Source organism: Amblyomma maculatum, chromosome 5 (assembly GCF_055883805.1).
Source record: "Amblyomma maculatum isolate TAMU_Amacu chromosome 5, ASM5588380v1, whole genome shotgun sequence".
NCBI lineage: Eukaryota > Metazoa > Arthropoda > Arachnida > Ixodida > Ixodidae > Amblyomma > Amblyomma maculatum.
The window spans coordinates 147,107,519-147,179,307 of record NC_139348.1 but is presented as its reverse complement, the minus strand read 5'-3'; the positions used below and the strand labels follow the sequence as shown (position 1 = coordinate 147,179,307).

Sequence of the window (71,789 nt, the reverse complement as noted above, 5' to 3'; positions counted from 1 at the left end):
TTTAAAGACCGCATTAACCTTATATAACAATTTTTGGTGTGAAACTTTATCAAATGCTTTCGCAAAGTCAAGGTATATAATGTCTGTTCGACCACGTGAATTTATTGCTTCTGCGAGGTCATGGACTATTTCTATCAGTTGGGTAGTTGTGGACAGTCGCTTTCGGAAGCCATGCTGGTGATAATAAAGGATATCATGCTGGTCGAGGTCCCAAAAACCACTGTGTTGGCCTTTTATCAGCCCAAACCCAATTTCATTCATAATTTTATCCCAAACGTTAGCTTAATCCTCTAGTATTTTTCTGTTTACTTGTCAATTACGTAAAGAAACATATTGTACAACGTCTTTTGCGCAAGCCATACTGATTCTTTAATTTGCCTCAGTATTATTCATTATACATTGATTAATTGCTTCCCAAATGTTTTTATCAACTGTGATAAGACCGCTGATGTACCATTGCCAAAGTGAGGAGCTTGAGGCCTTGTCAAGTTGCCGTAAGGCAGCTTTTACTCCAGGCTCCCGCCATCATGTAAACGTTGATGGTAAATAAAGCTATTATTATTATTATTATTATTATTATTATTATTATTATTATTATTATTATTATTATTATTATTATTATTATTATTATTATTATTATTATTATTATTATTATTATTATTATTATTATTATTATTATTATAACCCCGTTTTAATTCAGCTGGGAATTTTGGACTAAGATGTTGCTAGTCCCAGGCTCTACGAGTTGGCGGCACAAGTCAGCGTCTTGGTGTATTGGTCCTGACTCGTAAACCACAGTAAATGAGTACTCTTGTATGCGCAAGGCCCAGCGACCTAAGCTGCCGTTGGGGTCCTTAAGTGAGGACAGCCAACACAAACCATGATGGTCGGTCCCAACGCAGAAGGACCTCCCAAACCAACAAGGGCGAAATCTAGTCAGCGCTCCAGCAAGTGCAGGGAATTTCCTCCTGATAATTGAATAATTACACCGAGAGGAGGATAGCAGGCGGCTGAAATAAGCAACTACGGGGGAGTAGCCATGCTGGTACTGGGAAGGGATAGCGCCGATACCATGGGCGCTAGCGTCGGTGCGCAGTTCTGTAGGTGCAGAGGACTGAAGTGCGCTAGGACAAGTGGAGTTGTGAGGACGGAAATAGGCGTTGTGAAGGCGTGAGCTTGGTCACGACCCATGTGTAAGGTACGTTTTTCTGTAGAAGAGAGGTGAGGACGAGCCATGTCTGCAAAGTTTCGAATGCAAAGGCGGAAGTGGGAGTAAAGCGCGAAAAATTTTCGCACGTCACTTGAGCTAGGCAAGGTAGGGAACTCACGAATGGCTCGAACTTTGTCAGGATCGAGGTGCACATTAGTCGCATCAACCAAATGGCCCATGACTGATTTCGTGCCAGCCGAAATTGCATTTTTTTGGCGTTCAGTTGAAGACCGGCGTGGCGAAAAACGGCCAGGGTGGTAGAAAGTCAATCAAGGTAGGTGGCGAACGTGGGACAAAAAACAACGACGTTATCTAGGCAACATAAACATGTCCATTTGAAGCCACGGATGTACGAGTCCATCATGCGCTCAAATGCAGCAGGAGTGTTACAGATGCCAAATGGCATCATTGCGAATTGATATAGTCCGTCAGGGATGAAAAGTGCGGTTTTCTCACGATCCGCTTTCTCGACGGCGTTTTGCCAGTAGCCGGAACGCATATCGATGGAAGAAAAATAGCTGGCACCATGTAAGCAGCCAAGCGTATCCTCGATTCCCGGAAGAGGATAAACATGTTTCTTTTTTATCTGATTAACGTGGCGATAGTCGACACAAAATGTCCAGCTTTGACCTATTCTTTTGACTAATACATCAGGGGCGCCCAGGGAGTGCAGGAAGGCTCAATAATGTTGTTCGCCAGCATCTTGTCAGCTTTCTCCTGTATGACGTGCCGCTCAGCAAGGGAGACACGATAAGGCCTTTTGCGGATGAGACTGGCGTCACCCGTATAAGTACGATGGGTCACAACGAATGTTTGTCCCAGTGGTCGGTCACCGACATCAAATATATCACTGTACGAAATCAAAAGGATGGAGAGAGCTGTGGCTTGGTCATCTGGCAACTTCCGACGGGCTTCTCTGGGCTTCCTTTCAGTCAGCGCTCTCTTTCATGCAACAGTGCAGGAGGAAATGATAGAGCTACAAGTAACTGGAAAGTAAAAATGTGTGCGCACAAGGGCGCTTTCAGGCCGAGAAACTGATTTCTTTTTTCAGTGATTGTGATTCTTTAGGAACTGCCTTATAGTAAGCGCGCAGAAATAAACCTGCACTACAGAACAAATAAAACTTCAAAATTTGCCTTATTTTGCCTTAAACATTGCTTTAACGGCAACTTCTGCCTGGTACTCTTAGCTACGTGGCGTGGGCTGTAGACTCTTTCAGGAGCTTTCGACTGCTTCGAAGGATCTCAATTGCGTTATGCTCACATTATCGGCCAATTTTATTATCATGTTATGGTTCACATAAAAAGCAATTAGATGTCTGAAGATTTCAAAGCAACTTTATGATTTCTGCAATGTGCACCTAGCTATTATTTCCATCTCAGAAATATCGTTTTATTCTAGAATTGATGGCGAAACCCAGAGAATTAAGATTACCGAGTAACAAAAATTATATTGCACATCAAACCAAAAGTACAATTAGCTGAAAAAGAAATGCACCGTAATATCTAGGGCGTTCTTGTGGTTTATATTGCGCCACTCACATAAAGATGTTGTAGTGCTTACTATAACAGTGCATACATCGATAAGGCGTTCCTTATGTGCGGCAAATATTTCCTGTCATGTATGTAATTCTCTGTATATTGGGACCAGCGTGTTACGTTTTCCCGGTGCTTTTATGCTTTGTACCAACTAGCTGCTTCTGTGTAACTAGAATCGGTAGTGAAGAAGGTGCGTGAAATTCCGTACTGTAAAGAAGCTGTTGTTTGTATTTTCCTGAGCTATTCCAAGGTTACTGCAGCCAGATTAAACAATTTGGTCTAATTATATGTGAAATAGGATATGAATGTCTCTGTTTTGAAGTTGACCTTTTCGTATTTTACGGAGTGCTTTGTTCATTTCACTGTTATGACCACTGTTATATGACCATGTTGTATTAAACGGTTGCTGAGTCATTATAAGGACGGGCTACTTCCCATGCAAACCAGGCGAAACTTATTTTATTCACGCTTACATTATCTAAAATCACCAGTAATAAAAATCGCAGTAATAAAAAAAGAAAATTGTCTTCAGTTGGACCCCACCAAAGAAAAATCCCGGTGGTGTGCCTGCTTTACTAAGACAATTTTGAAGCCACCCACACTTTCCCTCATATCTAGTGCCGAGATCAGGAACGACCAAAATCACAACTGTGCGCTTACTTCGCCATTATATATTCACGGACAGATAAAAAATCATAGGGCTGTGAACCTGCTGGTAGGAGCCTGCGGTATTCTTCCAGTTTCCTTTTAGAGGCTTCCGTTCATGCAGAGATAGTGCGTTGAAAGGATGAATCTAGTGAGGAGGCACTCGCATACCACGCAGTCACCATATTCTTGCAGCTGGTTTTTGTACATCCAATGTTGAGCAAAAGTCTCGCCTCCTTTTTCAACTAAGTTTGTCTAGGTATCACCGAATATGTCTTTGTGTCCGTCAGCAAGCCCGAAGATATTCAAGAGCATCTTTCGCGCAAAAATTTTCTTTCGGCGCGCCTGCGCATTGCACACGGCATTTCGTATTCCTTATAATTTAACGGGATTCTGTCCTTTTTGACTCAATTCCATGCAATGAACTAATGTGCAGATCACTTCAGCATTATGCGTTGCAGCTGTAATTACCCTGCTCCATACATTCTTGTAGGTATGCCAATTAGCCGACCTTTTTAGTTTTTTTTCCTTAGCGATGTCTGCTAATTATCAGTGCATATTGTTGTGCCTGGCCAAAGCCGCCTAGAAATTCAGCCGGACGACAAACTTCTTCGGCGTACGCCTCCTTCACAAACTGCGGATACTTTTCTGCAAAGCACCAATGCACTGGAGGCGAGCCGTACCAAAGGGACAGAAGCGACGTGTTTCAACATGAGCTGAACGTCCAGACAGCACGGCGCGCCGTGGCCCTGACGGTGAACCCCTTCTCGCCCCGCGGCATATTTGAAGCGAGAGCGCAGCAAGCTCTCCCATTGGCCCTGCGAAAGTGCTGCCGTCGGATTGGACCATTTTGAGCGTCAACGGTTCTCGGCAACGGAGTCTCAAGTGCTTCCGTTCGAGACTCCGAGTCAGTGTTGCCAATTTAGCTACTTTGTAGCTAGATTTAGCTACTTTTAGACTCAACTAGCTACCAAGAAAGTTAGTTTAGCTACGAGTAGCTGTTTTAGCTCCTTTCTTCAAAATCTAGCTACAAATCTAGCTATTTGGTGAAATTTAGCTTAAAGCTAGCTATATTTTGGAAAATTACTATTATGGCGTGAAACATTTTCCCACAGACGCTACACATGATGAAACTGACGTCAGGCACCTACCGCCATCTGGTAGTTTTTAAATAAGACGCAAACCAGACAAAGATATATATTGGATATATTGCGAGAAAGAAGGAAACACTTGAAAAGAGAGAGGAGGAGGATGCAATACAAGGCGCCACTTAGGGGGTGTTGGTATGCCTCCGCCGCCTCTGTCTCCACGGAGCTTCCTCCATGTTTGCCTCAGCGGGAAAAAGAAAAAAAATAGCTCTCAATGTAAAGAGATGCGAGGCCATACGGCTGATGTGGCGGCGCAGCTTCTGAAGGGTGTCGCCTATCGCGCAGCGCGGGGGCTCCGATGAGCATCGAAGTCGTGCTCGCGGTACACTATTGTGCATGTGTGTACGCATTCCTATTACTTAAACTCTTAACGTTCCCTGCGAGGCGACCATACGGCGCCTGGAATCGACTGTCTGATTCGACTCTTTGCGGATCATGCGCGGTCAGCGCCGAGCGGATAAAAGAGGCCCGCCGGTCCGAGTTACGCCGAGTCGCGGACTGAAGATATCGCCTCGACAGTCATTAAACCTTTCATAACTCTCCGTTCATAGGCCTCTGTGTACGCAATAAAAGTAGATAAAAGTCCATTCTTTACATGTTTACAGAGCAGTGATGCATTCGCAGCTAATCTTTTCTTAGCGCGCAAGCTTTAACGCTTTGCGAAAACTACGTCTGCCTAAATTATCGGAATCGAAACCTGAGCACATTTATCATTTGTTTATCGTTAGCATGGAGGAAGGAAGGAAGGAAGGAAGGAAGGAAGGAAGGAAGGAAGGAAGGAAGGAAGGAAGGAAGGAAGGAAGGAAGGAAGGAAGGAAGGAAGGAAGGAAGGAAGGAAGGAAGGAAGGAAGGAAGGAAGGAAGGAAGGAAGGAAGGAAGGAAGGAAGGAAGGAAGGAAGGAAGGAAGGAAGGAAGGAAGGAAGGAAGGAAGGAAGGAAGGAAGGAAGGAAGGAAGGAAGGAAGGAAGGAAGGAAGGAAGGAAGGAAGGAAGGAAGGAAGGAAGGAAGGAAGGAAGGAAGGAAGGAAGGAAGGAAGGAAGGAAGGAAGGAAGGAAGGAAGGAAGGAAGGAAGGAAGGAAGGAAGGAAGGAAGGAAGGAAGGAAGGAAGGAAGGAAGGAAGGAAGGAAGGAAGGAAGGAAGGAAGGAAGGAAGGAAGGAAGGAAGGAAGGAAGGAAGGAAGGAAGGAAGGAAGGAAGGAAGGAAGGAAGGAAGGAAGGAAGGAAGGAAGCGAACAAGTTCTTTCCTTCCTCCATGTTCGTTAGTTAACACTTGTCATGCGTAGTCGCCTGCAGGAAACCATATCTTGATAGCTGCGTTTAATTTTTACAATAATAGAGTTGCCAATAAATGCATTATATATCCAAAATATAAAATAAAACTTCTTGGGAAAAAATCTAGCTACTTTTAGCTCCTTGCTAAATTTTTTAGCTACTTTTAGCTACTTTCACGCTGCCATCTAGCTACTTTTGCTCACCGACATTTGGCAACACTGCTCCGAGTGTGAGTTCGTCACGAGCGTCCATCGGGAGCAGTTCGCCCTCTGACAATGCGGACGCGGCGGAATCTCCCCGGCCGTCGCTGCGCGAGAACAGTCGCGTATGGCTATGTTAGCTTTCGGCCCCAGAGCCGATCTTGTTGTGTAAATACATGTAAATAGTGTATAAAGCCTTTTCTTCATCTCACCAACGCCGACTCGGATTCATCGCTACCGCCCAGGGAGCTGACAGCCCTCGTTCACGAAACGGGTGATGAGCGCTGCGTTACCAACTCCTTGGCACAACCCTGTTGACGGTGGGCTACTGTGTGATAACCCCACCGGCACAACATTGGATGGCAGCTGCGGGATCGACCGGCGTCAGGCACCTCGGCGCGGTGAGTACCTGAAGTTTCCCTCAAACGCCAGACTTCTCTAACACACAGGGTAGCTTAGAGAAAGGCTGAGCGTATCATTGTGTTAACCTTGCGTGTTTCAAGCCTACAGGAAGTGTTTTGAAAACCAGGGGATGCTGAGAAGGGAATCAGTGTGAGAAAGGCTTGCGCATCTCTTGCTAGGAGCGAGATAGCGAACGTATAGTGCACTATTCTAAAAAGGCAAACAACAAGAGGCCGGTGTAAAGATGGAGAGTTACAAGGTCACAGAACTTCTCCAAATTTGTGAGGAGTTGGGCATCGATTTGGGCTCAACAAAAAGAAAAAAGGAAATTCTTGAGATCATGCAGGCAGAAGAAGTGACGGTTGAGGAAGCCGCAGAGGCCTGGGATGATATTCAAGAGAGAGAAGGTAAGGAGGAAGCCAAAAGGCTAGAACTCCAAAAGCGCGAGGAGCGTGAAAAGCTAGAACGCCAAAGGAGCGATGAGCGTGAAAGGCTAGAACGCCAAAAGCGCGAAGAGCGTAAAAAGCACGAACTCGAGTGCTATGAGCGTGAGAAGCTTGAACGCCAAGAGCGCTATGAGCGTGAAAGACTAGAACGCCAAAAGCGTGAGGAGCGTAAAAAGCTAGAGCTCCAAGATCGCGATGAGTGTGAAAGGCTAGAGCACGATGAGCGTAGGTTAGAACGCGAAAAGCGTTTGGCCCGCTTAAAGAAGCTTATCCAGCTCGAGCGTTCGGGAGATGAAAAAAGTGTTGAAAGGCATGACGCTTTAATTACCATTCAAGGTAACAGTTCGAAGCCGCGAGAGTGTCTGCAACCATTCCTCATTGCTGAGGATATGGCAGAATATTTGGCAGATTTCGAGCGTGTCTGCAAAAGTAAGCGCTTCGAGCGAGATACTTGGGCACAACAATTGGTGGCTCTTCTCTCCGCTGAGGCGTCGGAAGAAATCAAGCGCGTGTTAGGCGTTGACTTGAAAAACTACGATTACTTGAAAGAGTCTTTACTGAAAAGACATCGGCTGTCACCTATAGAGCTTGGGTACAGGTATCGGCGTGAGAAAAATTGTACCAAAACGTTCTTGGATTTGGCGTATCAATTGAAAGCCGATGTAACCGAATGGCTAGACAGTCAGGAAGTCTCGGAGCAAATTGTACTTGCACCTGAGAATGAGACCAAGCTTGGGGAAGCGGCCGAGCAACCCGATAGCAGCAGCGAGTCGATCGAGCCTCGAACAGAAGTTTCTAGGGTTACCTTGGTCGAGCCACTGGCAGCTGAGACGGTTGGAGCCGACTCCATCGGCGAGAAATCCGAAGTGACACCGTCCTGCACGCATTGCCACGTAGCTGTAAGCATTCCACCAATCGAGAGTGAGGACCTGGCAGTAAATCAACCGCCTGACAACTCAGAAGCAGAAGTTGTCAAGCATGGCGGAGATGTAGTCAGGCTAGGAGACGACAAATTGGTGATTTCCGAGATCAGCGTTGTCGTAGATCATCACTCGCGGAAAAACGAAGTGGCGCTCATGGAAATTGCGCAGCCCACGAGTGTTGAACAGCTAAGGCAAACCCAGGACGCAGACGCTGTCGAGAATCACACCTGTGAAGTCGACAGCGAGCGACTAGATAGGAGCCATGAATCTTCCTGTCCTGACGTGCTCAATTGTGTTGGCGAAAACAACCCTAATGCGAACATGGACCTCACGCAATCCGAAACGCTCCAGCTATCAGACGACCTTGATCGTGCGCCGGTTAGCGCTGAGCGATGCGGCACACCGGCGGATCAGTGTAACTTGAGTGGCGAGCCTGCAGAGGATATGCCTAGCTTGGGGGCTGGCGTGAGCGAGCCTTGTCCTTGTTCGGACGCGACTGGCAGTGAGTCATGCGCTGCTGGCCGCGATGCAGGCGCGGCGCCGCACTCCGACGATGTCGGCGCCATACTATCTCCGGTTACCGGCAGCTTGAAAGAGCTGGCACCAAAAGAAAGCAAGCAAACATTCAAGTGCAGCCGCCGAAACGAGCGGAAAGGCAGGTGCATGAAAGAATGATCTCATCGAAAGCTGAGAAAACGCAAACGATCGCGAAAGGAAAAGAAGCGGCGATCTCAGCGGCGCAAATGCACCCGTGCTCTGAAAATGCGCGATTGGTGCGCAAAGCGTAAGGAACGAGACAGATCGTTCAACAAAGCGAGTAACTTCTGCTCGTCTGTTCTTTCACACACAAAGTGGAAAGAAAGGTCTCGTAGAGAAATGGACAGCCGAAGCTGTAGCGGAGGTAGGAGAGTCAAACCGCCCGAATAGCTGCTTCGCGTTTTGCCGCTTGCGGAAAAGAGCAGCACAATGCGAAGTCGGATGCTTTGAGTCATGCACTCGAGACATAGCTACCTTCGACGAGCTTCGTCGCTAACGGTAATGCTGTAGGCAGATCGGGGCAAAATTGAATGACCTCCTTACTTCCTCGGTTGTGCTTTACGGCCCAAGTGATTTCAAGGAGACTCTTTTCCATTACTGATTGATAATTTTCCTTGCTACTTAGTGTATCTTTAATATGCAAAATTGTTGTTTGAACCTTGTGTACTGCATCCTATACATTTGTCTCTTGTTGTAGTGGGAGCAAAAAGGGGACAACAATTTAGCTAATTGAATTTGAAATTTTGCCTCTGTCTGGTGTTTGACGGGTGACCGAGGGTACTTGCTTGTGTGGGGTGTTGCTTGTTGTCGGTCAGTTTCGCAAGCCGCAGAACAGTCTACCGTTACCAGTGGCGAGTGGCAAGGGCATCGGAGCGACCCGGGCGAAGTTGATCGGCGTGCCCCGGCAACAAGGCTGTCGGCAGAGATCCTGACCTGGCGAGTGGAACCCGAGGCACGTGAGGCTACCTGGCGCCCGGACACTGTACGTGAGCTTGGAGGAACCTGGCGAACGAGCGCGCCCGGCATCCGAGCCACATGCGAGCAGCTCGTCTTCCCGGCGCATTGTCTGATGGCGGGGGTGCTGTTGTGCCTGGCCAAAGCCGCCTAGAAGTTCAGCAGGACGCCAAACTTCTTCGGCGTACGCCTCCTTCACAAACTGCGGATACTTCTCTGCAAAGCACCAATGCACTGGAGGCGAGCCGTACCAAAGGGACAGAAGCGACGTGTTTCAACATGAGCTGAACGTCCAGACAGCACGGCGCGCCGTGGCCCTGACGGTGAACCCCTTCTCGCCCCGCGGCATATTTGAAGCGAGAGCGCAGCAAGCTCTCCCATTGGCCCTGCGAAAGTGCTGCCGTCGGATTGGACCATTTTGAGCGTCAACGGTTCTCGGCAACGGAGTCTCAAGTGCTTCCGTTCGAGACTCCGAGTGTGAGTTCGTCACGAGCGTCCATCGGGAGCAGTTCGCCCCCTGACAATGCGGACGCGGCGGAATCTCCCCGGCCGTCGCTGCGCGAGAACAGTCGCGTATGGCTATGTTAGCTTTCGGCCCCAGAGTCGATCTTGTTGTGTAAATACATGTAAATAGTGTATAAAGCCTTTTCTTCATCTCACCAACGCCGACTCGGATTCATCGCTACCGCCCAGGGAGCTGACAGCCCTCGTTCACGAAACGGGTGACGAGCGCGGCGTTACCAACTCCTTGGCACAACCCTGTTGACGGTGGGCTACTGTGTGATAACCCCACCGGCACAACAATATGCAAATTGGGTAATGATCTGTAGAAGAACGGCTGATTGGGCGAGTTGGTGAACCATGATGGACAGTAATGTATATTGCGCAAAAAGACGAGACAAAGAGGAGAAGTGGACAACGACGGCGCAGATTCTGCGCCGTCGTTGTCCACTTCTCCTCTTTGTCTCGTCTTTTTGCGCAATATACATTACTGTCCATCATGGGTAATGATCCCTGCCGCGAGTTTCAAAGTCGGTACAACAGGAGCAATTTTCAGCAACGGTACTTGCTTGCAATTTTCAGCAACGGTTTCGGCGCGCCTGCGCATTGCGCACGGCATTTCGTATTCCTTATAATTTAACGGGATTCTGTCCTTTTTGACTCAATTCCATGCTGTCGTGACGCTGGGGCTATGTCGACCCGGCCTTCACTTGGTAGCGTGCAGAGACTCGGGGTTGAAGTAGGATTGAATCTTCGAAGTTGGTGAAATATGTACAAGCAGGTTTAATGGCACTTTGAGAAACTTATTTACAAGATTATTTACACGAAAAAGAAGGGTACATCAGCAAAATGGCAAGCGTTAAGAGTTCATAGCGAGAAGCGACTGGATGAGCCGTTTTCCCAGGGCTCAGAGCGACATTTCGTGCTCTGCAGCGTCCTTAAAAACCCCCTATGTCCAGCCCCTCTCTGAAGATGCTGACCAACCAAATCCAGGGCACGCCCCTCAGGTATCGGCATCCAATCGAACACATCACTGCACTGATGGTCTGAAGCACTGACTGGTCCGGCATTCATTCGTTGGGCGTGATCACTTGTTGGCGGGAAAAGCTTGGGAACGGCGAGGAGAGGAAGTACCTTTCTATTCTTCAGCAAAGAACCACAGGCTGGTTCTGACAAGGGGTTTTACTTCTCAGAAACCCGAGTGCACGTGGCGCCGCATAGGGCTCCCAACATGGTCCCTTTTCGACAATTGCAAATCTTTCCTGCATTCCCGGGAAATCACTTAATGGCCGTATGAGTCATGCTCCTTTCTTGTCCTGCACGTCAGCGGACATGTCACTCTGTCGTCTCCTTTGGATAGGAGGCATTCATCACTGGAGGATAGCACTTCTCGACTGGAAGGGTGAACAAAAGAAAGAAAGCACTTCCTGCTATTTCCCGCAGGGGGACGTTTCTTTGTGTTTTTCCAGACGTTCTCTTGACAGGGTCAATTTGGCATTTGCAGGTTGTCCACAAAGCAAAACATGCTTACAAAACAGGATTCCTGGAAACAGGCTCACTTAGAGCCATTGGACCATCACCACATATTCACAAAACTTATCCTTGCCCACAGGCGAACAATAGAGCGCGCAAATGCGGATGCTTGGTCGTAACAGCCTCCTCCCCCGCCAGAAGAGACTCGGAGGGCAGCAGTCCCAGCTGCTGCATGAAGAGACGACTTAATGGCCTGCACGTGAACGCTTGAAGCTCGCTGTTGCTTGTCGCGTTGTCTTGATTGTTGTAGGCCAAATTGCTCGAGCTGTCTGAAACTCAACCACATGTCGAAGCAAGCACTCGGCTCCCGTCTGAAGAGACCAGGTTAAAAGAAAACTGCCATTGTTGTTCGAGAAAAGCCCACTCTCAAGACGTTCAGGACCCACGTATTCCTAGAAAACCAAACGTGCTGCTTTACATAGCCACACATATACAAGCGCACGAAAAAAAAAAAACCTGATTATCAATTTGGATACATGGTGAGGAACATCTCGGACCGCTTAGAAAGAGCGGCTAAGCGCGTCCGCATTCCCATTTAGCTTCCCCTTTTTGTATCTTATTTCAAAATTGTACTGCTGTAAAATCAAGCTCCACCTAAGAAGGCGACTGTTCTTCGATGTCGCAGTTTGCAGCCAAGCCAGGGGACAATGGTCCGTCTCTACGGTGAATTTGGCCCCTCCAAGATAGCACTGCAATTTTTGAATGGCCCATACAATGCAAGCGCATTCTTTCTCTGACGCGCAATAAGCCCTCTCTCTAGAACTCAGTTTTCTGCTCAAGTAGAGCACGGGGTGCTCATTACCGTCGTCATCTCTCTGGCAGAGAACAGCACCTAACCCTCGATCACTGGCATCACACTGGACCGTGAATTCTCGGCCATAGTCTGGAGCTCGCAATACCGGACGGCTAATCAGCACAGCCTTCAGGTTTACGAAGGAGGCTTCCTTTTGTTCGTCCCAGACTACATTTGTCGGTTCTGTCTTGCGGAGAGCGTCGGTCAGAGGGCTAGCCAAAGCTGAATAGTTAGGGATGTAGTGATTGTAGTATCCCGTCAGACCCAGGAATGCTCGAATTTCCGTCTTCGTGCTCGGCCGCGGGTACTCTGCTACCGCAGAAATCTTAATCTCGCTGGGTTTCCTGAAACCTTGACCTACATTGTGACCCAAGTAGTCCACGGTCGCCCTTGCCAGGCAACATTTCTCGGCCTTTACGGTTAGTCCAGCTTGACGCAAAAGGCTCAGTACAGCTCTTAGATGTACCATATGGTCCGCCCATGAGTCGGAAAAAACCGCAATGTCGTCTAAATAAGGCACCGCGAATGTTTCACACCCCTTTAAAACCCTATTCATTAGTCGGGAAAAACAAAATGGAGCATTTTTGAGCCCGAAACTCATCATTGTTGGCTGGTAGCTGCCCGTCGGAGTGACGAAAGCCGCGTATCTGCTGGCGCGTTCAGTGAGCGGTACTTGCCAGTATCCTCGAGTAAGGTCCAGCGTAGTCACATATGCCGCTCTACTGACCTGTTCTACTCTCTCCTCAATATTCGGAATAGGATACACTTGATCCCTGGTGAGAGAATTTAGCTTTCGGTAGTCTACCACAGGCCTAGGGTCTTTACCTGGAGCTTCTACTAAGATCATAGGCGAAGCATAATCGCTTTCCGAGGGTTTTATTACTCCCAATTCCAGCATGCGAGTTACTTCCCTATCCAGAATTTCTCTTTGCCTTGGAGAAAATCGGTAGCACCTTGATCGCACTGGCACGTCTGAAGTCAGCTCAATATCGTGCTCAGTCAAATCAGTCCTGCCTGGCCTGTCCACGAAACAGGCCTCAAACTCTGTTATTATTTCGCCCAGATCGGACAGCTGGGATTTCTTTAGTTCTCCTCTCTGCTCCGTCTTTTTGAGAAGCTCCTGAGCGTTGCTTCCCTTTCCGCTGAGGCAAATCAAGTTGTCCCCCATCTCCTCGGGAAGGTTTAACGTTAGATTTACCACGGCTTCCCTCTGCACATAAGGCTTCATAAGATTGCAATGATAAATGCGCACTTCTTTACGCCTACCGGGAATTTTCACTGCGTAGTTAGTGTTAGAAAGCTTTGCAACGACTTCAGCCGGTCCTTCCCACTGTACTTCGAGCTTATTCTGCCTTGAACTTCTCAGCAACATCACCTGGTCCCCGATACAAAACGTCCTTTGACGGGCTGACTTATCATAGTACACCTTGGAACGAGCCTGGGCTGACTTCATGCTGGCCTCAACGAGTTCCTTAGTGTTATGTAAGCGATTCAAGAGGTTCAGAATGAATTCTACTACTGTTGGGTCTTCTCCGCGCCCCTCCCAGGCTTCGCGCACCATTCGCAAAGGTGAGCGCAGTGACCTTCCGTACACCAACTCGGCTGGGCTAAATCCAGTGGATTCGTGCGGCACTGACCGCAAAGCGAAAAGCGCTGCAGGCAGGCAGGTATCCCATTCGCGCTTGTTTTCATAGCACAGTCCCCTCAGGACTCGTTTGAGAACAGAGTGCCATCTTTCTACGCTGTTGCTCTGCGGATGATGGATCGAGCTATGCACTACCTTAATGCCGCATCGCTCGAGAAATGAGGTGGTGAGGACACTCGTGAAAACGCTACCCTGATCACTTTGGACCTCGGAAGGGAATCCAACTCGTGCAAACACTGACAGCAGCGAATCCACTACACTCTCGGACGTCACCTCGCGCAGCGGAACAGCCTCTGGAAACTTTGTGGCTGGGCATAACATAGTGAGGATATAACGGTACCCTGACTCTGTCACAGGAAGTGGCCCAACTACATCTATTACTAACCGGTGAAACGGCTCGGTAATGATTGGTACTAACACCATCGGAGCTTTCCACTTATCTTGTGCCTTTCCAACCCGCTGGCACGTGTCGCATGATCGCACAAAATTTTCCGTGTCCTTAAAACATCCAGGCCAATAGTATTCTTGCAACAGCCTCTGCTTTGTTTTCCTTATTCCAAGGTGACATGACCACGAGCTGCCATGGGAAAGTCGCAGTAAGTCTCCGCGGTACTTTTGGGGAACGACTAATTGGTCCCGCTCTACTCCGCGCTTATCCTTGAATAAGCGATACAGCACTCCCTTTCTCATCTCAAAAGAAATGTTATTTGCTGTCTTAGTGGCGCGGTGGCGCTCTCTTATCTCCTGTATCTTGGGATCATTGGCTTGCTCCATAGCTAAGTCCTCTCGAGTTCCACTTAAAAGTCTCGTGAGATTACTAGACACTGGCGGCAAGAGGTTACTCTCAAGAACGTCCTCATTCCGCGTCTCATCAAGCTCACTTTCAAGTTGACATATCTGAGATGCCTCGCTCTCAAAGTTTTCTGACCTGCTATCTTCCGCATTTACCACTGTTTTAACTGCCGTTTCCTCCGCTGTGGATTTTTCTGGAATGAGCAGTGTAGCTAGTTCTCGCGCCTTTGAACGTGTTAAGGCTTGCACAACTCTGTCTCCGAAAAGGATGCCCCTCTTTCGCAGCAGCATGTCCGATTTGTTGGAGAACAAATACGGATAGCACTTAGGAAGCTTTCCTGAAACGGCAGCCTCGGTTGTTAATTCGCCGAAAGGGCCCTCGATGACCACGTTCGCGATCGGCAAGCACACACTCTGTTCCTCAACTACCTGTCGGATCCATGCACACTGTCCTGTATAGTCGGAAGGCGACACACACGCCGGATGGACAACATCCATCGTTGCGGCCGAATCGCGCAGTACCTTGCAAGGCTTCCCGTTGACTACTAGGTCATGCAGGTAGGGTTCCAAAAGCTGCATATTTTCATCGCAGTCACTGACATACGAGAAAACAAACTTTTCTTTCCGGCAGTTGACGGCAATGTGACCCTGCTCATTACACCTGAAGCATGTGAGCGGCTTCCTAGCCTCAAGCTTATTCTTTGTGTTCTGCGCGTTGGTCACTTCCTCACTTTTCTCACTGCCGTCCTTTCTAGGGCGTTTACCTGAAGAAGCCTTCCTTTCTTCGTTTGAAAATCTAGCAAAGTGCCTTTTCTGACGGTTATTTACACTCAACTTGGGATTGCGAAGCCTATCCACTGCTGGGTTGCTGAATTGTCGGCGCGAAGCGTACTCCTCAATGACTTCGGCAGCTTCAGTTGCCGACTTAATGTCGCCTCGGTCCTGTAACCAATTTCTTTCTTTTTCTGGGAGGCAGCTATAAAACTGCTCCAAAAGAATTCGCTCGACTACAGCGTCCCTATCACTGTAGGAATCAGTGCTCTTTAGCCACTCGCACAAATTAACTCTTAAATTGTATAGGAATTCAGGGTAACTCTCGTCTCTGGACTTAGTAGCGTTCCGAAAACGTTGTCTGAACGCCTCGGCGCTAAGCCTATACTTTCTCAGAAGGCAAGCTTTGACCTTCTCGTAGTTGTCCGCGTCCTCCTTGCTTAGCCTCGCGACAACCTCCGCTGCCTCGCTGGGCAGAACCGTCAATAATCTCTGAGACCAAGTGTCTCGCTGGAAGGACAGTTTTTCGCAGGTTCGCTCAAAGTTAGCCAGATACAGACCGATATCCCCTGATATCACATATGGCTGCATGTACTTTGACATCTTGAAATCTGCCTCCTTGTTGAGACGAGGTACCGCTAGCTGGGGACAATCGCCCGACCTCTTGCTCAACTCTAGTTCTAATTTCCGGAGCTCAATTTCTTGGTCCAGCTTTTTTGCTTCTCTTTCAAGCTTCTCACGTTCGTGCTCCCTTTCCTCTTTTTCCCTCTCAAGTTCACGCTCTCTTTCCTCTTTTTCCCTCTGACGTTCGCGCTCCCTTTCCTCTTTTTCCCTCTGACGTTCGCGCTCCCTTTCCTCTTTCTGCTGTCTGAGCTGTTCCTTTTTTTGCCCGATGAGGTTCCATGCTTCACTGAGCTCCTCATCATCGGTTCCCAGATCAGTGATTGCCTTTATAATCAAGGGTTTTCGTGCCAAACCACTTGTATTAATTCCCAATTCCTCACACAATAGCAACAGTTCCGGTTTCTGCAGCTTTTGTAGGTCCATGATCGCTCCGAGTGTCGGCTACTTCCAAAACAACAGTGCAAACTACCAAACCTAAAGGCGTTTCAACACTTTTTACCAGTTCTTAAAATCTAACCCTGTTCTAGAACCTGGTCCACATCAGAAGAAAAGCCAAGCACTCACCCACACATGCGATCGATGTTCCGAGCTGCCCTCTTGTTGGCCGATTGTTGCGCCTGCTTGTTGCTTGAGATGCCACCTCCGATCACCAGATGTTGTGGCTTGTAGCTTCAGATCCACCTCCAATCACCAGATGTTGTGGCTTGTAGATTCAGATCCCAACGCTGGTCACCAGTCGTTGTGCTTGTAGATTCAGATCCTACCGCTGATCACCAGTGTTGGGGCTTTATCCCACCGCTGCCACCAGTTGTCGTGACGCTGGGGCTATGTCGACCCGGCCTTCACTTGGTAGCGTGCAGAGACTCGGGGTTGAAGTAGGATTGAATCTTCGAAGTTGGTGAAATATGTACAAGCAGGTTTAATGGCACTTTGAGAAACTTATTTACAAGATTATTTACACGAAAAAGAAGGGTACATCAGCAAAATGGCAAGCGTTAAGAGTTCATAGCGAGAAGCGACTGGATGAGCCGTTTTCCCAGGGCTCAGAGCGACATTTCGTGCTCTGCAGCGTCCTTAAAAACCCCCTATGTCCAGCCCCTCTCTGAAGATGCTGACCAACCAAATCCAGGGCACGCCCCTCAGGTATCGGCATCCAATCGAACACATCACTGCACTGATGGTCTGAAGCACTGACTGGTCCGGCATTCATTCGTTGGGCGTGATCACTTGTTGGCGGGAAAAGCTTTGGAACGGCGAGGAGAGGAGGTACCTTTCTATTCTTCAGCAAAGAACCACAGGCTGGTTCTGACAAGGGGTTTTACTTCTCAGAAACCCGAGTGCACGTGGCGCCGCATAGGGCTCCCAACATGGTCCCTTTTCGACAATTGCAAATCTTTCCTGCATTCCCGGGAAATCACTTAATGGCCGTATGAGTCATGCTCCTTTCTTGTCCTGCACGTCAGCGGACATGTCACTCTGTCGTCTCCTTTGGATAGGAGGCATTCATCACTGGAGGATAGCACTTCTCGACTGGAAGGGTGAACAAAAGAAAGAAAGCACTTCCTGCTATTTCCCGCAGGGGGACGTTTCTTTGTGTTTTTCCAGACGTTCTCTTGACAGGGTCAATTTGGCATTTGCAGGTTGTCCACAAAGCAAAACATGCTTACAAAACAGGATTCCTGGAAACAGGCTCACTTAGAGCCATTGGACCATCACCACATATTCACAAAACTTATCCTTGCCCACAGGCGAACAATAGAGCGCGCAAATGCGGATGCTTGGTCGTAACAATGCAATGATCTAATGTGCAGATCACTTTCGCATTCTGCCTTGCAGCTGTAATTACCCTGCTCCATACATTCTTGTAGGTATGCCAATTAGCAGACCTTTTAAGTTTTTTTTCCTTAGCGATGTCTGCTAATTATCAGTGCATATGCAAATTGGGTAATGATCCCTGCCGCGTGTTTCAAAGTCGGTACACCAGGAGGAATTTTCAGCAACGGTACTTGTACAATGGTCACATCAGTGCAACTGGCAGTCGTCACACCACGGAAGTAGGTTATGCTGCCGTCATTTAAGTCTCAATTGAATACTTTGCAAGGTCGGAAAGTTTCGCACCTCGCCCACATGTGTGGGAGTTGCCCCAGATTTCGTTGGGACCATTAAAATCTCTGCAAATAATACGTGGCGAAGGCGTTCTCGATATTAAGTGTTCAAGCTTCGATATGTCGATTGGGTTCCCTGGCTCTAAATATGCACCAGTGAGAGTGTAGGCATGCTTGCCAATTACTGCCAGGATACAAGCGTGCTTGTTATCACTGTGAGGCGCGATTTCAACCAAAGACGTGGGAATATCCTTGCGGAAGCATATCATCAACCTGCTAACGTCATCTGGTCGCTGCGAATGAAGGATATGGTAGCCGTTCAATCGGAGCTGGTCTTCACGTGATTGTGATGTCGCAATAAAGGGAAAGTGATACGCTCGCACTAACTATCGAAAGTCTGAAAATTTCGAACGCATACCTCGCGCGTTCCGCTGAAATATAGTGCACGTGAGGAAAATGTCTTTAATGGCTAGATGATGAAAGGCGGTTTTTGCAGAAGCCATGATTACTGCTGTGTTGAGATGTGCTTCTGTGGGCCGTAAGATGCCAACACCAACGGCTCCATTTCCACAATAAGTATTAGGTAGTAATCAAGTATTAGTATTAATTAATAATTTTACTTACTACTGTATTGCACGGTCATTTTTTTCCGAAATACATCCAAAAATAAGTATAGTGAACAAATACAAGTACTAATATTTGACGTTTTGAACACCAACCAAAATCAATCCGGCGAATTCCGAAAATTATTGAAAAAAATTGCTTTTTTCCCAATTATCAGAACAGAAGCACCACATTTATTTCAGCCTATTCAGTTTGTGTGTGTCAAATATTGTGTGTGTGAAATTGTTTGGACTATATTTGCTAATGGCATATATATCGTGTTTCCAACCCATTGGATAACTGCGCGCGCTTTCATGCAAGCATGGTTATACTCCTTCAGTATTAGTAATTGCCATATACATGTTAGCTCCGCAGAGCAACGTAATACATCATTGTTAAAAGTGCTCCGGAACTACAATTTCACACACAGGCAACAATAGATACTAGAGAGCAAGCATTGAATTATATGTGATAAAAATTGGTGGGGGATGTGACTGGGCAGCTTTTAGAGTTCAGCTGTCATATTAGTCACTACTAAAAGAATATTGCCAGGGTGCGCCCGGAGCGAAAGACGTTGAAGTGGCGCTCGGAGAAAAAGGCGAAGTGAATCGGCTCCGGACTCGCAGGACGTACACGGTCGTCCACTTCTACCTTGAACACCGCTCTGCGTGGCCAGCGCTCCGCGGAGCGCCTCTCGCGGGTGCCTGGGGAACGAGCGCGAAAGCGCAGTGACAGCTGTAGGTGGGGCCTCCGCTGCGTCGTCTGCTTAAGCGGCGGCTCCGCCAAGGCGCGCCTTGGCGGAGCTGCCGCTTAAGCGACGGATGGCAAGAATTTTTTTTTATTGGAACTATCAAGGACTATCAAGGACTACACTGTGATAATGATAAAGCTCTGCACATTATTGTGAACCTGAGTTGCTTGTGGAAGTGCGCCATGACACGACGTGTTTTTCTATACAAAGTGGTCGCAAAAATCCATTGCATCAGACACTTCTACAGAAAAAATCAGATCATCGGACAACGGAAAAACCTTGTGACAACTAAAAATTGGTAGTACAGTCCGGCCCTGAGGATATCAGTGTTGCAAAAAACTTTGGGAAACACAATTGTATTGCAATAAATTGCAATAAACAAAATGCAATAAATTAGAATATGTCACTAGTAGATGAAATATGATAAGTAGGAAGCAAAATAGAGTGACACCAACAGAATTTCAACGGAAACAGAAATCTATAAGAAATAGTGAAACACGAGCAGGCCCACGGAGTGGTTTTATTAGGGAAACAAGCGTTGGACATGAAGGATTGTAAGCGTATGCATTTTCTGCCAAGTTTCATTTCGCTGAAGGCTTGAACATGGTCAAATATATAATCATTAAAATAAAGGTAGAAAGTCCTGCTTTTATTTTTATAACAGAAAAATTAATCAGAGGTGTTCACGAGTGAAATTTCAAACAACTGACAATAGCCGCCCTGTGGGCCCTATAGATTCGTATATAGCGAGCCGAACCCAGATTTTCTTCAGTCTTCTGGCAATGGTGCCAGTTTATTTTTTCTCTATAAGAGCTCTTCTTATTCAGGTGGAGGAATGTCAGGTGCTGTGTAGCCACTGGTAAAGTGGCAAGCTTGGCGTGACATGGTGTCTATATATATAGGTAGCGGGAACTCCACAACCTTCAGAATCAATGTGAGTTTCCAATTTGTCACTAAATTAGAAAGCAGATATATCATGAACTGACTCTGAATATCGGCTAATAGTTCACCTTGCCAATTACAAAAGCGATACGGAAATACGCTCGCCAGTGGTGGGACTACATACCATTGGCCGCACTCGAGTAATTATTAGCACGAAACTCCATCAGGCTTTTCATCAGTTTCGTTAATAAGAAGTTCCTTGTCATTGCTCCTGCGAGGTCCTATTCTTAGGTAAACAAACATACAAAGGAAAATAACTACACACAATCCTGCAGCACCGAGACAGACGTACAGAAATACATTAGGAATTTCGTCCATGAACTGGCCTACTAGTGTTGGTGCTGCCATTGCTCCTATTGATTCTGTGACAACAGCGATCGACATCATTTTGTTGCTAAATTCAATGTGTCCGGCTGTCCAGGAGATTATGGCAGCATAGACTGGTCCTTGGCCAATCCCAGTGAGTGCAATGCCAACCCAGAGTACAGTGCCAATGCTAGAACCCCAGATAACGAGTGAAATGGCAGTAGGCAGAAGAATAGTATAAGATATAACAAGCATCCAGAAGGGAGGCAATTTCACTGTGATTAAAGCTGCGGCCAAGCGGCTTGCGGAAAAGCATAGAAAAAACAAGGCTTCTACGCGAGAAGCAGAGGCTTTAGAGAAATGAAGATTGCTTTTGACCGCAAACGAAGCCACCATTTGCGAAGTTGTACATTCATGCGCTACGTAAAAACCAATGAAAATGCCCATAGCTCCCAGAGTAGTCCTACTAAAACAAACGTCTTTCGCGCGTTCATTCATAACTGAAGGGCTGCCATCTGTGGTGTTTCCTGTTTCTGGCTTGAAATCCGCTTTATCCACCAAATAAAGAGCAATCATCGAAAGAGTCACAATTAAATAAAATCCGCCCACAATTCCATACGCGTAGACGATGTGAGTTTCGCCGGTTGTATTGGAGGCCGGCGTATCGTTAGGTTGCATTATTGGCCCAAGGGAATCGTAATGCCTGTCTCCTAATACTAAGGGAAGGCTGGATGCCTCCATTGTGCTCGCGTTGCCAGCGTTTCCTGTGGACAGGAATGGCCTGGCAATGAACGGACCCAGGAGGCCGCCAACCCCGAAAGCAAGGTGGAAAGCTTGTAATGCGGGGGTGCTGTTCTCAGGCCACATCCTGATGATCCACACATTTGCACCTGCACAGAGATATCAAATTTTATACGTAAGCAAAACTGCCAAAGTGACATCGAATTTTTCCTATCGACATAAGGGCTCCATCGCTAACCCATGAAAACCAAAGAGATAGTAATGTCAATATCAGTCTAAAACGTGTGAAAAAAAACAAAAAATGGCGAAGGTTACCTCAAAGTAATGCCTTGCTGCCCTTTGCTATCAGGGAATCGATAAGGTATAAAATGAAGGGAGAAAAATCTCAGAGAATTGAACATTATAATCCGATAGAGAGGACATCGTTTATGGCTAAGTCACAGCTTATCACGGAGGCACGCCGTCCTCATGAAACGGGACAGTGCCTAGCAGTTCTTCAAAGTGCAAATGCTATCAATGAACATTCATTCTTCTCCGCGAGATATAGTTATTGCAGTGTTAAGCAACCTTTTCTTGTAATTGTAAGCAGAGCACGCACACCGAATAAACGTTCATTAGCAAGATTAGGTCGCCAAATGCACTCAGCAGGGCCAGGTAACATCACCCACATCTGTTTTACATTCCTGACCCATCGCCTTTGTCCCCAAGCATATTGCGTTTCAATCCATTGTATTCGTCCCTTGTACAGTAGCGGTCTTGCAGGAAAGATACATTACTCGGCAAATAGAATATTCAGCATCGAAATACGATTCAGATGTTAACTAGATGACACAACAGCTAATACTGATGAGGAACCGCGAGTGACTGCTTCTCCATCGCAGTCGTCATCGAAGTTTAGCGGACTGCCTAAAAAACCTTACTGCGCGAGTGGAGAGGAAAAAGTGTTAATGGGGTCATTTGTCCAGTTGGCGGCCTCAGCTACGCACGCCCTTGTTACAAGGGCCTTTTGCGCTCTGGGTCCGGAGCTGGACACAGCAGCTTTCCACCTATCAATAGTTGGCACCAGATTCCGGTGGTGAGGTAGATTGTTTAGGCAGGTTCATGTCATGTTAGGAAGGCTTGCCTTCTCTCTGCAGAGCTTAGATTTGCGGCCTTAGGACCTGGGTTATGTTATGTTTATACGGGTGAGTGGGTTGTACGTACTCGTCTTCAGGCATCACCATCTAACTTTCTCCGCTTCTTTGGGCCCCTAGAGCCGCTCCGTGTATGTCGTCAGGAGGTCGGGGTAAGGTGGTATGGGGATAGAAGGGTCAAGTCCACGGGGGGGGGGGGAGCTCGGAAAGCAACATGAAGGCATTCGTTTCCTTGCACGCCTTGTTTTCCCGGTGCCCACATAAGGCATTTCTCTGTGTTGAGGTAACCACCGACTTTTCAGTATTTTGGCGGCAGGCGGACCGATTCGCCCTTTGATGTAGTAGCGTTAGGCAACCATGGAAGCTATCTAAATAGGCGCAGGTGTCATGCGTGACTGCTAAAGGAATGGCCACTTCTTCTGCTATGTCTATCCTGTCTTCGTCAAAAACGAGGGCACCAGCCAGCAAGTGAATCTCAACCGCCAGCGTGTCTCTCACTTTGCTGAGTCTACGTAGTAGGCCCCAGTGCCTTGCCCGGATTTTCTACATATCGCTGGGTAAAAAAGTAGTTTTAAACGAGTCTGACCACCCAGGCAGTATAGCTAGTTTTTCTGTGAGGCCTTAGCGGGCTAGCTAAGTTAAGATCAATCCATAAATACCATGTGGCCCGTACGGGTTGCTGCCAGTCGAATAATTTGTCCGGCGTGTGGGGCAGCAATAGTTTAGTCGAATGTAATATGAACTTCCGACTGCAAAATTCGCTCTGTAGAAGGGCTTTAGATAAAACTCAGCGCCTTTTTCACTGTTGTGCGACTGTAGGGTAAGACGTTAAGCTGTGTACCGCACAATTTGGCCAGTTCGCTCTCTTGGAGCACGCACGTTCGGTTAGGTTGTCATTCTCCGTTTCCCTCCTTTCCACGCGTGGTCCTCCGGCGTGTGACATTCACCCCACCGTTTTGACACTCTTCATTTGGCTTCTTTACTAGCAGAATAAAGCATCTACTTCAAAATGAGCAAAATGACAATGAAGACAGGAGTAATCGCTACATAGATAAAGAAACTGCATGATAAGTATCGGGCAGAAATAGTTTTCGCCACTCGGTTGGTCGCATTGTAAATGGGTACAAAGCCAGAGCGGAGGATCGCCAGAGTCTGTAGTAGGGTAGGCGACTCGGCCTGCTTAGTGTTGCAGCTACCACCTGCAAGGAGTAGGATTTAGGAATGTTTCCTGAGATTTTTGGAGGGCTTCTAGTACTGCACTCACACCACGCAGGTGCGTGTTCCGCAAAAATTAGGATCCTGGAAGCACAAGTAATCCTTAAAACTGACATTAATATTCCCTACCAAGGAAACAAGTAATAAGTCAATTCCACCTGAGCTGTGAGTAGTGTTGCCAGGCTACGTAGAAGAAACATTTTCTCACAACCTTGTGATAAAAACCGTCGCATACTATGACAGCCCTGCTGGCCATTATCATCCCGGGTAGTTTACTACAGCTGCTATCATACAGGAACAACCCGGATTGAGCTTGCAAAAAGAATGCCAAAGTGATCGGAGCCTGATGCCACAAATAATATTTTCCATCTACGGCGGCAGAATAATACGCGCGAAATTTGAATGCATTTATTTCATCCTCGAATAAACACGTTGCTTTCCCATACGCATCATTCACGGCCAGAAACAGCCAGTACATGGTGAGCTATGCTTCTTGTTACTATGGACAAAATGTTTCCGTTCATGCTGTCAACTTTCATGTACTTGCATAGTTGTGTGCAGCTCATGAAACAAATGTATTATACATACATTGGATACCTTTTTCTCAGCTAGATAGTGCTCTACTGTGTTTATTTCAATAAATATTTGATGTCATTTATGGCATGAAAATACATTCGCTCGAGCACTGCCTAGTCAATGAAGAGCAGTGTGCAAACCGCAAAATAACAATGCTTATTCTGACCTACACGAGTCTCGATAGAGTAGGTCGCTGACCCAGAGGGAACCGTTCAAACCCGAAGTCGTGACTGAAACCATTCAATCCCAAACTCCTCCTGCAAATCCTCCCTTATGGACGGTTCGGACCATCTTTTATACAGTAGGTTTGACCCTCCCTAGCGCAAGAGATGTGTTCCCCAATTTGCCCTTTTACATAATTCCGGTCTCCTAACCCGTATACTCCTGTTCGACCTTTTCAATAATATGGTGTCTGTAATCGTGGGATTAGGTTAGTACCTACACTTAAATTAAAAAAAAATTAACCAAGAATTCTATTTGTTGACTGTATTAAAGCGCGCATTGTTTGGAAAGACGTAAAATGTCTAGCACAGAAAACTGTCATGGTTGTTCAATTTATATTAATTTTTTTGTTCAATAGTCCTGCCGTTCCAAAAACGTATGCTTATAAGCGCCCATTTATTTCCAGACCCCAAAGGAATAAGGAAAGTTATGTGCTACTTACGACACCATAACAGCAGGATAGTTGTGTTCATTTCAACTAGAAAAAACTCGCTTACATCCCTGACTAATATATATGACGTGACACTCACCAGTTTCAAACGCAGCCCCCCCCAGCCCAATAAGAAAGCCCATGACGTGCGCCACCGGCAAATATACGCTGAGCGGTGTCATGACCACCGTGATGCATGTCAGTACGGTTGCCACAATTGAAACCACCTGAGTGTTGTAGGTGTCGTGCAGCTTTCCGCCTGTAAAAACAGATGCGCAATATATGCCGATTAGGCAAAATATAAGTAGATTGTTGTATTTTCGAACTGTTCTTTTAGAGTTTTGACAAAGACTTGTCTGAGAGTGAACAAGAAACCATAAGTCACGTGACTTATGATTTCTTGTTCACTGTTACACCTGACTCACATACCGCTATCACACACTGAATCGAGAAAAAGCTTAAATATTTGGAATAAAAGCCAGAATAAATCAATTAATATGTTTTCTTTAATTCAAGGATTCATTTTAATATGGTGTGTAATAGTATTTGGCATGCAGTACATTTGGTAGTATCTGCCAAGCTGGCTAGCAACCTGTCTCATCGAAAAAAGCTTAGGATACAAAATGCGCTGTGAGAAGTATTACTGTCAATGGTCTTATTTCCGCACTTCCTTTGAGGGCCTCACGCTCGCAATGTAGACATTATATGTTCTCTTGCAAGAAACACCATAACGCACAAAGCCACGCGTAGCATCTCATACTACACTGGGTGACAAGTGCACGTTATGATTCTTTTTCTACTCAACAAAATAACTTGCTATTTGTGCTTGAGTACTCTTTTAACGCATATTTTGTCTGCCAGACAAAGAAAAGTAGTCCCTCCAAAGTTTTTAGTATTTATATCTTAATGAGCGTAGCAGGGGGCGGCAGAAAGTTAGGTGGGCGGATGAGGTTAACAAGTTCGCAGGGGTCAAGTGGATGCAGCTAGCACAGAACCGGGTTAAGTGGAGAAATATGGGAGAGGCCTTCGCCCTGCAGTGGGTATAGTCAGGCTGATGATGATGATGCTGCTGATGATGATGATGATGATGACTCATTTTATACGGTGAGCGGTGGCCGAAACTATGGCCGGCTGCACAATATATCCGTTGAACAGCGCTATAGGACGTGTTTATATCACACTGGTTTTAACCACGTGCTGTCAGCGAAACAAAAACGATGCAAATTGCTTCAGTTGCTTAACTAATAGTACGAATTTTGTGATTTGACAGCGTTTATCAGCCGTTTTTAAGTATTCCCTGAGAATCGCTTACAATCTCTTCCGCATGATAGGCAACTCATTCTTGTGAAATTATATGTAATTTTGATGCATTTTTATTTGTGCAAAGCATCTTGAAGCTTTTATTTTTATGCGAGGAAGTATTCACATGAATACCACTTTATAACATCCAAAAATGCTGTGCAACGCTTCAGCTAAACAAAACGGACATGTTAGTCAGCGCTTCCTATGTTTTCAGTGCCAGCCATACCACTTTCTTCTCACTGGGATCGCTGAGTACCATTCAGTTTCCTCACTTGCCGCTACGTGGCGCTACATAGAGCTACGAGATGAGTTTTCAAAGTACCGCGATCATTTTTCCCGCCTTGAAAAAGAAAAAAAAAAACACGCTGCTGCTGTTCAGCGAGCCTCGACCGCAGACGCCATCATTTACAAGGACTTTGTAGTAGACGGTGAACTTCCAAATCATCTGGGCGTTCTTCTAGCGGCCGCATTGAAGCCCAAATTTTTGTTCAACGATGTACGGAAGCTATATCGTTTAGCGTTTATTCATAGTGTCCGTTCACGTTATTTTCGCATCTAGCTATTCCACCTACAATTAAATCAATTTCGCACTCACAGTAGCGATGTTGCGAGAACATTTACATAGGTAACTACGAATGAAATTGCAATTATGCAAACGCCATTCAGAGGGGCCCATGAAACTTCGAGACCCAGTCATGAAGAGAGAAAGTTCGGGGTACTCTGAAACCATATCCAGTTACTCTTGGAGCGGCTTCAGTTACTGATCTCTGAAGGTGCTAGCGGCCACGCTTTAGGCAGAGGAATCCATTTGAACTCGTCCGCTTTCCGTAGTTCGGCGTTACTCAGGTGGTACGCTTCTCCACAGACGCAGAGCAAGCACAAAAGCTGGCCACAAAAAGAGAATAAAAGGCGGTGAGATGGGCCATATATGACTGTCAATTACAAATCGCGAACGCTGCTGCTGAGCGGTATGTTTCTCTCTCCGCTTCTAGATCGAATACACCGACGCATGAATGATGTGGCGGAATCAGTGAGCCTTACCGTCGAAACTATTCGAAGGAAGTACAACAACCGCGCATCCACGAAGGGGCACGTAAGTTATAGTCACAACTTTTATCCGTGACTGGGTGATCAACACAAACAAGGCATGGAAGATACTACCGTTGAAAGTCGAGCATTGTCCTTGTTTATGCGTATGTGTGTATTGTGTGCCTCTCCTGTGTGTCGTTGTCTACTCTGCTGTGTGGTGCAGAATGAAAGATAGTTTATTTCTCGTTAATTCTACAACGCTATGCGCATTCAAAGACTTAATCCCCAAATATCGTGGATGCGGGGCTGGTTGGTGCATGGTATCATGAACAAATTAACAGTGCGCGCATGCTTTACCAGTTGTCATGATAGCAGCGACTTTCTTGCCTATATCACACAAATGCAGGTGATTTCGATTGTACGCCAAATACGCAGGGTTAAATCGAACATTGGACAGATCGACTCTTTTTTCCACAATAAATTAAGCATCGTACAGGCAGATATTATGCACATATAAGATAAAACTGGTATACGAGCTATCTCAATCCCATCCATTTTCTTGTCTGAAAGCTCAAGCTTACAACCAAGTTCACTAAGTGCAGGGGTCATTTGCAAAACTCACGAAGGTCTCTTTTGAAAGCTTTCGTATTGGAAGTTATTTGCCATCACTGGCCCGTTTAATTAATGGTACGTTCGTAAGCACAACTGAGCAGATGCGGTCAGTTTCGGAGATTACACTCATACTGACTACACAGCGTAACAAAGCTCACGGTCTATACTTGGCAATCAATCTAGATTGCCTCGGTTTAGTAATGCTGCCATCAACATAGTAATTTGTGGCTATGATGTACACTGACATCGAACACAAATGTTCTTTGCATCGTTTTGCTCTTTGCATACTAGTATTACGAGAATCATTTTTTCGACGTGTGGGGCATATCACAGCTCTTCCGACAGTGACGATCTTACACAAAATATTAGCCTAATTAAACAGGTCATTACCTCTAGGCTTGCATTTAAATACTCCGCAGCCAGGAAAGCCTTCAAATGCACGACGCGACTTCCATATGTCTTATCTTCAATGAGAAAGATGTAATATTGTTGCCGAGCACGTATCAACAACTTGACAATTGTACATTTTATAAATTAACCTTATTGTGTAAAGGTATTCGCATTCAGAAGGAATGCCGAAGATAAGGTTGTACGCCAACGCACCGAGAAAAGAGCCCAGCAGGGCTCCAATGCCACGCGTGGTGATGAGGTACGAGATGCTTGCGAGGCTTGATCCGAACAGCTGAACCAAGTCCAGCATAGCAGCACCAGTGATGGTGACCACGAGACCCTTCGCAAATCATGAGAACGAAGAAATGAATAATGATTAAGTTATCTCGACCATCTCTATAATCGCTCTCATATAATTTGGCGAACGGAAATCTTATTTGACACTTGCACATAAAATCCATTGCCGTTCCAAACCATTTCACGTTTTGAAACGCCAGGTTAAAAAATATAGAAGTAGCAAAAAATTTACATTTATTTCAGTATGCTTAAATTTGTACCGCTAATGTATAATGTGTCGCTCAACGTAAACTGCTGTCTGGTTTTCCTTGTTAACAAGAATAGAAACGGAAGCGGAGTAGATATCAGTATCGCTGAGATTTGAAGAACAGGAAAATTGCATGAACCGGTCCTCAGCCGTAGGTAGGCGGTTTCTCCTTTAGTCTACTCTTATTTTCTATTGTCACCACCATATGACATCTGGTGGAGGTGCCCACGCCCCTTAAGATGAAGCCAGCCGCAGACAAGCAGCCTCTCGTCTTCGTGCCGTCCCGTGAGACTTCCCCCCCCCCCCCCACACCCTCCATGAACGGCTGATGAAGATGCGGAAGAATGACTTAGTCTCTTCGATCGTGTGGCAAGATTTTCAGGCTGAAATGGATAACCTAACGCTAAGTAATGCCTATCTTGTTCACCAAATTCTCCTATAGCCTAATGGCAATTAAGTCATCTAAACCAAAAATGTGCGTCACAACAGCCCTGACGAAAGACGATAAGCCGTAAATGTTGCTTTGGCGGCAGGATTTACTCTTAAATTTGTCATTGTTCAGGGAGCACTTTTATGACCTTTTGCAGGTCTATTTATGTTTGTGATATGTTCGTTGCACAACCACCACTGTTAATCATTTAATGCTGATCAATTTTGACATGAAACACACAATTCCGAAACCTATACTTTTTCTTTGCTTAAGTTAAAATGCCTTTTTAAATATGAATTCTAGTGTCAAAACTTGCTGCTTACCGACATTTGACCCATTAGTAGCATGTACCTATATTCTTTATTCCGTATGTCTGCAGTGTGCAATTCCTTTCTCCACAGGAACGCGCATTAATATAATGAACGCACTTCCCGTGACATCACGATCAATACTGAGAGAAGAGCCTCGCCAATTTTGCACACGTCTGATGCGCATTAGCCTCATCAAGAAAAAGAACACAAGGACGAAAGTCGTCAAACAACAACTTATCCTGTTTGAACGAAACTAGAGTTTTGTGAAATACCTGTTTCGCGAGGCTACTTGCCGACCATGCGAGTAATAAACGCAGTTCCTACCATTCCCAAATTGCCGAGGCTGAGGTTGCACGTCCGGCCCAAGTTCAACCATAGCTTCGCACGTGACGCCATCCTTCCAGCATCAGCGTTGTGGCTGCGGGAGAAGTATAATGCACTTAGTGCCTGATCACAGGGGTGTACTGGAAAGCACCTTTGAAGGCTTCGCAACTGTGACAATGAGAGGCACCGCTATCTTATGGCAGTTCGAAATGCAGCAAGACAAGACCATTACGGTCACGCTGATGAATGGCATCACGAGGAGGAAGAGATAGGCCGCTATGTCGCCATGACGCCAGAAGAATCAGCTGTTTTGAAAGAGTGGTGTGAGTGAGTGAGTGAGTGAGTGAGTGAGTGAGTGAGTGAGTGAGTGAGTGAGTGAGTGAGTGAGTGAGTAGTGAGTGAGTGAGTGAGTGAGTGAGTGAGTGAGTGAGTGAGTGAGTGAGTGAGTGAGTGAGTGAGTGAATTTACTGCCCCATCAATGAACATCTTATCATCAAAAAACGTTCATTAAAACGGAGAGTTGAGCTAGTTGGTACATGTTTAAAGAATAACAGCGCAGAGACAAAGGACAAGAAAGAAGACAACACGTGCGCTGACTATCAACAGCAGTTTATTAGAAGGACGCTCCATCGTCAAATTTTGTTCTGCACCCAAAGAGCTGGGAAAAATGTGCGCCATGGTTGAGGCAAAATCAAGGAAAAACGAAAAGAAACGAAGAAAACCGAAAACAGGGTGCCAGATAAAGCATGACCTGAGGTTTATCTGTTGCGCACAGGGACTTGTGCATGAAGTGCCTTTCACATGCGGGAAGACCTACATAGGCCAAACGGGAAGGTTTACTTGCTTACGTGACCACAACACTTCATTGAAGGGCGCTCCATCCTCAAATCTTGCTCTGCATTACAGGAACTGTCCTCTTAATAACCAACTGAATTGTTCTGAAACGTCATGTGTTCCCATTTTTGATGAAACCAAAATCTGTATAAACACAAAGATAAACTAACAAGCGAAATCTGTGAAGTGCTTCATATTCATAAAAATCATGAGTCGTGTGTAAGCACCCCTTCTGCATCGGTTCATGAGTGCGAATTAATACATCTTGATTCAAAAGACTGAGTTATCTGTTTAGTGGTTTGAGTTGCACATGCGCTCTTGGTTGTGAAAAGAGTATATTTTGTTTCTTTCTAATAAACTGCGGTTGATAGTCAAGGCAGGTGTTGTCTTCTTCCTTCTCCTTCGTCTCCACGCTGTTATTCCTTAATCTTACTATCACTCAACCGCTCACATGCGCCTTCCAGGAGCTCTACCAACACTAACCCTCCAAGAGCGCACGAATCAGCTGAACAGAAACGAGCGAAATCAGACAGAAAATCAGTCGAAAGACAATCTTTGTAAACATGCAAAAGCAGATATGTGACATCACATCCTTTGCTTCCCTGATCACTTTCTTTTCCTCGAAGCATGAAATATGAACGTCAGAAGTAAAGCTTAAATTTGGAATCAAGTATCTAAAAATTTTGAGAGCACTACAGAGCACTATATTGAAGGAATCCGAAAGCTTTAGAGCTGCTGCTGCATAGGGTAAATCGCGCACCCTTGTACAGCTTTTGCTAGCAAAATCGGTGCTTGGGCCGCACAATGAAAATTACTTATCATTGGCCTTCGTTCGTTGCAGTGCTGTAAGTGTGGGATTGGGGGTTCCGGTGAAAACTCCAGAAAAAAACGTCCTCAGAAGTAACGTAAGAAAAAGAAGTAAGAAAAAAAGTGCCATTTGCGAAATAGGAAAAAAATAAAAAATGTCCTCGAACGGGTGCAAACGTCACGCAACCTCAGGTTTTCATCTCACCTCGTGCGCGCGGCTTATCAGAGAGCATTTCAATGTCACTGACATTTACTGATTTTACGCTGCATATTTTTTTATAATTTTAGCTTGCACAGATTTGTACATTTTGATGTGCCGTTTTTTTTTATTCCCCCTTGCTGTAGTGTTCGTTCTATAAGGTGCAAACAGTGTTTCCTGGTGGTGAGCTGCACGTTTATCATACAGCGCTTCCAGCTAGGAAGTGGCCGAACATCGAACTGATGTGAGGGGGTTAAAATAAAACATGTAGTGATGGCAGTAGTAACGGAGTGACAGTGCCGGGTCTTCGCTTGGCTTGCGGTTGAAAGAGCGCGCTGACCACCCTCTTCGGTAGGCGGCTGCTTGGAGCACTGGTTTAGGACTACCATGGTCAACAACCTGTTAAGGTGCGGCCTCCCCTTGAAAGAATTCTAACCTATTGCCTTAGCAGAGTTGAACCTCGTCACCAAAAGTTTTGCTGAGCTGTTCCTTCCGCACAGAGGGTCCCCCAAGACTACTAAGCGCTGTGCCGGTTGTCTCTTTCTCAGTGGGTGATATTACCCAGCCGATTAGACATTATTAATGATTGATTATTGAGTGCCGAACTGTGGATAACACACTTTGTAAATACACTAGGGGTATGACATGCTGTAGCCAGCTATTTCCCCATGCTTTGGGCAGTGCCTTTTGCAGTGCCTGTAAACATGTCAGGTGTTCAAAGCTTCGTGGACCCAAATTATGGTTACATATTTTCTCAATCATGAATGAAAGTAATAAAAGTATTTGGCGATGTCAGTTAAGCAAACATTCCTCCTTAGGATAATTTTTGCTGTGGGAATACTTTTTCCAGCTTCGGCTTCCTCAGGGGCACTTTTTTCTGGGGATGTTTTTTCCCGATAATGTTTTTACCTAAACCCGTGAATTTAGCGGTACAGAGTCGTTCGTGTCGAGTGGTGTTCTCAAAGTCACGTTACGTTCTAACACAAATTGACTGTCACATGACCTTGCAACGTCCTACTCCCGTAGCCACGTGACATTTGCATGTAAATTGACTGTCACTTGACTTTGTCATGGGATACTCTCATAGTGAGGTAACGTTTGTGACCCATGACTCAGCCCTTTTCGTGGCCCAGTTTTTGCAAATGGTTAATCACATTTTGTGACCCCCAATTCATGACTATGACTAATTACTTTTACATGACTCCGCACAAACCCTTCACCATGTCTTTAGTTATGGCTCTTAGCCATGACTTACGACTTAAAGTGACTCACACGGCCATGGCGATGACATGAAATACAGTTTATTTACCACGTGCTATAGACATTACTCTTGAGCACATTGAGTATTATGCGATCTATGTTCGCTAGGCTGTGCATTTCCGTGGGAACATTTTTTAATCTTGTCAGCAGGCGGAAAGTGACGACAAAGGGGTCGCTTTTTCGCACGCTTTCATCTCGAAGCAATTAATCTTGCATAATGCTCTGAATTTGTTATCAGTAGAAAGAAGGCAAGCTAGGCATGCGATGTCAGTATGATACAATTATTTCGTCTCATTCCATTCGTTGTTTGTCCTGGCTGATGGCAGCGACGCGTCATGGATATGGTGCATTGTGAAGCCCAATTCAATGGAATTGAAATGAAATAATCTCCCTCCCCCCTCCACACGAGCTCTCTGGCGCGCACCATACTGTCATGCCATGTGTTTTTGGGAATAACACGTGAACAATGGACGACCTGAATGACACAGCTTTGAAACGAGATATTCATTGACCTGACTTGCGACTATGCATGGCGGCACAATTCGGTGCTGGAGATAGCAAACTAATTTGGTGAGCGGTTGTCTGAGAACAAATTCATAACAACTCTCAACTGCACACGATTGGAAGGTGGTGAGGAAACTCAAGATAAGGCGCTACATATCAGCTCCTACAATCTGGCATAGCGTAGACACAATTGCGTGCTCTTGTAAAAATTCCAGATTAATATCACATTACACAATAATGAAGTGAAGGTACCCTGTCGGAAAAAAACTACAGAAAATTTTCTGCTGTTACGACAAAATTTCTGTGCGGTTTTTGACGGAAAACCTGTTGTGACAACAAAGCGTTCTGTAGTAACATCAGAAATTTCTGTAGTTACAACAAAAAAGTGCTACAGAACTACATACAACAGAAATATACTACCGAAAAACTACAGAACTACAGAAAAGTACTACAGAACTACAGAAAATTCTGACGTTTACGACAGAACTACAGAATATTTTGTCGTATTTTTGACACAGTTCTGTAGTTTGTTTCGACTGGGTAAGTACCAGCACATTTAAGTATAAGCAATTAAGGATTAAAAACCTGGTGCCAATTATCTCGCGCACGTGCTCTGTAGCAGTGCCTGGAGTTTAAGAAGCAGTCATGCACAAAACATTTCATCAATGAAAGGTGTTCATCACTTTTCATCAAGACCACCTCGAATTTACGAATGCGGTTCTAGACAAGGGAAATCATCTCTTTAGATATAGAGGCTGCTTAACTGTTAACAGGCATGCTGTTATCGTCCTTGCGAGCACTGCATTAGAGGGTGGAAACGCCCTGCTTGTAAACTATCTCTGTATGGCAGAGATAAGACATCTCGCAAATTAGACTCCATTCGTGAAGTGGCACTTCACAGACACCGCAAAACTATATGACTGCAGCATCCCAGTATAGCGCAAAACAACTCAGACACGGTAGCGAATGAAGTGGTTCTACTCGTTTCTATCTACCTGGGCCTAGTTCGCCCCGGCACAGTAGCCCGGCGTCGACTCCATAATGATTACCAGAAGAAAACTAAGAGGGTGAAAGCTTTTCTCACAGGTAAAAAAGAACAGTATGGGTGCTGCCAACCTCCATATCCTCCGTGTTTTCCGAGTAAACGGAAAGTGGTGAACGGAATGGAACATTTCAAAGCGTAGCAGGCTTTGAGGGATATGGTAGTGAAAGGCCCCGGATAATTTTAACATCGTAGTGTACTTTGACCTGCACTGACAGCTGAACAGCTGTACTGAACTGGCAGCTGTACTGAAAGGAAGCTGAACAGCGATATTCGGCCATGTCAGCTGAGAGTAGCCAAGACGGTAAAAGTTTGGGAATTGCCGAGCAGTTGCGAAGGAAGAATGAAAAGGCCAGAAGCAAACGACCTAGTGAAAGACCCGAGCAACGATAGGAGCGTCTCGCTAAACGGTGACGACAAGATGCTCAAAAGCAGCTTCTAGACGCCAGTGCCGAAAGTTATACAGGCTCAACCTTAGCTAAGCCCCAGCTAATTTTTCGATTGCGCGAAATAACGCCAATAGTACCACGGCTGCGGAAGACTGGTATTTTGTTTAGATATTTTTGGTTCATCGTTGTGCCAAACATAAAAGATTGAATCAATGATCATTAGCGCATGAGGCAGGAGCGCAAAAGATAATATAAATCAATAATTGGTCGAACAATTGGCTCGTTTGATGCCACATTTTGCACATAAGCGACATATATAATACGAATAATTTTTTGGTCTGCCTAGAGAAACGCTATAGTGAGCAGTGCCACCATGAAATGGACAAATGAGACACCATGACAAAGTGTGCACGTGTCAAACGCAATGCCAAATGAAGCCTTATCCCGCGCTCGAGTTATGCACGCTAATTCCCGAGTTTAGCACGCGCGACTCATGCGTAGGTTTCCAATGTGGTGGCATGCTTCTAACAAGACTTTTTGCCTCTGAGTCAATTCGTCGCTGTTTCTGGGCGTTTCAATACGTCCAATCCCTGGTAATGAAAAGGGATACAGCATTTTATTTTGCCTCATCTCTTCTATAGCAAAACAAATGTGCAATAACTGTCCTACTTTTTTTTTTTCAGAACTTCATAAAGGGGGGGGGGGGGGGGGAGGAGTACGTAAGTATTCAGCAGCTCCTGGGCCTAAACAAAAATCAGAAGGACACTTCAGCTGCGCTATAACGATATGACACGCTAGCACCCCTCTGGAGTGTTTTCGCACTGAGAAATCAACAAGCCGCAGTTTGCATTTTTGCGACACGTTCCCGGTTCGTTCAAAACTTTCCTCTCAAACTAATACGGCGAAAGCTTTTCGGCCGAACTAGCCTTGTACAGTATCGCTTAAAAAATGTCGGTTTGTTGATAACTGCGCACGCTACCTTCGAAACTAGCTTTATACTGAAAAAAATACCTTCTCTTCTAAAAGGCAGTCAGTACCACGGAGGAGATGAAGTTTCTGTTGTGTGCCTATTTGCATACGATGAAACAAAGTTGCGGATACCCGGAAAAGTTTCACGTCCCCAATCCTTGTTGCGTTTAGCTTATGCAAGCGGCAATACGCTGTTCCAAAAGTGCCTAACCAGATGTTGACAGCGTTTGCTTATGCCGCTTTTCGATCATATCTGCATTCGTCCCGAGTAGACGACGAGGCGTAAAGGAACACGTTTAGCACGCCCCACATCCCCCCTGTCTCGCTGAGGAGGTCCCTGCTTTTAGTGCGCTGCAGATATGTTATCGAATGCAGTATGAAGATATCCCGCTGAAGGCTCATGCTGGCATATACATGGTATCCGATTTTTGTCAAGATGATGCATGCGTATGGATCACTATATATTTACTCGCCTTAGAACCTTGATGTAATCTAGAAGAGCATATGCGATGCAGGATTTTCTTCAACGAAAGACGCGCACACACAAGGATAAAGAATTCCACCCCTGGAACTGAGCGCAAATATTTCGGCTGCTCTTCCGCGAACCTACAGAGGTGTATGCCTGCGTGGCAGTGCAATGCATGTTGGGAACTCATCTGGGTGCTATGCTGGGATAGTTTCATCGCACATCACGAGAAGCTTCGGCGGTATCAACCCCTTGCCACGTTGAGAGAGGTCGCAACAACAACAAAAAAGAATAAAAGAAAAAACGCCACGCTCCCTCGTTGGCACCACCAAGGTCGTTTTCCGGAATCGCAGCTGTCTCGCAGGCCTTGCTTTCCGAACACTGGTTGCTGGGACCTTCCTCTTGTGCATGCGACGTTCATGTTGTGAAAAGTTAGAGCTGCACAGGTCTGCCGCGGCAGAGGAGAAGCCATTCATATTGGTGCTAAAAGCCGCTTTAAATATACTGTAAATTGCAATTTGATACTTTGCTAGCATTTTCTACCATTACTGATTTACAAAATCTCCTCTAGCGTACATTTCTTCAGAAAAGATAGCCTCCTTCGTGATTATATGCATTCAAAAAAGCAAGGGTTCTTTCTTCACCTTTCTTCAGCCCCACTTCCTGCTCTCTAGTAAAATGTGACAGCCCAGAAAGGAACGTTTCTACTGGGAAGCGGGGTAAAAATAAATTGACCTGCCTTCGGGCGAGATTCATGTAAGCCGTAAAAAACGAGTTGGGGAACTGGATTCTATGAGATTCCCAAACGTATACACAAGATGTAGATTTTGGTTCTGCAGCACCAACATTTGCATGTGTGCACCTGATTAGACACGAAGCGTTATCTTAGAGACAATACCTACTTCGACGTATACACGTAAACCAGTAGAAAGGGCAGGATAAAGTGGCTAAACAAATGTTAGCATCTACCATAATTAAACAGAGTCGAATGTGACAAAGCTTTTACGCACGAATGGAAGTTTATAAACTTTATAGAGACGACGGGCAGTGCACAGTTCGAGAATGCGTTGCAGCCTGCAAGCCAGGTCAGGTGATTGGCTGTCGTTTTTTTATATATTCGTAAACTTAATTTTAAATGTATGTGTATCATGTTTGCAATCAAGACCCGCAATAAGAAAAGTAAAATTTTGGCCGACTGTCTACGGCAATGCTACGAAGTTTCGTGTTCACTTTCTACGAAAAATTTATAATGCGAATCCTCCGCGCTCCGACAAATATTTTTTCCCTGGGTGCTGGCCGCAAACGCCAGGAAAACACTGTTGTTGCGGCAACTAGCCTGAAGCACAAGACATCTTTCCTGATCGGATGAGTGCGTTCAACCTGAAGTTATTTGTGACACCCTACAGAAAGAATGGCCAAAAAATAAAAGCAAGCAACCCTAGCGTCTGTCACGTCTATAATGCACAAATTGTCCGCATATATAAACAAGACCGCAGTTCTCAAGTACAGTTGATGTCGCTGAAGCCCTTTAGGGACTAGACGGGTACCAAAATGTTCAAAAGCGCACTCTCGGTTACGTGCACTGTACACGATTCCCAAGGCTTAACATGGCAGGATATTTGTATAAAAATACGGAATACCTATATTTAAGGACGTTCGGTACCTGAGCAAGTTTTCTCGTGGCAAAGGTGATACTGCAGCCGAACGGGAAAGCACCACAAAAGAGCCTCGTGTCGTGTTCTCTTTCGTGTGGTGTCTTCCCGTTCGGTTGAAGTTTGACCTTGGACTTAAAATTCGCCACTGCAACAAACTCCCTCCTAAGAAACATGCGAACGTCTTCCAGTCACAAAATTAAACAGACACTACAGTGGATATGCCAAACTTTATATCATCCATAGTTAATGTCAACTGGCTATTACGTATTCAGGTGCTAATATGTACTTCATATGCCAATATTTAGTATACGGTACATTTACTGACATTTTGCCCGGGACATAGGCAACGTACTCTGTTCTTGAAAGGTAATCAACAGGAAAACTCTTCATTCCCTTTTAAACAGTGTTCCTATTTAAATTGCACTATGAACGTGTTTTTGTCACACTTCATTAGTTATTAGCGGAATATGCAGGTAGCAATGAAGCAGCTTAAACTATCACGCATTAAGGCGAATGGTTTCGATGTACGTCATCATCACTGCATAATCGCCACGAGATGACAAAAAAACTTGTCATTACTGTCACATTTAATGCTCAATTCGTATAAACCCCCACGATGTTCGCCGCAACGCGATAGGTCACTGGATAGGGCGCCCGACTGCTATGCCCAAAGATGCGGGATCGAACCCCGGTGGCGACGTCCGCCTTTCCATCGAGGCGAAAAGCAAGGTGCCAGTGTGCAGTACGATGTCAGTGCACGTTAAAGAACCCCAGGTGGGCGAACGTTTCTGGGGGCCTCTACTACGGCATCTCTCATAGCCAAAGTCCCTTTGGGATGTCAAAATGTAAAAGACAAACAGCACCAAACCCATTGACTTTCAAAAAGAAACTGCTTAGGTAAAGAAAAAAAACGTAGAAAACACCCACTCATGAGCTAAATATTTCGCTTTATTAATTCCGTCGCTGCCCGCGAACCACCAATTTATTAAGCATTTTGATCTTGCTACCAGCTCAGCACTTTTTGATTCCCAGGTTTTACAGGGCATCAAAGGCTAACACCCGCAGGTACCATTTCGTCTTCGAAAATCGAAACTAGAAGGGCTTGCAACGTAAGATATTTGCGTCTCCCTACCGTACAATATGTAACCGTGAAGGTGTACTTTTGTGGTTTCCAAATGACACAGCTTGCTATCGTAAACGACACGACTAAACAACTGGTCATTTTCAAAGTACTATCCAGTTTGTCAGCCCACGGATCTAGTGTGCGCATATGAAGTGCGAAGATGTTTAACTGCTAGAGCAAGAGCATCGAAGAGGCCGGATGGCAACATTTGGTGATGGTTCGGTTTCTGGAGTTTACTGCCCCAAAGCGACGTAGGCTATGCCGTAGTGAGTACCTCCGGGAATTTTGACTACTTGGATTTCTTTAATGTGCACTGACAGCGCACAGCACACGGGCGCCTGGCTTTTCTCCTCCGTCGTAAAGAGGCCGCCGCGACCGGGATTCGATGCTGCATGCTTGGGCACAGCACTTGAGCATCCTAACCACTGCACCACCACTGTGTGTCTGCATTTGTTGATGTGCAGCTGTAACGGAAAAACATTTGTAACTCATGACCGCAGCAGAAAAATTACTAGACGCGGCGCGGTTGCTGGCGCGGGAACCGATAGCGAAAAACCACATGTACATTCTATTTCCCATGAGGGGATGGTCTGCAGAAAGGAGCCTATCCCGACGTTTGCCCATCCGGAAACCCGCATAAGAATGAGAGCCTGTGAGATCCTTATCGGCAGAGTCATGTACCGATGTGCCTACCCACGCTTTATTTGTCTCGTTCTTGGTAGCGTTGCGAACAACGGTATCTTTATTGCAGTGTACCTTTTAAAAATTTGCTCGGCAATGCGCTTATTAAAAGCACAATGAGGGCTTTATAGGATTGTCTGCTTTCTGTCGTGCCCTCTCACTTTGCAGAATGGAATGAGTCTTGTACACTCGGTATCGGCGCGTATGGAAACAATAGCGCCGCATCTCGCAATTTTTCCGGTCCTGCCATGAGTCATATAAGTGCTACTATTTTTTTTTTCATTGCATTTGCACTCGTGCACAGCAAGCAATCGCGGCAGATAGGTAAGCTCATTAGTGTCACGGAGCAGTAAAAGAATAATGGTGCAAATTTTGACATGACCTGGACCATATGGCAGGCAGGTATGCCGCACATTGACAGTAGTTTGAACGCTGCACTTGGCTCAGTAGACAGTTAGACAGTTACAAAATTTATTCAAAATAAGTCTTATTTTTAACAAATAAGGAGCTCTTCAAATTGATATTGTTACTGACAGATGGTCGCCGTAATTCAACGACAGGGGAAAGCTGTACGAGCAGGCAGAGTTCCGCGTGCACACAGCACGTGAGCTGACTTCAGCGTCCTTTTATTCCAGGCTTCACCAAAAAACATCAGGAACGCCAGGTGGCGTTACTCCTCTTCCTAAAAAAAAAAAAACGAAAGCAGAGACTGAGTGCCAGCGATGGGCGACGCAAGCGAAAACAAAAGGATCAGCACAGGAACCAAACAGATAACGGAGGTAGGGTATAGGTGCCCTACGCGACAACGAAACAAGCACATAGCACACTGCACATTACCGTTTGAAATAGGGCTTCATGCGGACAACATACACGGCCTCAGGGGTGGGTTGCCCACCCGAAGGCTGCCCGGTGTCCTCTGGAAGGACTTCGTATGTCACTTCTGTGACACGCTGAAGAACTTCGTAAGGTTTAAGGTAACACGACATCAGTTTTTCAGGTAAAAAAGCCGGGCCGGCACACCGGTGTCTATACCCAAATCTGCTTTCCAGGTTGGTATGTGACATGTAGATGGCGGAGGTTATAGCGGCGCCGATATGTGCCCTGCTGTAGCTGACTGTGAATGCGGGAAAGTTGACGTGCTACCTCAGCGCGCTGAACAAACTGCTTGGAGTCTGTAGTGAGCGGATGATCATCAATGCAGCACGGAAGCATGGCATGGCATCCAACATTGTCCGAACGTCGCGTCCGTAGAGCAGACGAAATGGTGTAAAACGCGTCGTCTTTTGGATGGGAGTGTTGTAGGCATCTGTGACGTACGATAGGTGGCAATATATCAAAAATATCCTTCTAAGATGTTGAAGGTGAGGTGAAAAAGACTAACGTGTGAGCACAAACTACTAGGAGGTGTTTGGTATCTAAGGCTCTCTTAACTGAACAGCTAGTTGCGACGAATGATTGGCCTGGTAGACCCACAACTAAGGCTTTGCTTGGCTGAGTACTGCTCCGCCATTGTTCGAGTGATCCAGAAATAATTTTGACTCTGTGACGAAGGTGAAATTCAAGGATTTCAGAAGAAGTTATTTTGGTTTGGTTTTTAGGGGGTTAAACGTCCCAAAGGGACTCAGGCTATGAGAGACGCCGTAATGGAGGGCGTCGGAAATTTCAACCACCTGGGGTTCTTTATCGTCCGCTGATATGGAACAGCACACGGGCTTCTTGCTTTTCGCCTTCACTGACGGGGCCAGAATTTGGAATCAAGTTCTCGCGCAATTTATTTTCCCTTAAAAATTGGGCGACAGGCCTCTGTCGGAGGAGTTGATGCTGGGTGCTTGGCAGGACAAGGAGAAGGGTGACTATGCAGTGCGGGTTCTTTGCAGTCTTTTGTGCGCCACCGGACTTGACTCACGCTTGTAAAGCAAGTTAGGCCTGTATATATTTTTATACCCCTTCTCCCACATTCTCACCCATCATGACCCTCTTTCTTCTCCCTTTCACCTTCCCCAATGCAGATAGCAAGCCAGATTATAATCACTCCTGAAACCTAATTTAATTTTCTTTCAATAAACCCATCTATCTGTCTATAAGTAGAAAAAATATGAAGAAAGTTCATGCTCCCCGTCATGACCGGTGACGTGAAAAAAAAAAAAAAAACTCGTAGCAATGACAAACCTGCCTGCCCAGGAGTCTGGAAACGCACCCATATTTACTATAACAGTCTACGCAGTGCCCAGACAGGAATAAAGCACTCCTGCCTATTCCTAAACCAATATGTGGGAAAAAGAAGTTTCTTCTTGACCAAGAAGCCGACAGGTTAGCTCAAGCATACACTACTCTCCGAGCATCAGACGAGTCCACGGAACTTTGGCAAGCACCCAAGGTATACATACTCGGCCATACTAGAAAACTATATAGGCAGAAGAATGCGATATCTCCCACCGCACAGTTCTCTCAACTAAGAGGAAGCTGTCATTTGGAGACTATTACAGGCAGGTTCATACCAAAACCTACACATACTAAACAAAATTCACCCTACCATAAACACGGACAGATATGCGTGGAGGGACAAAAAACCCACACTATACCACATCACATGGGCCTGTCAAAACATAGACGTGGCCCCCACAATTCGAAACACGAGTGCGGAGCATTGGGAGACTCTGCTGTCCAGCGAACACCGCGAAGACCAGCAAGGTCTGGTACAGCGAGCTCAACGCGCTGCAGTGGCCAGCGGAGCCCTGGACTGAGGGCAACCGACCATTTTGTAGAAGTGGACGAGGTCGACGAAGAAGACTCCTCGAGATGCAACAAAGAGGCACCTCTGAAGACGCTCCAAAAACCGCCAAAATATTATAGGGCAAAATAAGGTTTTTCCGTACCTCTTGACTCCTGTGTTTAAACAGAGGCTTGCTTTCTCTCCGAAGGTATACACTATTTAACTGGCACGTGCATTGCATGTGACCTGCTTCGCTATGCTCACGCGCGCGGCACCTTTGAAGAAAAATGGGAACTTGACTTGTTTATTCGATATTCATGAGCGCTTTGAGAGCTGACATCTGAAGGCATTATTGTGGCTTCAGAAATGTAGCGGTAGCAATAAAAAATGAAGCCAACGACTGAGAGCAAAAAAGCTCAAATGATATCATTCGAAGGTATCATAAGCGTGAGAAACGAAAGTAGAAATGTCAAAAAAATTGTGGCATTCACAGTCTTGAGTGAATACCGAGTTTCGGCAGGCTCTTATAAACCCACGTATGTTATCAGTAACGGGCTCATTCTAAACTGCCAATTCAGCCACTTTTGCATGGTTTTCTTTACCACTCATGATCACCGGACACACGCACCCACAACTAATACACATGGAAAGAGTGTAGAGAATGGCAATTTTTTTCACCAGCATTCAACAAAAGCCGCCACAAAAAGCAGCATCTCTACTATAGCTTGGGTGATAACATCACGGAAGTCCGAGTAATGACCGCACATAAAAAGTTGACAGAAAGAACTAATTATACATTTCTTACATACAGATATAGAATTGGTGGAAAAAGTAAGGCAAGCAATTGCCAATCTTTCCAAAGTATATTTAAACCCAATATGCAAAAATGCTCTGACGCTCTCAGTGAGCCTATATGCAGCCGTGAGCTTGCGAACGACTTTGCCTTACTTACATTTACTGTTTGTTAGAGGAGCTATGCTATAACCTTTGTTTTGTAACAAATAACGCATTTGCGCTCCCGCCTCGTGCGACAGCGCTCAAGTTGTCTTCAGAACATAGCCCTGCGGATTGGTGTATGCCCGTAATAGAATTTATGATGTCTGTTTCATTTATCGGAGGGTTCTTTAACCCTTGCAGTCGTGTTGTTCGGCTTGGAAGGAGACCAAGAAGAGTGTTTTGACGATGACGACAGCAGAGTATATATTTACAGCATGACACACACACACACACACACACACACACACACACACACACACACACACACACACACACACACACACACACACACACACACACACACACACACACACACACACACACACACACACACACACACACACACACACACACACACACACACACACACACACACACACACACACACGCGCGCGCGCGCGCGCGCGCACACACACACACACACACACACACACACACACACACACACACACACACACACACACACACACACACACACACACACACACACACACACACACACACACACACACACACACACACACACACACACACACACACACACACACACACACACACACACACACACACACACACACACACACACACACACACACACACACACACACACACACACACACACACACACACACACACACACACACACACACACACACACACACACACACACACACACACACACACACACACACACACACACACACACACACACACACACACACACACACACACACACACACACACACGCACGCACGCACACACACACACACACACACACACACACACACACACACGCACACACACACACACACGCACACACGCACGCACACACGCACACACGCACGCACGCGCACACACACACACACACACACACACATATCATCATCAGCCTGACTATAACCACTGCAGGGCGAAGGCCTTTCCCATATTTCTCCAATTAACCCGGTTCTGTACGAGCTGCATCCACTTGACCCCTGCGAACTTCTTAACCTCATCCCCCACCAAACTTTCTGCCGCCCCGTGCTACGCTTTCCTTCCCTTGGAATCCAGTTTATTACCCTAAGCGACCATCGCTTATCCTCTCTTCGCACTACATGTCCTACCCATGTCCATTTCTTCTTCTTAATTTCCCCTAGAATGTCGGTAACTTAGTTATTTTTGACCCACTCTGCACGCTTCCTATCTCTTAATGTTACCCCTACCATTTTTCGTCCCATAGGCCTCTGGTTTGTCGAACACTAAAGTAGAACCCACTTGGTTAGCCTCCACGTTTCAGCCCCATAGATGAGCACAGTTAAGATGAAACTGTTGTATACATTCCTCTTGAGCGATACCGGTAAGCTGCTAGTCATATTCTGCGAGTACTTGCCAAATTAGCTCCATCTCAATCTTATTCTTGTTATTTCCTTTTCATGGTCCGGATCTGCGGTTACTACCTGTCCTAAGTAGACATATTCGCCTACTACTTCTAGTACTTCGCTACCTAATATAAACTGCTGTTCCTTCCCAAGGCTGTTGAAAATTATCTTAGTCTTCCGCATATTGTTTTTCAAGCCTACTTTCTACTTTTCCTATCTAGGTCATCAGTTATTATTCGCAGTTAATCCCCCGATTTGCTTAGCAAGGCAAAGTCATCAGCAAATTGCAGATTACTGAGGTATTCTCCACCTACCCTTGTCCCTATCTGCTGCCATTCTAAGACTCTCAATACTTCCTCCAAGCAAGCTGTGAATAGTACTGGGGAGATTGTGTCTCCTTGCCTACCTCCTTTCTTTATGGAAATTTTGTTACTTTCTTTATGCAGAACTATGTTTTGCAGCCACTACATATATCTTTCAGTATTTTCACGTACGGATCGTCTACCCCCTGATTTCGCAATTCCTGCATCACCGCCGAGGTTTCAACTGAGTCAAATGCTTTTTCGTAATCAGTGAATGCTATGTATAAGGGCTGGTTATATTCCGAGCATTTTTCTATCACCTGGTTAATGGAATGGATATGATAGATAGTAGAGTGCCGTTTCCGAAAACTGCTTGATCCTTTGCTTGATTGCAGTCTAAGGTTGTCCTGAGTCTATTAGCGATTACCTTAGTAAATACCTTACCTGTAACAGACAGCAAGCTGACTGGTCTGCAATTTTTAAGATCCTTAGAATCGCATTTCTTTAGATTGAGGATAATATTTGCATTCTTCCACGGTTCCGGTACCGTCGATGACACCAGGCACTGCGTATACAGGATGGCCAGTTTTTCTAGCACGATATCCCCCCCCCCCCCCCTCCGCAGTCCTTCAACAAATCTATAGTTGTCTTATCTTCTCCTGCTGATTTCCCCCTTTTCATAGATTCTAATCCATTCTTGACCTCGTCCTTCGTCACTGGTGGAACGTCTGACTGTTTTTTCCCTACCGCCCATCTCATTACGGTCCTGACTACTTTGGCTACTGTAGAGACCTGTATAGAACTCCTCGGCTACTTTGACTATCTTGTCCATATTCGTGATGACGTCGCCCGCCTTGTTGCTTATCCCACAAATCTGGTTTTTTGCCTATGCCCAATTTCTTCTTTACCGCTTTAAGGCATCCCCCTTCTTTACAGCATGCTCAATTTTCTCCATGTTATACTTCCTTATATCGGTCACCTTGCCCTTATTAATTAGCTTTGATATCTTGGCCCATTCTAGCTGGTCTGTTGGATTGGAAACTTTCATGCTCTGGTGTTTCTTAATCATATCTTTCGTCTCCTTAGACAGCTAACCAGTATCCTTTCTAACTATCCTACCGGCTACTTCTACAGCGCACTCAGTAATGATATCTCTGAAATTATTGTTCATCGCTTCTAGGGTAATGTCGCCACCCTTGGTTAGAGCTCAATATCTATTCTGTAGCGAGATCCTGAACTCTACTTCCCTCCCCTCTCCGCTAATTCGTTGACGGGTTTTTTTCTTACTAATCTGTTGCGTTCCTTCTTGAGATTTAGGCTAATTCAGGACCTCACCATCCTGTGGTCCTGTGGTCACTGCATCGCACTTTCCCGATTACCTCTACATCTTGCATAATGGCAAAATGTAGAGTATATATATATATATATATATATATATATATATATATATATCATTTAGCGAAATGCGCAAATTCATCATTCTGCAGCCAACACAGTCCCGCACATTTTCTTTTCTTTTTTTGCGAGGTTGTTCCGCCGCTGCCTGTATTGTATAGAGCTGACTCCCGGTCGGCGCCTTGGGTGGACGGCCTGACCCTTTCTGCCTGCCCTGCTCTCCGTAGGTGTGTGTATGTTGTGCTTGCGCAGCTGATTTGCCTGTATGTGCCCATATTCTGTCGTGTGTGTTTGTGTATCACCTGTTGAGTTGCCAACACCATAAAAAGACAAACAAGAACCATGTACCCTCAGTCTTGATAAAGGCAGGGATCCTGCCGAAACGTCGACTCCAAATAAAACTGGAATCAGTATGAAGATTTTTCCACTTGTATATCTATACAGGCAACGAAGCAGCTGACGCGGCTACCCGAGCGCTTACTCGCCCCGCTCCTCCTCAAATATATTCTGGCTCGGAGACAAGTGAGCCCCTTTTGCAGTTCAAAGAAATCGTAACTCATTATAGCGACAAACACCGCCTTTTCCCGGCTACCCCAAAGGGACTGAGTAAATCGGAGGGACGAACTTTAAGGCGCCTTCAAGCAGGCACTCTATTCTGTCCTGCGATGATAAAACATTACGATTAAAACATGGATGGGTGATGCTCGCACTGTGGGGAGACCTGTGATATCTTCCACATGGTTGGCCATGTACTCGAAATCCTTCGCGAGAGGCATGGGAGACTGCCCTCCTCAGCTGCTCTTCGCTGGAGTCTCAACGGGCTCTGGTGAAACGGGTGCGAGACGGGGCCTTGTCATGCGGTGACCCGGAGTAGGGACGCCGTCCACGTAGCGGGGCCACTCTGTGGTTCGCAAACTTCAATTTTTCAATGAACGTTTCCACCACCACCACCCGCCGGTCGACTGCATACCGACTGCGCACAGCGCCACCGCTGCATGCATTACGGAGGCGACCCCTCCGTGGGCGCGAGACGGAAGACTAGCAGCATCGGTTTCCCCGAAAGGCGCCATAATAGGGAGTTTTAGAATAGGGGGACCCAAGGCTTGGGGCCCCCAAGGAAATAGCGCGCGGCAGCGCAACGTGCTAGCCGAGCGGCGAGTTTTAGAATAGGGGTTTTCCCGACGCAGCGGAGCCGGGCTTGCGTTCGTCGATTGCAGCGCCACGACGGTAGCCAAGGAAAAGAATTTTAATATATAAAAGCAAACAAAGTTATATTATTCATCAAAAAGTACTATTATTGTGCAAAAACTATCTTAAGACTACCGGTTATATAAACCGTTTTCGTCAGACAAGACGAAATCGGCCAATTGTCAATCCAGACCGAGACTGGGAAACCTCATTTGAACCTTCCGCGCTTTCCGCCGTCTGGTCCCCATGGCAACCAAAGGAGGCGAACCTGCTAAGCCTAACAGCTCGGTAAATCCGGAAGCAATCTGAAAATATTGTGCGTTTTATCGCTAAAATTTGGTTGTGCGGGCATCATGAGACATAGCATAAGCTTCGTTGGCCTTTCGTTTTCCATGAACGCGTGACACCATGGAGCGGTGACGACGAATGTGTGCCGAGGCGAGCGGCCGCCGCTTGGCCGAGCGCCGCCATGTTGCCGTAACCCAAGCGACCCAACGGCGGCTTGGGGCGAACGCTATTTTGGAAAAATAGGGGCCGCCCCAAGCGTTAACCCAAGACCCCAAGCGCGCCTTACGTTCTGCGCATGCGCATTTCGACGCCCCAAGCTCCTTGGGGGCCCCAAAGCTTGGGGCCCCCTATTCTAAAACTCTCTATTAAGGCGAACCGGTCGCGCGGTCAGTCTGCGACGTAACAGGGTCCCGCAACGCGGGCGACGCCGGTCGGAGATTGGGTCGGTCTCTCTCGTACGGCGACAGTGTTAAAATTGCACTCTGTGAGTCTAAATTCACATTATGCTGTCCGTACATTGTAAAACGTTGTGGGAAGGCATACAACGTCACCGTCAACGGCCCTCTCCGGCACTTCCTCTCCTCACGCCACAGCAACAAGGGAGGAGAAGCGCGAGGCCTCTCCTCTCAAGAGCACGTGGCCCCTTTACCGCCGCCCTTCCCTCTCTTGTCTACTGCGGCGGCGGCGCGCGCTTGTGGCGGGGACAGACCGTAGTGAGTGAGTGGGCGTGTGCGTACACCGAGGAGGAGTGCGGACCGGACAAGCGAGAGGGGCGGACGCGTCTGCTATGTCAACGGACTGAGGTGAACTCTGCTCTTGCATGATAACGCGCTGCCTAGCGAGACCAGACGGAGAACCCCTTCAGTGAATGGTTACACCTTTTGGTCCTCGGTGTTCGGGTTGTTCATTGGGGCCTGCAGTGTGGTCTGAGCTAGCGAAGTGGCGTTTGGCTCGGAGAGCGGAGCCGCAGCATCGTAGAGAGCCCCACAACGTGTCTTGTTAAGCATATGGGCTATTCATAAAACACTTCTAATTTATTTTTCCTTGTTGTCACGAAAAGTGTTTTACCGTCACCAGACTAAGGAACTGAGACAACCAATGTGCCGAAGGATGCGAGATTGAATCCTGGCCACGGCGGCCGCTTTCCGATGGAGATGATAAGCAAGGCGCTCGTGTGCTGTGCGATGTCAGCGCATGGTAAGAGCCCAATGCGGTAGAAATTTCCGGAATCCTCCACTACGGCGTAAGGCTGCCTGAGTAGATTTGGGGCGTTAGACCTCAACGAAACCGAGCTGAACTTTATCATGTGGGTCCACAAATTTTCGCTCAATGGCAAATTGTCGGGTCACTCGCCGACAAGCGTCAGCTCCATTACGCCTTACATAAACACTTTTTTCACTCCATGCGTATGTATGTATGTATGTATGTATGTATGTATGTATGTATGTATGTATGTATGTATGTATGTATGTATGTATGTATGTATGTATGTATGTATGTATGTATGTATGTATGTATGTATGTATGTATGTATGTATGTATGTATGTATGTATGTATGTATGTATGTATGTATGTATGTATGTATGTATGTATGTATGTATGTATGTATGTATGTATGTATGTATGTATGTACGTACGTACGTACGTACGTACGTAATGTATATATGACTTTAATGAAATTCCACCAAACGACGATTAAATGCGTCGTGACGCTGGCCAAGCGTCGACCCGTGGTTATGGCCTACTCTGCGCTACTTCATTTTGGCCCGTTTACTCCATGCGTATGACGCTACACAGATATGGAGAATGGCAGCTCCTGGCCCTACGGGGCTGGAGCGGTAGGTCAACGCCGCTTGCGACGGGAGCTAGCCAGCCACCGAATTTTTATATACGTGGACAATATACCAGTCTACAATAAGACTTTGGTTGGGCCTAGTTGGTTCATGATTTTCTGCGGAACTAAAGAGCGCAAACAGAAGACAATCCACAGAGAAGAAAACACAAGGACAGGCGCTAACTAACAGCTACTTTATTCTTCATCGCAACAACGCATATATATGCGTTGTTGCCGTGAAGAATAAAGTAGTTGTTAGTTAGAGCCTGTCCTTGTGTTCTCTTCTTCTCTGTGGATTGTCTTCTGTTTGCGCTCTTTAGTTCCGTAGAAAATACATGACAATCTGTTGTAGGCCGTCATTGCCCCCGTGTAAAGAAGCTGTTGTTTTTATTTTCCTGAGCTATTCCAAGGTTACTGCAGCCAGATTAAACAATTTGGTCTAATTATATGTGAAATAGGATAGGAATGTCTCTGTTTCGAAGTTGACCTTTTCGTATTTTACTGAGTGCTTTGTTCATTTCACTGTTATGACCACTGTTATATGACCATGTTGTATTAAACGGTTGCTGAGTCATTATAAGGACGGGCTACTTCCCATGCAAACCAGGCGAAACTTATTTTATTCACGCTTACATTATCTAAAATCACCCCTCCCCCCGCAGTAATAAAAGAAGAAAATTGTCTTCAGTTGGACCCCACCAAAGAAAAATCCCGGTGGTGTGCCTGCCTTACTAAGACAATTTTGAAGCCACCCACACTTTCCCTCATATCTAGTGCCGAGATCAGGAACGACCAAATTCACAACTGTGCGCTTACTTCGCCATTATATATTCACGGACAGATAAAAAATCATAGGGCTGTGAACCTGCTGGTATTCTTCCAATTTCCTTTTAGAGGCTTCCGTTCATGCAGAGATAGTGCGTTGAAAGGATGAATCTAGTGAGGAGGCACTCGCATACCACGCAGTCACCATATTCTTGCAGCTGGTTTTTGTACATCCAATGTTGAGCAAAATCTCGCCTCCTTTTTCAACTAAGTTTGTCTAGGTATCACCGAATATGCCTTTGTGTCCGTCGGCAAGCCCGAAGATATTCAAGAGCATCTTTCGCGCAAAAATTTTCTTTCGGCGCGCCTGCGCATTGCACACGGCATTTCGTATTCCTTATAATTTAACGGGATTCTGTCCTTTTTGACTCAATTCCATGCAATGAACTAATGTGCAGATCACTTTCGCATTCTGCGTTGCAGCTGTAATTACCCTGCTCCATACATTCTTGTAGGTATGCCAATTAGCAGACCTTTTTAGTTTTTTTTTCTTAGCGATGTCTGCTAATTATCAGTGCATATGCAAATTGGGTAATGATCCCTGCCGCGTGTTTCAAAGTCGGTACACCAGGAGGAATTTTCAGCAACGGTACTTGTACAATGGTCACATCAGTGCAACTGGCAGTCGTCACACCACGAAAGTAGGTTATGCTGCCGTCATTTAAGTCTCAATTGAATACTTTGCAAGATCGGAAAGTTTCGCACCTCGCCCACATGTGTGGGAGCTGCCCCAGATTTCGTTGGGACCATTAAAATCTCTGCAAATAATACGTTGCGAAGGCGTTCTCGATATTAAGTGTTCAAGCTTCGATATGTCGATTGGGTTCCCTGGCTCTAAATATGCACCAGTGAGAGTGTAGGCATGCTTGCCAATTACTGTCAGGGATACAAGCGTGCTTGTTATCACTGTGAGGCGCGATTTCAACCAAAGACGCGGGAATATCCTTGCGGAAGCATATCATCAACCTGCTAACGTCATCTGGTCGCTGCGAATGAAGGATATGGTAGCCGTTCAATCGGAGCTGGTCTTCACGTGATTGTTATGTCGCAATAAAAGGAAAGTGATACGCTCGCACTAACTATCGAAAGTCTGAAAATTTCGAACGCATACCTCGCGCGTTCCGCTGAAATATAGTGCACGTGAGGAAAATGTTTTTAATGGCTAGATGATGAGAGGCGGTTTTTGCAGAAGCCATGATTACTGCTGTGTTGAGATGTGCTTCTGTGGGCTGTAAGATGCCAACACCAACGGCTCTATTTCCACAATAAGTATTAGGTAGTAATCAAGTATTAGTATTAATTAATAATTTTACTTACTACTGTATTGCACGGTCATTTTTTTCCGAAAGACATCCAAAAATAAGTATAGTGAACAAATACAAGTACTAATATTTGACGTTTTGAACACCAACCAAAATAAATCCAGCGAATTCCGAAAATTATTGAAAAAAATTGCTCTTTTTTTTCCAATTATTAGAACAGAAGCACTACATTTATTTCAGCCTGTTCAGTTTATGTGTGTGAAATATTGTGTGTGTGAAATTGTTTGGACTATATTTGCTAATGGCATATATATCGTGTTTCCAACCCATTGGATAACTGCGCGCGCTTTCATGCAAGCATGGTTATACTCCTATGGTTATGTGGTTATACTCCTATGGTTTCATGCAAGCATGGTTATACTCCGCAGAGCAACGAATACATCATTGTTAAAAGTGCTCCGGAACTACAATTTCACACACAGGCAACAATAGATACTAGAGAGCAAGCATTGAATTATATGTGATAAAAATTAGTGGGGGATGTGACTGGGCAGCTTTTAGAGTTCAGCTGTCATATTAGTCACTACTAAAAGAATATTGCCAGGGTGCGCTCGCAGCGAAAGACGTTGAAGTGGCGCTCCGAGAAAAAGACGAAGTGAATCGGCTCCGGACTCGCAGGACGTACCTAAAGCTTGGACCGTGTAATTCCACCTGCACCGGCTCTGTTAACCTAGCTCCAGTCGCCAATACCGTGACTAATATTGGCCTTTATTCCATAGCTCCACTCGTGTGACACCTCGTGGTGTTGGTTCGCACCTTTTCTTTTTTTTAAAGCAAGCCTGTATCCTACAAGAAACGTTTGCTGAAATCCTCAGCCGCAACCATGGCTTTTTTGAAAGCCCTTGTCTTTTGGGGCGAGACAACGAAAATTTGTTCAACCATCGCATATAAGTAAATCATGTTTTTTCAACATTCTAAATACTCAAATACCCATTAATAATAACCGCCTACAAACCTTTAATCACAACTTGACGCTTAGCTTAAAATGTTAAACTGCCATTATTAGAAATTAGGTAATAAGCTTCCTACGCTGGTGCTTTCCTGAAGGAGCACTTTTCATATATTAAAACGTCTATATTTAAAAATGATCTGCGGACTTCTTTGAAACACCCTGCACATATGTCTTCACATAAAAAGTGTGCGCTACTTAAATATACGTTAGAGAGGTGTGCCAGCATGGGTTTACGTGATGTAGAAGTATCTATACTTCCTATGTCATTGCACAAAACTCACCCAACGTTTTTCCAGGCGAGGGTATTTCCACTCTGCTGCACGAGCCCTGGCATTGCTAGCCAAAGCTATGGAATGGGCGCGCGTGCAGCAGCAATGCTCAGAATTTCGCATTACGTCAGTGCAGACTCTGCAGTGCTCTCGGAAGATTTTTACAATTTAGGAGAAACACAATACTTTTTATTCGAGCACAAAAAAAAAAGCGACGGATGGCAAGAATTTTTTTTGTTGGAACTATCAAGGACTATCAAGGACTACACTGTGATAATGATAAAGCTCTGCACATTATTATGAACCTGAGTTGCTTGTGGAAGTGCGCCATGACACGACGTGTTTTTCTATACAAAGTGGTCGCAAAAATCCATTGCATCGGACACTTCTACAGAAAACATCAGATCATCGGACAACAGAAAACCTTTGTGACCACTAAAAATTGGTAGTACAGTCCGGCCCTGAGGATATCAGTGTTGCAAAAAACTCTGGGAAACACAATTGTATTGCAATAAATTGCAATGAACAAAATGCATTAAATTAGACTATGTCACTAGTAGATGAAATATTAAGTAGGAAGCAAAATAGGGTGACACCAACAGAATTTCAACGGAAACAGAAATCGATAAGAAATAGTGAAACACGAGCAGGCCCACGGAGTGGTTTTGTTAGGGAAACAAGCGTTGGACATGAAGGATTGTAAGCGTATGCATTTTCTGCCAAGTTTCATTTCGCTGAAGGTTTGAACATGGTCAAATATATAATCATTAAAATAAAGGTAGAAAGTCCTGCTTTTATTTTTATAACAGAAAAATTGATCAGAGGTGTTCACGAGTGAAATTTCAAAGAACTGAAAATAGCCGCCCTGTGGACCCTATAGATTCGTATATAGCGAGCCGAAAACAGATTTGCTTCAGTCTTCTGGCAATGGTGCCAGTTTATTTTTTCTCTATAAGAGCTCTTCTTATTCAGGTGGAGGAATGTCAGGTGCTGTGTAGCCACTGGAAAAGTGGCAAGCTTGGCGTGACATGGTGTCTATATATATATATAGGTAGCCGGAACTCCACAACCTTCAGAATCAATGTGAGTTTCCAATTTGTCACTAAATTATAAAGCAGATATATCATGAACTGACTCTGAATATCGGCTAATAGTTCACCTTGCCAATTACAAAAGCGATACGGAAATACGCTCGCCAGTGGTGGGACTACATACCATTTGGCCGCACTTGAGTAATTATTAGCACGAAACTCCATCAGGCTTTTCATCAGTTTCGTTAATAAGAAGTTCCTTGTCATTGCTCCTGCGAGGTCCTATTCTTAGGTAAACAAACATACAAAGGAAGATAACTACACACAATCCTGCAGCACCGAGACAGACGTACAGAAATACATTAGGAATATCGTCCATGAACTGGCCTACTAGTGTTGGTGCTGCCATTGCTCCTATTGATTCTGTGACAACAGCGATCGACATCATTTTGTTGCTAAATTCAATGTGTCCGGCAGTCCAGGAGATTATAGCAGCATAGACTGGTCCTTCGCCAATCCCAGTGAGTGCAATGCCAACCCAGAGTACAGTGCCAATGCTACAACCCCAGATAACGAGTGAAATGGCAGTAGGCAGAAGAATAGTATAAGATATAACAAGCATCCAGAAGGGAGGCAGTTTCACTGTGATTAAAGCTGCGGCCAAGCGGCTTGCGGAAAAGCATAGAAAAAACAAGGCTTCTACGCGAGAAGCAGAGGCTTTAGAGAAATGAAGATTGCTTTTGACCGCAAACGAAGCCACCATTTGCGAAGTTGTACATTCATGCGCTACGTAAAAACCAATGAAAATGCACATAGCTGCCAGAGCAGTCCTACTAAAACAAACGTCTTTCGCGCGTTCATTCATAACTGCAGGGCTGCCATCTGTGGTTTTTCCTGTTTCTGGCTTGAAGTCCGCTTTATCCACCAAATAAAGAGCAATCATCGAAAGAGTCACAATTAAATAAAATCCGCCCACAATTCCATACGCGTAGACGATGTGAGTTTCGCCGGTTGTATTGGAGGCCGGCGTATCGTTAGGTTGCATTATTGGCCCAAGGGAATCGTAATGCTTGTCTCCTAATACCAAGGGAAAGCTGGATGTCTCCATTGTGCTCGCGTTGCCAGCGTTTCCTGTGGACAGGAATGGCCTGGCAATGAACGGACCCAGGAGGCCGCCAACCCCGAAAGCAAGGTGGAAAGCTTGTAATGCTGGGGTGCTGTTCTCAGGCCACATCCTGATGATCCACACATTTGCACCTGCACAGAGATATCAAATTTTATACGTAAGCAAAACTGCCAAAGTGACATCGAATTTTTCATATCGACATAAGGGCTCAATCGCTAACCCATGAAGACCAAAGAGATAGTAATGTCAATATCAGTCTAAAACGTGTGAAAAAAACAAAAAATGGCGAAGGTTACCTCAAAGTAATGCCTTGCTGCCCTTTGCTATCAGGGAATCGATAAGGTATAAAATGAAGGGCGAAAAATCTCAGAGAATTGAACATTATAATCCGATAGAGAGGACATCGTTTATGGCTAAGTCACAGCTTATCACGGAGGCACGCCGTCCTCATGAAACGGGACAGTGCCTAGCAGTTCTTCAAACTGCAATGCTATCAATCAACATTAATTCTTCTCCGCGAGCAATAGTTATTGCAGTGTTAAGCAACCTTTTCTTGTAGTTGTAAGCAGAGCACGCACACCGAATAAACGTTCATTAGCAAGGTTAGGTCGCGAAATGCACTCAGCAGGGCCAGGTAACATCACCCACATCTGTTTTACATTCCTGACCCATCGCCTTTGTCCCCAAGCATATTGCGTTTCAATCCATTGTATTCGTCCCTTCTACAGTAGCGGTCTTGCAGGAAAGATACATTACTCGGCAAATAGAATATTCAGCATCGAAATACGATTCAGATGTTAACTAGATGACACAACAGAAGGGGTGTAAATCTAGAGTTACAATTGTAAAACACCAGCTAATGCTGATGAGGAACCGCGAGTGACTGCTTCCCCATCGCAGTCGTCATCGAAGTTTAGCGGACTGCCTAAAAAACCTTACTGCGCGAGTGGAGAGGAAAATGTGTTAAAGGGGTCATTTGTCCAGTTGGCGGCCTCAGCTACGCACGCCCGTGTTACAAGGGCCCTTTGCGCTCTGGGTCCGGAGCTGGACACAGCAGCCTTCCACCTATCAATAGTTGGCACCAGATTCCGGCGGTGAGGTAGATTGTTTAGGCAGGTTCATGTCATGTTAGGAAGACTTGCCTTCTCCCTGCAGAGCTTAGATTTGCGGCCTTAGGACCTGGGTTATGTTATGTTTATACGGGTGAGTGGGTTGTACGTACTCGTCTTCAGGCATCACCATCTAACTTTCTCCGCTTCCTTGGGCCCCTTGAGCCTCTCCGTGTATGTCGTCAGGAGGTCGGGGTAAGGTGGTATGGGGATAGAAGGGTCAAGTCCACGGGGGGAGGGGGGGGGAAGCTCGGAAAGCAACATGAAGGCATTCGTTTCCTTGCACGCCTTGTTGTCCCGGTGCCCATATAAGGCATTTCTCTGTGTTGAGGTAGCCACCGACTTTTCAGTATTTTGGCGGCAGGCGGACCGATTCGCCCTTTGATGTAGTAGCGTTAGACAATACATGGAAGCTATCTAAATATGCGCAGGGGTCATGCGTGTCTGCTAAAGGAATGACCACTTCTTCAGCTATGTCTATCCTGTCTTCGTCAACAACAAGGGCACCAGCCAGCTAGTGAATCTCAACCGCCAGCGTGTCTCTCATATTGCTGAGTCTACATAGTAGGCCCCAGTGCCTTTCCCGGATTTTCTGCATATCGCTGGGTAAAAATGTGGTTATGAACGAGTCTGACCACCCAGGCAGTATAGCTAGCTTTTCTGTGAGACCTTAGCGGGCTAGCTAAGTCAAGATCGATCCATAAATACAATGTGGCCCGTACGGGTTACTGCCAGTCGAATAATTTGTCCGGCGTATGGGGCAGCAAGAGTTTAGTCGAATGTAATATGAACTTCCGACTTCAAAATTCGCTCTGTAGAAGGGCTTTAGATTAAACTGAGCGAATTTTCCACTGTTGTGCGACTGCAGGTTAAGACGTTAAGCTGTGTACCGCAAAATTTGGCCAGTTCGCTCTCTTGGAGCGCGCACGTTCGGTTAGGTTGTCACTCTCCGTTTCCCTCCTTTCCACGCGTGGTCCTGAGGCGTGTGACATTCACCCCACGGTTTTGACACTCTTCATTTGGCCCCTTTACTCTCAGAATAAATCATTTGCTTTAAAATGAGCAAACTGACGATGAAGACAGGAGTAATCGCTACATAGATAAAGAAACTGCATGATAAATATCGGGCAGAAATAGTTCTCGCCACTCAGTTGGTCGCATTTTAAATGCGTACAAAGCCAGAGCTGAGGATCGCCAGAGTCTGTAGTAGGGTAGGCGACTCGGCCTGCTTAGTGTTGTAGCTACCACCGGCAAGGAGTGGGATTTAGGACATGTTTCCTGAGACTTTTGGAGGGCTTCTAGTACTGCACTCACTGCACGCAGGTGCGTGTTCAGCAAAAATTAGGATTCTGGAAGCACAAGTAATCCTTAAAACTGACATGAATATTCCCTACCAAGGAAACAAGTAATAAGTCAATTCCACCCGAGCTGTGAGTAGTGTTGCCAGGCTACGTAGAAGAAACATTTTCTCACAACCTTCTGGTAAAAACCGTCGCATACCATGACAGCCCTGCTGGCCATTATCATCCCGGGTAGTTTACTACAGCTGCTATCACACAGGAACAACCCGGCTTGAGCTTGCAAAAAGAATGCCAAAGTGATCGGAGCCTGATGTCACAAATAATATTTTCCATCTACGGCGGCAGAATAATACGCGCGAAATTTGAATGCATTTATTTCATCCTCGAATAAACACGTTGCTTTCCCATACGCATCATTCACGGTCAGAAACAGCCAGTACATGGTGAGCTATGCTTCTTGTTACTATGGGCAAAATGTTTCCGTTCATGGTGTCAACTTTCATGTACTTGCATAGTTGTGTGCAGCTCATGAAACAAATGTATTATACATACATTGGATACCTTTTTCTCGGCTAGATAGTGCTCTACTGTGTTTATTTCAATAAATATTTGATGTCATTTATGGCATGAAAATACATTCGCTCGAGCACTGCCTAGTCAATGAAGAGCAGTGTGCAAACCGCAAAATAACAATGCTTGTTCTGACCTACACGAGTCTCGATAGAGTAGGTCGCTGACCCAGAAGGAACCGTTCGAACCCGAAGTCGTGACTGAAACCATTCAATCCCAAACTCCTCCTTCAAATCCTCCCTTATGGAAGGTTCGGACCTTCTTTTATACAGTAGGTTTGACCCTCCCTAGCGCAAGAGATGTGTTCCCCAATTTGCCCTTTTACATAATTCCGGTCTCCTAACCCGCATACTCCTGTTCGACGTTTTCAATAATATGGTGTCTGTAATCGTGGGATTAGGTTAGTACCTACACTTAAATTAAAAAAAATTAACCAAGAATTCTATTTGTTGACTGTATTAAAGCGCGCATTGTTTGGAAAGACGTAAAATGTCTAGCACAGAAAACTGTCATGGTTCAATTTATATTAATTTTTTGTTCAATAGTCCTGCCGTTCCAAAAACGTATACTTATAAGCGCCCATTTATTTCCAGACCCCAAAGGAATAAGGAAAGTTATGTGCTACTTACGATACCATCGCAGCAGGATAGTTGTGTTCATTTCAACTAGAAAAAACTCGCTTACATCCCTGACTAATATATATGGCGTGACACTCACCGGTTTCAAACGCAGCCCCGCCCAGCCCCATAAGAAAGACCATGACGTGTGCCACCGGCAAATATACGCTGAGCGGTGTCATGACCACCGTGATGCATGTCAGTACGGTTGCCACAATTGAAACCACCTGAGTGTTGTAGGTGTCGTGCAGCTTTCCGCCTGTAAAAACAGATGCGCAATATATGCCGATTAGGCAAAATATAAGTACATTGTTGCATTTTCGAACTGTTCTTAAGTTTTGACAAGGACTTGTCTAAGAGTGAACAAGAAACCGTAAGTCACGTGACTCATGATTTCTTGTTCACTGTTATACCTGACTCACATACCGCTATCACACAATGAATCCAGAAAAAGCTTAAATATTTGGAATAAAAGCCAGAATAAATCAATTATTATGTTTTCTTTAATTCAAGGATTCATTTTAATATGGTGTGTAATAGTATTTGGCATGCAGTACATTTGGTAGTATCTGCCAAGCTGGCTAGAAACCTGTCCCATCGAAAAAAGCTAAGGATACAAAATGCGCTGTGAGAAGTGTTACTGTCAATGATCTTATTTCCGCACTTCCTTTGAGGGCCTCACGCTCGCAATGTAGGCATTATATTGTCGCGGTGTGAAGTCTCTGATCAGAAGTCACCGCGGGACACAGGAGTAACAGAAGTCACAGTGCGGCAGGAACTAGCAGGCCCGCTTCGACAGAAGAACTTCAGTTTCTTCGCCTCGAGGAGACGAACGTCGGTTTCTTCGCCTCGAGGAGGCACACGCTCGCGATCAGCACAGAGGGAAAATAAATAATGCAGCGTGTCATTGCCCCCCGGGTACCCTGTATTGTATGCAAAGGTAACGTACGGGAGCACTTCATCCCACGTTTTGTGCTCTACGTCGACGTACATTGAGAGCATGTCAGCGAGTGTTTTGTTCAAGCGTTCGGTCAAGCCGTTCGTTTGAGGATGGTAAGGTGTTGCTTTCCTGTGTTCAGTATGACTATGAATTAAAATCTGCTGCAGCAATTCGGCTGTAAATGCGGCTCCTCTGTCAGTAATCAAAATCTCCGGTGCGCCATGGCGCAGGACAACGCAATTGATGAAAAACTTTGCAACCTCTAAGGCAGTACCGTTGGGTAGAGCGGAGGTTTCCGCGTATCGTGTAAGGTAATCCGTGGCAATAATGACCCACCGGTTACCGGAGTGTGAAAGGGGAAATGGTCCCAGCATGTCCATGCCAATCTGCTGGAAAGGCCTCGACGGTGGGTCTATTGGCTTCAAGAGTCCGGTGGGCTTAGTCGGCGGCACCTTACGACGCTGACAGTTGCGACACGTTTTCACATAGTGTGAAACGTCTGAGTGAAGTCGAGGCCAGTAGTACTTTTCCTTGAGCCTTGCAAGCGTGCGCGTGACTCCCAAATGTCCAGAGGTTGGTTCATCGTGGCAAGCTTGTAAGATTTCATCACGTAGACACATAGGTACAACAATCAGGTACGGCGTTTGGCTGGCGGAAAAGTTTTTCTTCATGAGGACACCATTGCGCACACATAACGATGACAGAGCACGCTTGAAAGCTCTTGGAGCGTTTGTACATGCACCGTCGTTTAGATAGTCCATGATGTGACGAAGTTCGGGATCTGCAGATTGTCTTTCAGCGAGGCACTCTGTGCTGATGGCATTTAGCAGTATGGCCTCATCAGGAATTTCATCTGCGGGGGGATCTACAGGGGCCCGTGAGAGGCAGTCTGCGTCCGAATGCTGACGGCCAGATTTGTATGTGACAGTTATGTTGAATTCCTGTAATCGTAGACTCCATCTTACAAGACGGGTTGAAGGGTCCTTTAGGGTTGCAAGCCAGCATAGGGCATGGTGGTCAGTTACTAACTTGAATGGTTTCCCGTAAAGGTATGGCCGGAACTTCGACGTCGCCCACACAATGGCTAGACATTCTTTCTCTGTTGCGGAATAGTTCACTTCCGCTTTAGATAGACAGCGACTGGCATAAGCGATTACACGTTCTTGGCCGCCCTGGATTTGAACTAGAACGGCGCCCAGGCCTATGTTGCTTGCATCGGTGTGAAGCTCCGTGTCGGCGTTTTCGTCGAAGTGAGCCAATATGGGAGGTGTTTGTAGGCGGCGTTGAAGCTCTTTGAATGCTTGTTCCTGTGGTGCGTCCCAAGTGAAAGGCGTGTCTGTCTTTGTCAGACGTGTTAGGGGCTCGGCGAGTCGAGCGAAATCTTTGACGTAGCGCCGGTAGTAGGCACATAAGCCAAGAAATCGTCGAACAGCTTTCTGGTCTTTGGGCGGAGGGAAGTTGGCAATAGCTGTCGTTTTCTCTGGATCCGGCAGGACACCAGCGTGGCTTACGACGTGCCCCAAGAACTTGAGCTCCGTATAAGCAAAATGACATTTCTCGTTCTTTAACGTAAGGCCAGAGGATGTTATGGCTTGCAAAACAGTTTCAAGGCGCCGAAGGTGCTCCTCGAACGTTGGAGCGAAGACCACAACGTCGTCAAGGTAAACGAGACATGTCTGCCACTTGAGATCTGCAAGTACGGTGTCCATAAGCCGTTGGAAAGTAGCCGGAGCAGAGCAGAGACCAAAGGGCATAGCCTTGAACTCGTAGAGCCCATCCGGAGTAATAAACGCCGTTTTCTCGCGGTCCCTCTCATCTACCTCTATTTGCCAGTATCCGGATTTCAAGTCCATTGAAGAGAAATATTTCGCGGAGCAGAGACGATCCAAAGCATCGTCGATGCGTGGCAGGGGATAGACATCTTTCTTTGTAACTTTGTTTAGCCGGCGGTAATCCACACAAAACCTCAGCGTACCATCCTTTTTCTTCACAAGAACGACAGGTGCAGCCCATGGACTCCGCGAGGGCTGGATGACATCGTCGCGAAGCATCTCTTTCACTTGGCGGGTGATAGCGGCGCGTTCAGTCGGAGACACTCGGTAAGGTGACTGTCTGAGAGGTGGCACGGTATCATCCGTAATAATGCGATGCTTGGCGAGATCGGTTCTGCCAACACGTGAAGAGTTGGAGAAGGTCGCCCGATAGCGCTGGAGGAGCTGGTTCACTTGGCGATGCTGCAGTTGAGAAAGCGCAGGGTTAATGCCGAAGTGCAAATCGGTGGTAGGCCTCTCCATTTCGGTCAATGACAGCGTCGCAAGTCCAGAGGCTTTTCGAACATGCGTGATACCGCAAATATGGGCCACTACAGTCCCAGTGCTTAAATGCTGGTGCTCACCGCCAAAATTTGTGAGTAGGACGTCTGCTTTGCCGTCTTCGAGGCGAACGACTCCTCTGGCTACAGCAAGACTGCGTTCGAAAAGTAAGATCTGTTTACTCTCCACGACACCTTCAAAGTTTTGCAGTGTATTCGCAGCCACAGACGTCATCACGCTGGAACGGGGCGGAATAGTGACGTGATCATCAAGAATGTGCAGTGCTGTCGGTCGCTCTGAAGCACTGTGTATTGCGTTCTCAGTCGATAAGGTCACTGACTTAGTCTGCAGGTCGATAACGGCTCCATTCTCTGCTAAGAAATCCATGCCAAGGATGACGTCGCGGGAACACTGGACAAGTACGACGAAGGTTGCTAAGTACGTTTCTTCTTGCACAGTTACCCTAGAAGTGCAGGTACCGGTCGGCGTTATCAAGTGGCCTCCGGCGGTACGAATTTGTGGGCCTGTCCAGGGTGTAGTCACCTTTTTCAGAGTGGCGGCGAAAGGCCCACTCATCACAGAATAATCGGCGCCGGTATCCACAAGCGCTGTCACGTCGGTTCCGTCCACTGAAATGTTCAGGTCGGCGGTTACGGCTGTGGTTTTACTGGAACGTCGCGGGGTCCGGTCACGGCTGCGGTGTGGTACTAGCTGATTTCGTGTCGTCGGAGAACTGGGGCGCCGAGGCAGCGGATCATTGTGGGGCGCGTCGTGTCGTCGTGAAACGGAGTGGCCATCCGGTTGCAGCGGTGGAGGAGCTTGAGAATTTCGTCGATGAGCAACCTTCCCTCCAAAGGTTGCCGCGTCTAGTTTCCCCGATGGGGGCTAGGGGAGCGGACCCGCGTCAGGCCGGCATTACTACGTGTCTGCGAGGAGTATTGGCCCGGTGAAGGCGACCGCGAGTAGTCATAAGGCGTTCCGGATGATTCAGCCAGGTACGCGTCAATGGCAGGGGGTCGTTCACCACGCTGCGGCTTTCGCGCGTCGGCGCTAAATCCCGGCAGACCCATTCGTCGGTAATAGCAATCGCGGAACAGGTGACCAGCTTCGCCACAGTGGAAGCACAGCGGGCGATTATCGCGAGTGCGCCAGACGTCGCTTTTGCGTGGACGCACCTGAGAAATTCGAGCGGGAGGTGCTTGACGAGTGTATGCAGGGGCTGCTTGGTGCTGACTTGGAGGTGGATGCTGACTGGGAGGTGGACAGGCACGACGAGTGACTGCGGCGTAGGTCATGGGCTGCTGTGGTGGCATTGTCGGGAGTGGCTCGGGTGGGTTGAGTGCCTGTTTGACCTCTTCCCGAACCATCTGAGAAAGGCTGGATACTTGAGGGGGTGCTGCCGTCGAAAATAGTTTTTGCAGCTCCTCGCGTACGATGGCCCGTATGGTCTCACGGAGCACGTCAGTGCTACCAGTGTCCGCGATGGCGGCAGCAATAGGGATGGACGGCCGCTCGTAGTGCTTAGATCGCATCTCTAGAGCCCTCTCAATGGTAGTGGCCTCGGATACAAATTCCCCGATGGTCTTGGGGGGACATCGCACTAATCCAACGAAGATCTGTTCTTTAATTCCCTTCATGAGATATCGAAGTTTTTTTTCTTCGGACATGTTCGGATCAGCGCGACGGAATAGCCTCGTCATGTCCTCGAAGTAAACGAGGACGCTCTCGTTAGGGAGCTGAACTCTCGTCTGTAGGAGCAGCTCGGCACGTTCTTTCCGAAAAACGGTGGTGAAAGCTTGCAGAAACTGGTCCTTGAAGGAACTCCACGTTGTAATGGTAGTCTCATGATTTTCAAACCATGTGCGAGCTGAACCGTCAAGCGAAAAAAATACATGTTGCAGTTTCTGGTCGTCGCCCCAGCGATTGTACTGGGCTACTCGCTCAAATTTATCTAGCCAGTCTTCCGGGTCGTCGCCGGGAAAGGCTTGGAAGATGGGTATCTCCCGCGGCTGCTGCAACACGAAGGAGGGGGCAGTGGTGTCTACCTGCGTCATTACGGGTGGTTGTGCTGTCTCCGAAGGTGGTGCTGGAGAAGATGGTGGCGGCCTCGCAGTACGAGAAAATTGTAGAGGCGCGAATTCAGGATCAAGCCCTCGAAGCCGTCGGCTACTCTGATGGGTAGGCGTAATCTCGATGGTAGGAGATCCTTGAGGGCTGGAGTCTCGGCTGGTTGGAGGTGTTCGGAGCATGGGTTGCGTTACCCAGCAGCTCCACCAGATGTCGCGGTGTGAAGTCTCTGATCAGAAGTCACCGCGGGACACAGGAGTAACAGAAGTCACAGTGCGGCAGGAACTAGCAGGCCCGCTTCGACAGAAGAACTTCAGTTTCTTCGCCTCGAGGAGACGAACGTCGGTTTCTTCGCCTCGAGGAGGCACACGCTCGCGATCAGCACAGAGGGAAAATAAATAATGCAGCGTGTCAATATGTTCTCTTTTGCAAGGAACACCATAACGCACAAAGCCACGCGTAGCATCTCATACTACACTGGGTGACACGTGCACATTATGATTCTTTTTCTACTCAACGAAATAATTTGCTATTTGTGCTTGAGTACACTTTTAACGCATATTTTGTCTGCCAGACAAAGAAAAGTAGTCGCTCCAAAGTTTTTAGTATTTATATCTTAATGAGCGTAGCAGGGGGCGGCAGAAAGTTAGGTGGGCGGATGAAGTTAAGAAGTTCGCAGGGGTCAAGTAGATGCAGCTAGCACAGAACCGGGTTAAGTGAAGAAATATGGGAGAGGCCTTCGCCCTGCAGTGGGTATAGTCAGGCTGATGATGATGATGATGATGATGATGACTCGTTTTGTACGGTGAGCGGTGGCCGAAACTATGGCCGGCTGCACAATATATCCGTTGAACAGCGCTATAGGACGTGTTTATATCAGACTGGTTTTAACCACGTGATGTCAGCGAAACAATACCGATGCAAATTGCTTTTGTTGCTTAAATAATAGTACGAATTTTGTGATTTGACAGCGTTTATCAGCCGTTTTTAAGTATTCCCTGAGAATCGCTTACAATTTCTTCCGCATGATAGGCAACTCATTCTTGTGAAATTATATGTCATTTTGATCCATTTTTATTTGTGCAAAGCATCTTGAAGCTTTTATTTTTATGCGAGGAAGTATTCACATGAATACCACTTTATAACGTCCAAAAATGCTGTGCAACGCTTCAGCTAAACAATACGGACATGTTAGTCAGCGCTTCGTATGTTTTCAGTGCCAGCCATACCGCTTTCTTCGCACTGGGATCGCCGAGTACCATTCAGTTTCCTCACTTGCCGCTACGTGGCGCTACATAGAGCTACGAGATGAGTTTTCAGAGTACCGCGATCATTTTTCCCGCCTTGAAAAAGAAAAAAAAAACACGCTGCTGCTGTTCAGCGAGCCTCGACCGCAGACGCCATCATTTACAAGGACTTTGTAGTGGACGGTGAACTTCCAAATCATCTGGGCGTTCTTGTAGCGGCCGCATTGAAGCCCAAATTTTTGTTCAACGATGTACGGAAGCTATATCGTTTAGCGTTTATTCATAGTGTCCGTTCACGTTATTTTCACATCTAGCTATTCCACCTACAATTAAATCAATCATCGCACTCACAGTAGCGATGTTGCGAGAACATTTACATAGGTAACTACGAATGAAATTGCAATTATGCAAACGCCATTCAGAGGGGGCCATAAAGCTTCGAGACCCAGTCATGAAGAGAGAAAGTTCGGGGTACTCTGAAACCTTATCCAGTGACTCTTGGAGCGGCTTCAGTTACTGATCTCTGAAGGCTCTAGCGGCCATGCTTTAGGCAGAGGAAGCTATTTGAACTCGACCGCATTCCGTTGTGCGGCGTTACTCAGGTGGTACTCTCCTCCAGAGACACAGAGCAAGCACAAAAGCTGGCCACAAAAAGAGAATAAAAGGCAGTGAGATGGGCCATATAAGACTGCCAATAACAAATCGCGAACGCTGCTGCTAAGTGGTATGTTTCTCTCTCGGCTTCTAGATCGAATACGCAGACGCATTGAATGATGTGGCGGAATCAGCGAGCCTTACCGTCGAAACGATTCGAAGGAAATACAACAACCGCGCATCTACGAAGGTGCACGTAAGTTATAGTCATAACTTTTATTCGTGACTGGGTGATCAACACAAACCAGGCATGAAAGATACTACCGTTGAAAGTCGAGCATTGTCCTTGTTTATGTGTATGTGTGTATTGTGTGCCTCTCCTGTGTGTCGTTGCCTACTCTGCTGTGTGGTGGAGAATGAAAGATAGTTTAATTTTCGTAATTCTACAACGCTATGCGCATTCAACGACTTAATCCCCAAATATCGTGGATGCGGGGGCTGGTTGGTGCATGGTATCAGGAACAAATTAACAGTGCACGCATGCTTTACCAGTTGTCATGATAGCAGCGACTTTCTTGCCTATGTCACACAAATCCAGGTAATTTCGATTGTACGCCAATTATGCAGGGTTAAATAGAACATTGGACAGATCGACTCTTTCTTCCACAATACATTAAGCATCGTACAGGCAGATATGCACATAGGATAAAACGGCGGTATACGAGCTATCTCACTCCGATCCATTTTCTTATCTGAAAGCTCAAGCTTACAAGCAAATTCACTAGGCGCAGGGGTCATTTGCAACACTCACGAGGGTCTCTTTTGAAATCTTTCGCATTGGAAGTTATTTGCGATCACTGGCCCGTTTAATTAATGGTACGTTCGCAAGCAGAACTGAGCAAATGCGGTCAGCTTCGGAGATTGCACTCGTACTGACTACACAGAGCAACAAAGCTCACGGTCTATACTTGGCAATCACTCTATATTGCCTCGGTTTAGTAATACTGCCATCAACATAGTCATTTGTGGCCATTTTGTACACTGACATCGAACACAAATGTTCTTCGCATCGTTTTGCTCTTTGCATACTAGAATTACGAGAATCATTTTTTCGACGTGTGGGGCATATCACAGCTCTTCCGACAGTGACAATCTTACACAAAATATTAGCCTAATTAAACATGTTACTACCTCTAGGCTTGCATTTAAATACTCCGCAGCCAGGAAAGCCTTCAAATGCACGACTCAACTTCCATTAGTCTTGTCTTCAATGAGAAAGATGTAATATTGTTGCCGAGCACGTATCAACAACTTGACAATTGTACATTTTATAAATTAACCTTATTGTTTAAAGGTATTCGCATTCAGAAGGAATGCCGAAGAAAAGGTTGTACGCCAACGCACCGAGGAAAGAGCCCAGCAGGGCTCCAATGCCACGCGTGGTGATGAGGTACGAGATGCTTGCGAGACTTGATCCGAACAGCTGAACCAAGTCCAGCATAGCAGCACCAGTGATGGCGACCACGAGACCCTTCGCAAATCATGAGAACGAAGAAATGAATCATGAATAAGTTATCTTGACCCTCTCTATAATCAATCACATATAATTTGGCGAACGGAAATCTTATTTGACACTTGCACATAAAATTCATTGCCGTTCTAAACCATTTCACGTTTTGCAACGCCAGGATAAAAAAAATATATAAGTAGCAGAAAATTTACATTTATTTCAGTATGCTTAAATTTGTACCGCTAATGTGTAATGTGTCGCTCAAAGTAAACTGCCGTCTGCTTTTCCTTGTTAACAAGAATAGAAATGAAAGCGGAGTAGTTTTCAGTATCCCTGAGATTTGAAGAACCGGAAAATTGCATGGACCAGTCTCAGCCGTAGGTAGGCGGTTTCTTATTTAGTCAACTCTTGTTTTCTATTGTTACCACAATATGACATCTTGTGGAGGTGCCCACGTCCCTTAAGATGTAGCCAGCCAGAGACAAGCAGCCTCTCGTCTTCGTGCCGTCCCGTGAGACCCCCCTCCATGAACGGCTGATAAAGATGCTGAAGAATGACTTAGTCTCTTCGATCGTGTGGCAAGATTTTCAGGCTGAAATGGATAACCTAACGCTAAGTAATGGTAGTAAGGTTTAGTTTAGTTTAGTTTAGTGGGGTTTAACGTCCCAAAGCAACTCAGGCTATGAGAGACGCCGTAGCGGAGGACTCCGGAAATTTCGACCACCTGGGGTTCTTTAACGTGCACTGACATCGCACAGCACACGGGCGCCTTGCTTTTCGCCTCCATCGAAAAGCTGCCGCCGAGGCCGGGATTCGATCCCGCGTCCTTGGGAACAGTAGTCGAGCGCCGTAACCACTGCGCCACCCCGGCGGGGTAGGTTGAAAGTTGGGCGACTTGAATCTGGTTCATTTTGAAGGTAGCGCGAAAAACGAGGACCAAGAGTAGAAGGACACAACACGAGCGCTTGGTCCTTGTTTTTCGCGCTACCTTCAAAATGAGCTAAGTAATGCCTATCTTGTTCAAGAAATTCTCCTATAGCCTAATGGCAATTAAGTCATTTAAACCAAAAATGTGCGTCACAACAGCCCTGACGAAAGACGATAAGCCGTAAATGTTGCTTTGGCGGCAGGATTTACTCTTAAACTTGTCATTGTTCGGAGAGCACTTTTATGACCTTTTGCAGGTCTATTCGTGTTTGTGATATGTTCGTTGCACAACCACCACTGTTAATCGGTTAGTGTTGATCAATTTTGACATGAAACGCACAATTCCGAAACCTATACTTTTTCTTTGCTTAAGTTAAAATACCTCTTTAAATGTGAATTCTAGTGTCCAAACTTGCTGCTTACCGACGTTTGACCCATTATTAGCATGTACCTATACAGTCGTGCCTCTTTAATATGGACACTTTGGTTTCCGACCAAAACTGTCCATAAAGCGAGTCATCCATAATAACGAGTCATGAATAAAAGCAAAAAGGATTTTATTGAGAAAAGAGAATTGTAATTAACGACTGCTTTTGTACATAACGATGTGCACTGGACTCAAAATTTCACAGAACACCGGCAATTTTGAGTGCATTATCCTTGTCATTGTTGTCTACAAAAAATTGTAGTGCAGTCTGAAGCGACTCGCTTACCATGACACCCGTGACGTTGGGCTTTGTGTTGGTCGAACTTTCGAGCACGAACTCCTCACTGGCCGATGAATCAGCGTCTGATTCTCTACTCACCGCCACTTCCAAAATGGCCTCTTCACTGAGCAAAGTAGCCGCTAAGTAGCTGCTTGAGATTCTCCTGAGGCGAGGAAACAGCTGAGCTGTCGATGCTAGTCCCTCGCAGCTTGGATTGAGTGAGATGGCTTTTGCCGCTTGTATTCATAGATTTCTTCGCGCCTACTTTCAACTTTGTTCTTTTGCGTTTACCTCCCGCCATGCCAAAAGCCAGACTCAAGTTGAGGGCTAAAGGCTCCTGATGCTGTGCACTTTTTTGCCTAGTTAACCTTTCTGCCTTTCCGTTCTTCTGATTCTTTCTTTTTTTTGCCTTGTACTGTTTCTGTAAGGAAGCAAGAGAGTCAAGTTGGCAAGCTGCTATGCAGAGGGCTATCGAACATCCCATCTTCTTGGAGCCGTTTTTATGTGTTCCCATAAAACAAACACTGCAAGCTGAATTACAGTTTAGAACGACTAGCCGACTACGAAGAGCTCAGACCTTGTCAACGCCGCATCGTTGACTCCAAGCGAAGCCCACATACGGACCGCCTAGTGTGCAAAGTTTGGCAGTTCGGCAGTGCAACAGGGACGAAAACCAGGAGCATGAGAGGGAAGCGCTTCCAGGACGGGACGCCCGGTCCCGGTTGCGTGATCGTACGTCGCCTTTCTTTTGTCGCTCTGCTTTGTGAGTGTCTTAACTCTCACCGAAAAGCGTTAACGGCTTCATGGAACACACATTGCGCTTTAGGAAAGAAAACTTCAGTTCCCGCCGCTACTGTAGGCACTTGTCTTTCTTCCGGTCATTTCTTTCTTACGCTTTTACCTGCCTCTCTGTTCACGTTCAGCAGAATTTATTGCAACCACATGTTGCCGTTTGCCCGACTGCGGCGGCACTTCCGCTGCACCCAGAAATCTCCTGGTTCCCCCCTTTCGAGGTCTTTCTTACGCTGGCCCTCTGTTTACTGTGTACGTTCCTCTCCGCTCCCCCCCCCCCCCCCCCAACACACACTCCTTTAGAACGGCGACACGCCAGCTTCTTTCCAACCCCACAGGACTCGTTCAGGCATTCCGCCATATCGGCTGTCGCGTAGGTTCGCGGGCGACGCGCCCTTCTTTAACTTGCGTTCGGACTCCTCGGCTTTTTTTTCTTTTCAAGCACTGTCCATATTAACGAGACAAAAATACATGGGCCCAAGTGGGGCGCGTGCATTCTTCCCCTGGCCATTGTCCGGACAGCGAGTTTCCATATCAACGAGGCATAAATACATTGAAAAGGTTTCGTCCCCAGAAAAACTGTCCATAATTCGGGTCGTCCATATTAACGGGGGTCATATTAATGGGGCACGACTGTATTCTTTATTCCGTATGTCTGCATTGTGCAATTTCTTTCTCCACAGGAACGCGCATTAATATAAAGAACGCACTTCTCGTGACAACATCACGATCAATACTGAGAGAAGAGCGTCGCCAATTTTGCACGCGTCTGATGCGCATTAGCCTCATCAAGAAAAAGAACACAAGGACGAAAGTCGTCAAACACCAACTTATCCTGCTTGAACAAAACTAGAGTTTTGTGAAATACCTGTTTCGCGAGGCTACTTGCCGACCATGCGAGTAATAAACGCAGTTTCTACCATTCCCAAATTTCCGAGGCTGAGGTTGCACGTCCGGCCCAAGTTCAACCACAGCTTCGCACGTGACGCCATCCTTCCAGCATCAGCGTTGTGGCTGCGGGAGAAGTATAATGCACTTAGTGCCTGATCACAGGGGTGTACTGGAAAGCACCTCTGAAGGCTTCGCAACTGTGACAATGAGAGGCACCGCTATCTTATCGCAGTTCGAAATGCAGCAAGACAAGCGCATTACGGTCACGCTGATGAATGGCATCACGAGGAGGAAGAGATAGGCCGCTATGTCGCCATGACGCCAGAAGAATCAGCTGTTTTGAAAGAGTGGTGTGAGTGAGTGAGTGAGTGAGTGAGTGAGTGAGTGAGTGAGTGAGTGAGTGAGTGAGTGAGTGAGTGAGTGAGTGAGTGAGTGAATTTACTGCCCCATCAATGAACATCTTACCATCAAAAAACGTTCAATAAAACGGAGAGTTGAGCTAGTTGGCACATTTTTAAGGAATAACAGCGCGGAGACGAAGGACAAGAAAGAAGACAACACCTCCGCTGACTATCAACTGCAGTTTATTAGAAGGGCGCTCCGTCCTCAAATCGTGCTCTGCACCCAAAAAGCTGGGAAAAATGGGCGCCATGGTTGAGGCAAAATCAAGGAAAAACGAAAAGAAACGAAGAAAACCGAAAACAGGGTGCCAGATAAAGCATGACCTGAGGTTTGTCTGTTGCGCAGAGAGAGGTGTGTATGAAGTGCCTTTCACATG

The 71,789-nt window shown here is 46.2% G+C and overlaps 4 protein-coding genes across 4 annotated transcripts; all 4 read right to left on the bottom strand.

The window, feature by feature from the left end:
• Positions 1 to 19,461: 19,461 nt before the first annotated feature.
• LOC146189882 (sodium-dependent glucose transporter 1A-like) lies at positions 19,462 to 21,542 on the bottom strand (the record flags this gene model as incomplete). Its single annotated transcript, XM_084603341.1, has 1 exon — positions 19,462 to 21,542. A coding segment is annotated over one exon (1,062 nt), but the record flags the coding sequence as incomplete, so codon positions are not given.
• A 71-nt stretch (positions 21,543 to 21,613) lies between these two features.
• LOC146189881 (uncharacterized) lies at positions 21,614 to 29,592 on the bottom strand. Its single transcript, XM_084605365.1, has 5 exons — positions 29,587 to 29,592; positions 28,503 to 28,629; positions 25,057 to 25,215; positions 23,639 to 23,712; positions 21,614 to 21,655 (listed from the first exon to the last, which is right to left on the bottom strand). Exons 1-5 carry the CDS (start codon positions 29,590 to 29,592, stop codon positions 21,614 to 21,616), a joined length of 408 nt encoding a protein of 135 aa, XP_084461491.1.
• Positions 29,593 to 54,509: 24,917 nt separating this feature from the next.
• On the bottom strand, positions 54,510 to 55,638 carry LOC146189880 (sodium-dependent glucose transporter 1C-like). Its single transcript, XM_084605363.1, has one exon. The coding sequence runs from the start codon at positions 55,533 to 55,535 to the stop codon at positions 54,510 to 54,512; it is 1,026 nt and encodes a 341-aa protein (XP_084461489.1). The 5' UTR covers positions 55,536 to 55,638.
• A 2,239-nt stretch (positions 55,639 to 57,877) lies between these two features.
• Positions 57,878 to 71,169, bottom strand: LOC146189879 (uncharacterized). The gene is made up of 4 exons (XM_084605362.1): positions 71,041 to 71,169; positions 67,589 to 67,715; positions 59,125 to 59,283; positions 57,878 to 57,885 (listed from the first exon to the last, which is right to left on the bottom strand). Exons 1-4 carry the CDS (start codon positions 71,110 to 71,112, stop codon positions 57,878 to 57,880), a joined length of 366 nt encoding a protein of 121 aa, XP_084461488.1. The 5' UTR covers positions 71,113 to 71,169.
• Between the last annotated feature and the right edge of the window lie 620 nt (positions 71,170 to 71,789).

What these genes read in the sequence shown, in the direction of transcription:
- LOC146189881 (XM_084605365.1), bottom strand. An exon ending in CCTGCTGGGCTCTTTTCTCG is followed by an intron (nt 25,216 to 28,502) that starts GTGCGTTGGCGT and finishes CTGTTTTTACAG; the next exon opens with GCGGAAAGCTGCACGACACC. An exon ending in CGATCCTCCGCTCTGGCTTT is followed by an intron (nt 21,656 to 23,638) that starts GTACCCATTTAC and finishes CACACGTTTTAG; the next exon opens with ACTGATATTGACATTACTAT.
- LOC146189880 (XM_084605363.1), bottom strand. Translation starts at nt 55,535, where the DNA reads ATGTGGCCTGAGAACAGCACCCCAGCATTACAAGCTTTCCACCTTGCT.
- LOC146189879 (XM_084605362.1), bottom strand. Translation starts at nt 71,112, where the DNA reads ATGGCGTCACGTGCGAAGCTGTGGTTGAACTTGGGCCGGACGTGCAAC. An exon ending in GCCTCGGAAATTTGGGAATG is followed by an intron (nt 67,716 to 71,040) that starts GTAGAAACTGCG and finishes TGATTTGCGAAG; the next exon opens with GGTCTCGTGGTCGCCATCAC. An exon ending in CCTGCTGGGCTCTTTCCTCG is followed by an intron (nt 59,284 to 67,588) that starts GTGCGTTGGCGT and finishes CTGTTTTTACAG; the next exon opens with GCGGAAAGCTGCACGACACC.